The sequence below is a fragment of the Siniperca chuatsi genome, linkage group LG9 (genome assembly GCF_020085105.1).
Source record: "Siniperca chuatsi isolate FFG_IHB_CAS linkage group LG9, ASM2008510v1, whole genome shotgun sequence".
In the NCBI taxonomy this organism is placed as follows: Eukaryota; Metazoa; Chordata; class Actinopteri; order Centrarchiformes; family Sinipercidae; genus Siniperca; species Siniperca chuatsi.
Window position 1 is genome coordinate 30,798,905 of NC_058050.1, and position 60,948 is coordinate 30,859,852.

Consider the following 60,948-nt stretch of genomic DNA (forward strand, 5'->3'; position numbering starts at 1 on the left):
CGTGTCTCAAAATGGCAACTATTCAGTTGTTCTAAAACCATACCTTCATGTCACACCGTCGACCACAGAGAGTCTGTGACAGTGGAAAGTCGGCTGACTTGCTCCCTGTGAGTACACATGCTCCTCAAGGACACACATGAATTTATGATTAAAGAGCCAGCTTTCTGTTTAAATATGCTAATGACATGCTGTTAGTTGGTCTTCTTCAGAAAACAAATCCCTTAAGTGTAGCTGCATGAACAGGCTCTTCAGGCTTGGTGTAAATGTAGCTCCTGGAGATTAATATTAAAAAGAAATTATTTGCGCCTAGCAGAATTTCATAACAAGGCCACTTCTACTTGACTGCTAACCAGTCCCATAGCCAGAGGAAACTTCTTGGACGGTCAACTGATTTCCCTGGATGGGCCCCTTTTGTGTGTGTGTGTGTGTGTGTGTGTGTGTGTGTGTGTGTGTGTGTGTGTTCGTCAAGCATTAAATATAATAATGGGAATAATAGAAATATTGTCAATATTTCTATTTTATTTCAACAATATTGTAGGATGAAATTCAGGGATATATCATTACATTAGTTTATTTCAATTTTGTGAAAAGGTGCTGCACCTGTTGCATTATGATCCTTATACAAGAATCATAATATTTTTCAATGTGATTTTCTTACTAAACCGTTATACATGCATGTAGTGCATTTATAATTTAGCCAATAAAACCACAGCATTACAGTTGCACTTTATTAGCGTTTTGTCCAAAAGACTTTCATAATTCCCTTACATTATAAATAATATCTTGACAGTACCATATGACATTTTGTCACCCAAACAATATGACAGCATAAAAATGGTATAGTTAAGAAACGTACTTCTTGAGAGTACAGAGTCGTCACTCATGTCAATACGAAACTTTTGTGCATTTGAAGCATATTTTGTTCATGCCAGAGAGGATGTCTGAATCCGATCCAAACCTTCCTGCCACAACAGATCAATATAGACAAATGACTACAAAATATTAGAGGAAACCATCTGGAAAGCTTGCGCTGCTCGCAATAATTAAAACAAAAGATATCGCAGGTGATATCTAACCTAACCTAACCAATTAGCTAAACTTCAAGCATGCCTTAAGGACATAAAGACCTGGATGACCTGCAATTTTCTAATGTTAAACTCTGACAAAACTGAAGTTAATGTACTTGGTCCCAAACACCTCCAAGACACATTATCTAGTTATTTTTGATCAGGATTTATCCTTTAACTCCCACATGAAACAAACTTCAAGGACTGCCTTCTTTCACCTACATAACATTGCAAAAATCAGTCACATCCTGTCTCAAAATGATGCCGAAAAACTAGTGCATGCATTTGTTACTTCTAGAATGGACTATTGCAATTCCTTATTATCAGGCTGCCCGAATAAGTCCCTTAAGACTCTTCAGTTAATCCAGAATGCTGCGGCACGTGTACTGACAAGAACTAGGAGTATTATTAGCTTCTCTGCACTGGCTCCCTGTAAAATCCAGAATAGAATTTAAAATCCTCTTCCTCACCTACAAAGCTCTTAATGGACAGGCACCATCATATCTTAAAGATCTCATAATACCATATTACCCGACTAGAACACTGCGCTCCCAGAATGCAGGGTTACTTGTGGTTCCTAGAGTCACCAAAAGTAAAATGGGAGCCAGAGCCTTCAGCTATCAAGCTCCTCTCCTGTGGAATCAGGTCCCAGTTTGGGTTTGGGAGGCAGACACCATTTCCACATTTAAGAGTAGGCTTAAGATTTTCCTCTTTGATAAAGCTTATAGTTAGGGCTGACTTGGGTGAGCCCTGAACCATCCCTTAGTTATGCTGCTGTAGGCCTAGACTGCTGGGAGACTTCCCATGATGCACCTCTTTCCTCTCTCCTTCTCTCCCTCTTCATCTGTATGCATTTTTATCCCATTACTGCATGTTACTAACTCGACATCTTCTCTCTCTGATAGTTCTGTGCTTTCCCGTTTCTCTCCTCTCTCCTTCTGTCGCTTCCAGCAGGTATTTCTGCCTCCGGAGCTGCAGAGTCTGGATCTGTGGTTGTGGGCCACCTGCTGCCCCGTGTTCCTGCTCGACAACTGCTACTACAGTTGTTGTTATCGGCTCTGTTACTAATACTGTCATTACCATCCCTATAGCTGTCATTCATATTATTATTAATTTATTAATATTAACACTACAATTACATTTCTACTATTTAAAAAATTCTAGGTGGTATTTGCATTGTGCAAATAAATAAAATTTAAATAAATAAAATTTAATTGAATTGAAGTGAAGTTATGGACATCCTGACAGAAACTTCTCATCCTTTATTCCCTCACTATGAGACACTTTATATTATTCCAAGTGCAATCAGCATTTAAATACAAAAAATCTTGCTGCAGAAGTATTTTATTTTATGTTTTAATGTATTATGTTTTGTTTAATGTGTTGCATTTCTATTTTTCACTAGTGACTTGTGTTTTATACTCTGACTGTGTTTTACCATATTTATTGTATATCTTACATGTTTCTGTTCTGCTTTTATGTTTTGGTGTGCTAAAGACAAATTTCCACCATGATAGACAATAAAGCTGAATTAATTTCTAATTTGAAAATGGAATTGCCACAGGGACTTTGAATTATGTCCTTATTATACTCTCTTTTTAGTGGTTATTTTCATAATGATGGGATTCTCCCAGATATCTTTTGTGAAATCTGTCAAAGTCAAAGCCACTCTGATTTGCTGAAATGCACCAATTAAAGGATTAAAGGATCACGATTCCGCTGTTGTAGTTTCTGGTTAGGGTTGCCATGACTTCCCAGTGTAAGTAAATTTGGGCTTGTTTTTTTTTTGGATATCCATTGTATAAATACAAATGGAACATTAGCAGAAAATACTTCTGGCTTCTTACTTCTGAAAACACAGAAAAAGAGGCTCAGATCTTCTAAAATGTATCATCTTTATAATAAAATGTACAATTCAATATAAGTCATTTCTGACAACCCATTTTAAATAATGATATTTATATGCTGGTGCTTCTTCTGAGGCAGTGTCGTGTGATTGAACCGCTGCGCAAACTTGTGCAGCTAGTCCCGTCTCTGCAGTTTGTCACCACCGCGGGTTCGAGAGGATTGGCTGCAGGTACAGAGAGGGGTGAAGCACTGATGATGAAGTGATGACCGCTGGACTGTCGTTCTGACACTGAACTCTCAGACACAGAGACAGAATCTGTGGTTTTGCTGGAGTATTCATACAGATTCTTCCTGAAAGCACTCTTGGTGTTTTGTTTTTTCTTAAAAAGAATTATATAACACTTTGGGAAGAAATGACAGCTGAGGATGGCGTAGTTGGAGATGAGAATGACCACCATCTCCACAGCTGGCAGGTACACTCCTGCAGTGGTGACGTAGACAGGAACGAAGAGCAGCCAGGAGATGAGGTAGAGCAGCATGCTGAAGGTGATGAACTTTGCCTCATTGTACTGCTGTGGCAGTTGGCGTCCTTTGAATGCGCAGATGAAACACATAAAAACCAGGACAGCTATGTAGCCCAACATCACCCCAAAGGCCAAATATGAGCCCTCATTACAGTCCTCCAGCAGAGTGGTTGGATAACTGATGATGTTATCAAATGGGCTTTTGAGGACCAGCCAGCAGATGCAGATAGCTGCCTGTAAGGCCACACAGATGCTGACAATGACGTAAGGCTGGTAGAGCCTCCGCAGAACCTCCTGCAGCTCAGGATCAAACTGGAAGGCTAGCAGGATCTGCAGGGTCCTGACCAGGATGCAGGAGACACACAGAGTGAAGCTGATGCCAAAGAGCACCTGTCGAGCCTTACACTGGAAACTGTTGGGCCGGCCTACAAACAGCATGGCACTGATGTAACTGATGACCAGAGAGAACAGGATGGCCTGGCTCAGTGGCCCGCCAGCAGCCTTCACTACAGGAGTGTCACGCTGATGTAGAAACAGAGCTGACACCAGTAGTACCAGGAGGATGCCCAGGACAGAAAAGGTCAGGAGCACCACAGCGAAGCCGTCCTGCCAGGAGAAGAAGAGCAGGGCTTTGGGGATGCAGCTGGAGCTGCCCTTAGGAGACCACTCTGTGTTTGTGTCACAGCTCAGGCACTGGTCCATATCTGCAGGGATGAAGGAGCACAAACCCAGGTACAGAATAAAACTATCACTCAAAGGCTTACAAAGATTTGACTCTGTTCACAGAGAATTTCAAGCCTAACCTAGTTTTGAGTCAACACAAGAATCATTACTGGATGAGAATAACCAGGGAAGCTAGAGGTCGAAGGCAACTCGATTGATTGTTCTAGTTTTGAAGATGTTTCGTTTCTCATCAAGAGGCTTTATCATTTCCACCAACTAGTGGGAAGTTCTCACGCTTTCAAACCTTCTTGGATCATTCACATGTTGGTGTGAGACGAGGATTGTGAGGTCACATTTGAGTTGTTAGTGTCACATGACAGTCATGTGAGAGTTATTAAGGAAGGAACATCAGTAGCAAAATTTTTAGCACCTGAATGGCTGACAATCTTCACAGAAAACTACAGTAGGGCAGGCTGATACTGATTCAACTCCATATTAAATAGCTTAAATATCCATGTAACAGGCAGAGGATGATGTGTATCTGTGTATCCGGGAGGTAGAGACGAGTTGACATTTAGCTATTCACCACAGTAACTTTTTTCTTTTGAGTTCGTGCCCCCTGAAAGAAAGGACTGAACCTGACATCCTGGAGTTTGTTGTAGTGCAGTGTAATGCTGACACACAACACAAGCCTCCAGACTGCTACAACGTCATTCACACATTAAAGGGCTGGATATACTCAGACGTGGATATGGACAGTGTTCACACCAGTGATTCTGTTTATACTACATTGGGTGTCTGCATACCCAGATGTGGTCAGAGATATGTTCAGTCATGCGGATCCTGGCAGCTATGTGGACAAGGAAAGTTTCTCTAAAAAGCGCCAGATGAAGAGATGAAGTGTTTGCAAACAAGAAGCAAGCAAGCGAGAGAGAGGCAAAACAAGAAACAAAACTTAACTTTATGGCTGTTTGATTCAATGCAGTTAAATGCCAAAGCAGGAATTAATAACCAATAAACACTCCCCTGATCGTCTACTTTGGAGACACACTTTTAGTCTGTTTTCAGTCTCTCTCCACCTCTCCTTGTCTCCTTTGCAACATCCCTTCAGACATCACAGTCACGCAATAGCAGACTACATAGAACAGCACTGCGACTGTGCTGTTGTCTCATCAAGGATGAAACTTTGTCACAAGGATGTCACTTTTTTAAGTTAGTGAGTTAGTTGGAAACACAAACAGGAATGCACAAAAGGGACTTTTAGCTCCTGATTTTGGTGCCTGTTCCTTGGTCAAAAAGGAGCTGAGTGGCTTGAGAGGACCAACCATTTACTTTTATTTAGATTGTGATTGGATCACAGTCCTTCCTCATTGCACCTAGAGTGTGATCACACCTGGGTTTCTGTCTATGTAAGTACAAAGAGTTAGTTATTTGATCACATAAAACACACCTTAAAAATGGAGTTCACATCAACTAATGAGTCTGACTCAGACTCTTAACCAGAGCATGGCTATTAGTCATTGTGCATGTAAAGGCATCCAGTGACAGTGACATCCAGTGTGTGTATGGGGGGAGTGTCTTGCCTGTGTTATTAGAGTAGTAGTTCTCAGTACAGTTGATGCACTCATAACAACAAGTGTGTTGACCCTCAGCTGTTTTCTTGAACTCTCCAGGGATGCAGCTATTGGAGCATTTTGAGATGATGTGCTGAGGAAAGCAGGGAGAGACCATGATTATAGACCATTCATTACTCTATTTTATAGTTTGTGGCTTATTTTTCTTGTAGTGTTTTTAAATTAAATGTATTGTATTTTACTGCATTCTACACAACTTATTCTTTTTAAGAAGACTCTTACTGGATATACTGTGTATTTAAACCGAGGTCCTATTTTTAGTATTCCTTAAGTCAGCTTTAATGGTCTGAATGTTTTCAGTAAACACACACCGCAGTATGTGTGTGTGGGTCTCTGTGTGTGTCTACAAAATAACATAAAGGCAGCAGAATGAGGGCCTACCTTCAGCTCCTTGAACTGTTGGGTGGTGCTGTAGTTGGTGTGGGTGAAGTTGTTGTTGTGTGGGTGGTACTCAGCCACAACATCATGGACATGGATGTTCCCTTCACCTGACCTCCACATTGTCACATCGTAGCCCAGGTTGATGTCTCCTCTGCTGTCAAACCTATAGCTCTTTTCTCTAAGTTTAAACTCCTGCATGCACAGAGCTTTCAGCACCTACAGGACATGAGGCATTTCATTTATCAAGTCAGTACCTTGGATAAGTCTGTTAAACCACACTATTTACAGGGACACTACTGTACTCTTTTGTATTTGCTGTATGCATGACTATACTTGAGAAGACCATCTGTTATTTGCATTCAGTACCCATCCTCTAGCTTAACCTTACAGTGCTGCATAGCTGCATATTCATCATCGATAGATTATTACCACAATGATTTTGACACAGTAATTATTATAAACAAACAAGGCCGTCACTGAGAAGATGTGGGCATTGTTTTGGCTCAGTCTGCAGGATTACTTTACAGCACACAACAGGAAGAAGGAGCTGTTCCTCCAGAGGAAACACAGTTTTAGCTATTTTAGGTGGTGAAAGGAATGAAAATTATTCTGACCTTGTTAATCTCATATAGTAACAGAGACCCGACCTTGGACTCAAGCCAGGCCTGGTCCAAATTTAAGTATACTCAGTCTAATTGGGTCAGGTACAGTCTTGTTGTATTGCCAGTAGGAAAAGCACAAGTGTAAATGATCAAATGAATGATGGCTCAATTCCATGTAGCTGCTTTATTTTCAGGGTCCTAGTATTGTTCATGGAAAAAGGACTAACATCATAAGATAAATTGTGTTTTTTGAGGCAGACAGAGATTGTTAACTATGAAGTGCAGGTAAAATGGCATGTATTGCTGCTTTTTTCCATTTAAAAAATTGGTGTCAAAAAGTTTTGATGTTCTCTCTCTATTTGGGACTGTTAAGGGCCATGGCCTTTTGGATCAGGTCTACTCATCCTTTCAGACTGCATCTGACTGTCCTGGGGTCCCTTTAGGATTGGGTCTCTTTTTTTGAAAATCAACTTTATGTACTTCAAGTAGGTTTTCCACAGGTCTGTTTTGATTGGGTCGAAAAGTTTGGACCAGTGAAGATCTTTAGGTGAAACCAGTTTGGAAGTGCCTTAAGCTGCATTTCCTCTAAGACACTCCAATTATCTCTGAATAAACAAAAAACATTTTTTGGCATTTGGAAGTACTGGAGAAACAGAACAGTGGAAAACAAATATGTAAAACAGGAAACAGAATGAAACTGAAGAATAGAAAATTACATTTCAGAAAACACGACATTTGCATGTGTTTTCTAAAATGTGCAATAATTGACTATTGGTTTCACACGTGAAATGAACCCCAGTCTCCTGTGTGAAAGTCTTGTGTTTGAATCGTCCATCCACCCCCGAAATCCTCCTTTAAACTCCATTCGTCCTTTGAAAGTCATGCTTGGTGTCACAAAAGAAATTCATGTCCATGCACGCAAATCTATAGATGCAATTTTGTGACTATTTCATCAACTGCTGTGATACTGGGTTGTACCACACCCAGCGTCACTGATGGGTGTGTCAGAGTACACCTGTACATCACCACAACAAGGTGAGAAATTAAACAACTGGAGGTCAGCAAAAACAAGAATTGTCATGACCCTGTAACCTGAGTATTTTTATGAGCAATTCTTAACATCTTAGCGTTTTGAAATAGGTAATGAACTCAAGATAGCTGCAGGGTCTGCTGCTTTACACAGTATAACTGTGGTGGATAGTAACAGGTTTTGTGGGAAATGTGGTCTCAATATAGAAAAACACTTGTTCCAATAGTTCCACAGGTGTGAGAAAGAGGCTGCCAATTGTCTCAATGTGTTTATGGTAAGTATACCAAGGAATCATATTTAATGTGACAATGATCTGTCAAAATGAACAGCCAAAACCTAACCCTCAGCTGTTATCTGAATCTAACCTTACCCCTAATCCTAGCTGCCTGTAACCCTAAACCTTAATCCACACCCTAAAATTACCCCATGTGGACCTTATAAATACAACACAAGAGCATACAAATACACAAACAAACAATCATGTATGTGAATACCTCCCAGGGTTGCACTGTGCCTGGTGTTTTGCAGTCTCTGCTCCTGCAGATAGACGCCACAGCCTGAGCAATAGCGCTCACAGCCATCTCAACACTGAAGATAGTGTCAGTGTCAGTGTGTTCTCTGAGGGTGTTCACAGCTTTAGACACTAGCTCAGTGTCTCCAGAAACTTTACTAGCATTTAGCTGCATGTAGAACTCCTGCATGAAGGAGTTATTCCCGTGTAGTCATGCCCAGCTGCCTCCAGCCTGCTCAGGTACTCACTGAATGATAACAGGTCTCCACTTTTGAAGGTGAAGCCCACAACGTGTCCTATGTCCTCCAGAGTTAAGTTTCCTTTCACAGAGGTGGAGGAGGACCAGCTGTCACTGGCCACCCAGACTCTTCTCATTGACTCCATGTTCTGTCCTGCTGTCAGCGTCTGATTCTTAAGCTCCTGGTAAAGGTACATCATGTGAGTCGGCTTGGCAAATGACACGATCACCTGTACCTTGGGATTCTTGTAGATGGTTTTAGCAGTCTGCTTGATAGCGGAGAAGACTTCCTGACCGGTTACAGATTGAGGTAGGATTGATTTGAAGGACACACAGATCCCATTTTCAGAAGCCTGGGACACAAATTGGTCAAGGGCTGATTGGCCGTAATTTCCATCTGTGGAAACTATTCCCACCCAGTTCCAGCCGAAGGCACTGAGCAGACTGACCATGGCAGCTGTCTGATGTTCGTCACTAGGAATGGTCCTCATGAAGGCAGGGAAGCGGCTCTTATCACTCAGAATGACAGCGGTTGATGAATAACTGATCTGGAGAAAAGTAAAGCAATGATGTTATTTTCGTAGATGTGTCATTTCCAGTTGAATGGCCAAGCACATAAAAACCATGAAAACAGGGGAACCTGATGGCCTAAGGGTTAAGGCGCCAATTATGAGTCATAAACCCTTAAGACTGAGTCCTTACTGCAGTGGCCTGGGTTCGATTCCAACCCGGGGCCCTTGGCTGCATGTCCTTTCTTGTCTCTAGCTGTCACTGTCCAATATAGGCAAAATGCCCAAAAAAGAATTTTAAAAACATGTCCAACAGTCCAAAGCCCACTAGTGGACACAAAAAGCTGCAATGTTTACGGCCCAGTTTTGCCAGATGTGCAACAATTATCAGCCTGATTATTCATTGTATGCTAACTATGTCAATAATGTATTATGGAAAACTGACCCTGGATCTGCCAGAAATGATCACATCACATCTCATCTATGGTTTAGTGGTAGAGTGGGTCGTCCAGTAATTGGAAGAGCTGCAGTTCGATCCCCAGCTTCCCCAAACCCGCACGTGTCCTTGGGAAAGATACTGAACCCCTTGATTCAATGCAGTTAAATGCCAAAGCAGGAATTAATAACCAATAAACACCCTGATCGTCTACTTTGGAGACACACTTTTAGTCTGTTTTCAGTCTCTCTCCACCTCTCCTTGTCTCCTTTGCAACATCCCTTCAGACATCACAGTCACGCAATAGCAGACTACATAGAACAGCACTGCGACTGTGCTGTTGTCTCATCAAGGATGAAACTTTGTCACAAGGATGTCACTTTTTAAGTTAGTGAGTTAGTTGGAAACACAAACAGGAATGCACAAAGGGACTTTTAGCTCCTGATTTTGGTGCCTGTTCCTTGGTCAAAAGGAGCTGAGTGGCTTGAGAGGACCAACCATTTACTTTTATTTAGATTGTGATTGGATCACAGTCCTTCCTCATTGCACCTAGAGTGTGATCACACCTGGGTTTCTGTCTATGTAAGTACAAAGAGTTAGTTATTTGATCACATAAAACACACCTTAAAAATGGAGTTCACATCAACTAATGAGTCTGACTCAGACTCTTAACCAGAGCATGGCTATTAGTCATTGTGCATGTAAAGGCATCCAGTGACAGTGACATCCAGTGTGTGTATGGAGGGGAGTGTCTTGCCTGTGTTATTAGAGTAGTAGTTCTCAGTACAGTTGATGCACTCATAACAACAAGTGTGTTGACCCTCAGCTGTTTTCTTGAACTCTCCAGGGATGCAGCTATTGGAGCATTTTGAGATGATGTGCTGAGGAAAGCAGGGAGAGACCATGATTATAGACCATTCATTACTCTATTTTATAGTTTGTGGCTTATTTTTCTTGTAGTGTTTTTAAATTAAATGTATTGTATTTTACTGCATTCTACACAACTTATTCTTTTAAGAAGACTCTTACTGGATATACTGTGTATTTAAACCGAGGTCCTATTTTTAGTATTCCTTAAGTCAGCTTTAATGGTCTGAATGTTTTCAGTAAACACACACCGCAGTATGTGTGTGTGGGTCTCTGTGTGTGTCTACAAAATAACATAAAGGCAGCAGAATGAGGGCCTACCTTCAGCTCCTTGAACTGTTGGGTGGTGCTGTAGTTGGTGTGGGTGAAGTTGTTGTTGTGTGGGTGGTACTCAGCCACAACATCATGGACATGGATGTTCCCTTCACCTGACCTCCACATTGTCACATCGTAGCCCAGGTTGATGTCTCCTCTGCTGTCAAACCTATAGCTCTTTTCTCTAAGTTTAAACTCCTGCATGCACAGAGCTTTCAGCACCTACAGGACATGAGGCATTTCATTTATCAAGTCAGTACCTTGGATAAGTCTGTTAAACCACACTATTTACAGGGACACTACTGTACTCTTTTGTATTTGCTGTATGCATGACTATACTTGAGAAGACCATCTGTTATTTGCATTCAGTACCCATCCTCTAGCTTAACCTTACAGTGCTGCATAGCTGCATATTCATCATCGATAGATTATTACCACAATGATTTTGACACAGTAATTATTATAAACAAACAAGGCCGTCACTGAGAAGATGTGGGCATTGTTTTGGCTCAGTCTGCAGGATTACTTTACAGCACACAACAGGAAGAAGGAGCTGTTCCTCCAGAGGAAACACAGTTTTAGCTATTTTAGGTGGTGAAAGGAATGAAAATTATTCTGACCTTGTTAATCTCATATAGTAACAGAGACCCGACCTTGGACTCAAGCCAGGCCTGGTCCAAATTTAAGTATACTCAGTCTAATTGGGTCAGGTACAGTCTTGTTGTATTGCCAGTAGGAAAAGCACAAGTGTAAATGATCAAATGAATGATGGCTCAATTCCATGTAGCTGCTTTATTTTCAGGGTCCTAGTATTGTTCATGGAAAAGGACTAACATCATAAGATAAATTGTGTTTTTGAGGCAGACAGAGATTGTTAACTATGAAGTGCAGGTAAAATGGCATGTATTGCTGCTTTTTTCCATTTAAAAATTGGTGTCAAAAAGTTTTGATGTTCTCTCTCTATTTGGGACTGTTAAGGGCCATGGCCTTTTGGATCAGGTCTACTCATCCTTTCAGACTGCATCTGACTGTCCTGGGGTCCCTTTAGGATTGGGTCTCTTTTTGAAAATCAACTTTATGTACTTCAAGTAGGTTTTCCACAGGTCTGTTTTGATTGGGTCGAAAAGTTTGGACCAGTGAAGATCTTTAGGTGAAACCAGTTTGGAAGTGCCTTAAGCTGCATTTCCTCTAAGACACTCCAATTATCTCTGAATAAACAAAAAACATTTTTTGGCATTTGGAAGTACTGGAGAAACAGAACAGTGGAAAACAAATATGTAAAACAGGAAACAGAATGAAACTGAAGAATAGAAAATTACATTTCAGAAAACACGACATTTGCATGTGTTTTCTAAAATGTGCAATAATTGACTATTGGTTTCACACGTGAAATGAACCCCAGTCTCCTGTGTGAAAGTCTTGTGTTTGAATCGTCCATCCACCCCGAAATCCTCCTTTAAACTCCATTCGTCCTTTGAAAGTCATGCTTGGTGTCACAAAAGAAATTCATGTCCATGCACGCAAATCTATAGATGCAATTTTGTGACTATTTCATCAACTGCTGTGATACTGGGTTGTACCACACCCAGCGTCACTGATGGGTGTGTCAGAGTACACCTGTACATCACCACAACAAGGTGAGAAATTAAACAACTGGAGGTCAGCAAAAACAAGAATTGTCATGACCCTGTAACCTGAGTATTTTTATGAGCAATTCTTAACATCTTAGCGTTTTGAAATAGGTAATGAACTCAAGATAGCTGCAGGGTCTGCTGCTTTACACAGTATAACTGTGGTGGATAGTAACAGGTTTTGTGGGAAATGTGGTCTCAATATAGAAAAACACTTGTTCCAATAGTTCCACAGGTGTGAGAAAGAGGCTGCCAATTGTCTCAATGTGTTTATGGTAAGTATACCAAGGAATCATATTTAATGTGACAATGATCTGTCAAAATGAACAGCCAAAACCTAACCCTCAGCTGTTATCTGAATCTAACCTTACCCCTAATCCTAGCTGCCTGTAACCCTAAACCTTAATCCACACCCTAAAATTACCCCATGTGGACCTTATAAATACAACACAAGAGCATACAAATACACAAACAAACAATCATGTATGTGAATACCTCCCAGGGTTGCACTGTGCCTGGTGTTTTGCAGTCTCTGCTCCTGCAGATAGACGCCACAGCCTGAGCAATAGCGCTCACAGCCATCTCAACACTGAAGATAGTGTCAGTGTCAGTGTGTTCTCTGAGGGTGTTCACAGCTTTAGACACTAGCTCAGTGTCTCCAGAAACTTTACTAGCATTTAGCTGCATGTAGAACTCCTGCATGAAGGAGTTATTCCCCGTGTAGTCATGCCCAGCTGCCTCCAGCCTGCTCAGGTACTCACTGAATGATAACAGGTCTCCACTTTTGAAGGTGAAGCCCACAACGTGTCCTATGTCCTCCAGAGTTAAGTTTCCTTTCACAGAGGTGGAGGAGGACCAGCTGTCACTGGCCACCCAGACTCTTCTCATTGACTCCATGTTCTGTCCTGCTGTCAGCGTCTGATTCTTAAGCTCCTGGTAAAGGTACATCATGTGAGTCGGCTTGGCAAATGACACGATCACCTGTACCTTGGGATTCTTGTAGATGGTTTTAGCAGTCTGCTTGATAGCGGAGAAGACTTCCTGACCGGTTACAGATTGAGGTAGGATTGATTTGAAGGACACACAGATCCCATTTTCAGAAGCCTGGGACACAAATTGGTCAAGGGCTGATTGGCCGTAATTTCCATCTGTGGAAACTATTCCCACCCAGTTCCAGCCGAAGGCACTGAGCAGACTGACCATGGCAGCTGTCTGATGTTCGTCACTAGGAATGGTCCTCATGAAGGCAGGGAAGCGGCTCTTATCACTCAGAATGACAGCGGTTGATGAATAACTGATCTGGAGAAAAGTAAAGCAATGATGTTATTTTCGTAGATGTGTCATTTCCAGTTGAATGGCCAAGCACATAAAAACCATGAAAACAGGGGAACCTGATGGCCTAAGGGTTAAGGCGCCAATTATGAGTCATAAACCCTTAAGACTGAGTCCTTACTGCAGTGGCCTGGGTTCGATTCCAACCGGGGCCCTTGGCTGCATGTCCTTTCTTGTCTCTAGCTGTCACTGTCCAATATAGGCAAAATGCCCAAAAAAGAATTTTAAAAACATGTCCAACAGTCCAAAGCCCACTAGTGGACACAAAAAGCTGCAATGTTTACGGCCCAGTTTTGCCAGATGTGCAACAATTATCAGCCTGATTATTCATTGTATGCTAACTATGTCAATAATGTATTATGGAAAACTGACCCTGGATCTGCCAGAAATGATCACATCACATCTCATCTATGGTTTAGTGGTAGAGTGGGTCGTCCAGTAATTGGAAGAGCTGCAGTTCGATCCCCAGCTTCCCCAAACCCGCACGTGTCCTTGGGAAAGATACTGAACCCCAAATTGCGTGTCCTGTGTGTGAGTGTGTGTGAATGATGAGTTTCTTTCTGATGAGCTGATGCACCGTGCATGGCAGCCTCTGCCATCAGTGTGTGAATGGGGTGAAGTGCTTGGAGTGGTCGGAAGACTAGAAAGGCACTAGTCTATATAAATGCAGTCCATTTACCATCGCTGCTGACATGACATCTCTCTTGAGTTGCAACTTACAACCTCTGATAAACTCTTTGTGACTGTGTTTGTATGTTTTAAGTGTCGAACCCATGTATTATGAACTGCAGCACAACGTTTGGCACAAATTCATACAGTACACATCACAAACTCAGTTCTGGTCATGCTGGTACATTTTTCTCCTAAAATACAATTCTGCAGTCTTCATGCCATTATTTGGTTTTCGGCACCTGTAAACACTGATACAGCCCATGATGCAAAACAGTTGGACCGAAGATTTTAACGACCCCACACATGTCCTATATGACTACTTTAAGCTGATGCCATCGGGAATGCGTTTTAGATTGTCTGTATGTAAAACAAATAGAAGGTCAGTTTACCCTGTGTATAGTCTGCACTTGCACCTTTTGACATTTTTTGACATAATACGTGCCTTTGTGGTGTTGGACTGGCCACTGCCATTAATCCTTGTGTGCTGAAACTGTGTACCGTTTACAAGCTCGCTTGCCTCAAATTTCCCCTTGAGAGACAAAAATATTTTGAATTTAATTGAATTTTGTTAGATCATAAAAGCAGAGGCTAAAATGTAAAGTTTGTCCTGAGGGTGACACATTCAAATAAAAAAATTAAATCAAAAGACCTTTTTCAAAGCAGACATTTTGACATGGAAGGGTACAAATGTTACTAACGTTGGGATTCAGGTAGGGCAGGTTTGGTTATTACCAAAAAGATCAAATATATTTATGAATATTAATAAATACAATTATTAATATGGATTCATAATTATGGAGCACCACCCTGGGATCAGGGACCATTAACCAAACATGAAAAAAAGGCTCAAAGGTGGTTGTCCACCTGAAAATGCTGATATTTAAAGTACTATCTTACATTAATAATAGTGGTCAGTTCCATTGAAGTATCCCAAAAAGCCACGTCACTGAGCCAGCAGCCACAATATCAGAGCACTGAAAGTGGGACACCCAAGTGGAACGCAGTCTTTATTAAGGTTATTAATTACATGTGTGCTTTTCTTGCTATGACATATTTGACCTGTCCCCTTTCCTGTAACAACTTGTGGATCATTTGCACTTACTCCATACTGTGATTTGTCTTATACTACAATGACTCATGACGGTTGCCATGATTATTTAACTGTAGTGAACGACAGACGTAGTTGTTTTCGAATTGCCTACTGTATATGGCTCACTAATGTATGTTAATATCTGTACAAATGTCTTCTTGTGTAATATGTATATAGATGTGTGAGTGTATGTATACTCTGGTTTGGTTGATGCACCTATCAGATTTAATGTTGGGCCTTAGAAGATTTTCAGTAGGGCAACTCTGAAGATACCTATCTAATTAAAGGCAGCCACTTGACACACCTGTTGATGATGAACTGTCATTCATTGTTGGTGACAAGTTAAAAAGACTCAATCCTGAAGCTGAATGTTTGTCATATGATGTTATTGTGGCTTTAATAATTTTTTTCTTTTTACAGTGTACGGCCAGAAAAAGGTCAAGGAGGCCAGCTTTGAACAGGCACAGGGGTTCCTTCTCCCCCACATAAATGACCACTTGTGTAAATGACCAAAGTTGCATACATAGATCACATGGTGACTCCTGAGACTCCCCTCGCGGAATGAAGACCTTGAGATGTGTTTAAAAGCTAGTAGTGGACCTTTGAGCTTGGATGATTTTGTTACATATACTGCTCCTAAAAGTCAAGCTCAGATGGTGGTTCCTCCACAAAAGACCATGAACATGCATACTAAAGTTAACCTTTAATTAAAAAAGGTTTTATGTTGCTCTGGACCAACGTTTTGGATGGACAGACCGATCAAACAACCAACATCTGGCTCTGCTGCCAGGATGGCAAAGTATGTTTGACATTTTTTTCATTTTTATAAATAATTCAAAAGTGATGTGTGTATCTGTATGAATATCTAGATTTTCTATATGTTATAGGTCTATATGTTAATACCAAAATAAACGTGTACAGTTCCTAATTGTACACTTCATCACAGGGTCAGAGAACTGTTTATATATGAAAAATTCTACACACCTACGCAGATGTTAAGGTGCCAATAATACAAGAGGTATTTCTTTCTGTGTTCACTGTCCAGTCTGAGAGGATGCAATTGTTCATGTTCCTGCTCATCTGTGGTGCCTCACCTTAAAACTGTCCTAGCCTGTGTTATGTAATTACACAGTCAGTCATGCATCAGCATACAATTTATGATCATAAAAGGTCCAGCTGACATTTATCAGCTGCCAATGCAAACCTGTTCTGCTGCTTCAGTTCCCTGTAACAGTCAACGCTGTGTCCATCAGTCCTGCCACAGATGCTGGACTACCTGCTCCCTCACTGAGTCAACAGCATTTTCCTTTTTCACTACTTACTTGAGGAATCATCTTGAGAGTCAGTTGCCTCGCGATAGCGATGGACGTTTCAGAGTTAGAGGCCCCTATAACAGCCATGACTGGCTGGCCACAGGTGGAGGTGTTGCTTCCTGCGTGGCAGTCGGCCTGCTGGGTGAAGTCTGCTGTGGCCCTCAGAGCTGTGCTGACATCGGAGCAGGAGTCCAGGATCCGGTAGCCCAGAGTGATGTTAACATCAGCCAGCAGAGGGGATTTATTCACCATCTCTATAGCATTGATCATAGCCAGCACCTTCACTAGGCCTCTGTCTTCAAACCTGTGTGACTAGTATAGTGTCATCATCAAATAATAAATACAGTACAGATGTGATAGACTGAGAGTGAAGTATTTCAATTTCAAGACTACTATGACTTTCTAATAAAAATCAAGTTACTAATAAAAATAATTTTCTTTCTTCTTTTTTTTCTTTTCCTTCAAATCTCTAAATAAGAGAACTGAATTATTCTAAAATAGTATCCCACACCCAGTCCGTCTGTGTGTTGTCATCATTATTAGTCAAACCTATATACTGTAGATGCAAGGAGAACATTTTGTCTTCCCACTAGTTTCATTTTGTAAAGCAAGATGACATCTTGAAGAGAATAACATCGGTGGTGGAATGTAACTAAGTACATTAACTCAAGTATTGTATTAAGTATAATATTGGTACAAGGAAACAAGACGCGAAGTTGGAGAAAAAGGGGGTAACAATGTAGGAACTCAAGAAGAAAGAATCTATACTGTAAGCATTTGTTAACTAATGGGTTCCTATTCTAATATTACGGGCACATGAGCCTGACCACCCTTGATAGCTGCACACAAGTCATGAACGAGAGTCCACCATCAATGTTTGCTGGTGAAGTGAGTGGCAGCTGAGACTGTCTTCCATGGAGCTGTTGTTAAGGGAAGTTATAGAGATGTTTTGCATAGCTATTGCCTGTGGCATTAGGTCTGCTAGGTTTTGGATACAAGTAAAAATTGTTTGAAGTTCATAAAAAAGCGTTTCTACTTACTGTACAATGAACAATTGTGTAACAACAGGGCCTCTGAAGTCCCCTGTTAGTACAATGTTGTACCCCATAAGTAGACCTACTTTACAACATACACAGTGACATATATGCTATAGGCCTACAGTATGTCCCTGACAATACTCTTTTCCCTGGACCTCTGTTTGTTCCAAAGTAAATACGGTAACACTTTATTTAAAGGTGGGTGCATAACCATGATATGACACCTGTCGTGAACATGAAAGAGTCTTTATGAAAGTTTATGACTGTGGTCATTAATTGTCATTCGGTCAATAATGTCACTTTTAATGCAAAGTTGGCATTGTTTGAGATGTCTTTGTTATGACAACTTGACATTAACCAAGAAAACATAACCTGTCATAATCATCCCACAACAGGCCTAATTATCAAACTTAAAGAAACTATTTAGCTTCATGTGTTAACATTACATTATACAACAAGTAGATCCGACCAAGCAATTTGATTGGTCAACTAGACATTTAGAACATGCTCAAGGTTATGTTTTCTTGGTTAATGTCAGGTTGTCATAACAAAGGCTGTATTCGAAACCGCCTACTATACCAGCAATGCGTACTGATTTGGCCAGAATGTAGTAAAGTATAAATTCTTAGAAGTTCCAACATTGTTACCCCCTTATATCCCCTCATTCTGTCACTTTCAGCAGGTATTTCTGCCTCCGGAGCTGCAGAGTCTGGATCTATGATTACGGTCTAGACCTGCTCTATAGGAAAAGTGCAATGAGATAACTTCTGTTATGAATTGGTGCTGTATAAATAAAACTGACCTGAAAAATTTAATTTAATTTAATTATTCCCTAACTTCACATTTTGTTCCCTTGTACCTACATGTATGTATCAGTATGTACTGCACTGGTACACCGTAAATTGGGAAGAATTACGCTGTACATTGTGGGCCGTCATCTAAAGCATTACCAAATAGTCTATTGTCCGGTGTACCCAGGAACACCGTTGCACATTTACAACGAGTACATAAAACACTGCTGCTAGAATATAACCCCGGACCGGGAGGACAGACCACATCAGTCCAGTTTTCAAATCCTTGCACTGGCAACCTGTGTCTTTTAGAATAATGGTAAATGCATATACAGCGCTTTTGCCTTGCCATGCAAGGTGCCAACTGCTCATCAGGAGCAATTAGGGGTTCAGTGTCTTGCTCAAGGACACTTCGACGCTATCTGGAGGAGCCAGGGATTGAACCTCGAACCTTCCGATTACTAGACGGCCGCTCTTACTCTTAAATGTCTTCATGGTTTGATCAGAAGATGTGATCTATATTATACTAATTTTATATAAATTTGGTTTCTATACTTTTACTTTTGTAGAATTTTGAATGGAGGACTTTTACTTTTACTTTTATTTGTTATGGAGTATTTTTAAAATGTGCTATTACTACTTTTATTTTAGTAAAGGCTCTGATTACTTCTTCCACCACTAAAGCATACTGAATATCATGTTATTTTGTCTCCTGGTTACTCACTGGAGTAAACAGTCTTCTTGTTGACGCCTAAAGGAGAAGTTTTGGGAGTTTGGGTAACTGCACAAAAGAGTCAGGGTCAAAAAGGATAAATGCAGTGAGAAAGTCAAAAACATTGACTATTTATTATTGATTGCATTAGGTTGAATAATCTCACCTGATACATGGCTGTAGGTGGGGTGCAAAGGAGCTGTTCTTTTTGTCTACATCTTCATGAATGGCAAAGATTCCTCCGATGATGATATCTCCTGGGGCTGTAGCTCCCAGTACTCTGGTACCCTTTTCAATGGCATGTCCTTTTTCCAGAATAATATGGAAAAGTGTGATGTGCAAATAGATTACAGGAGCAACCAAGGCCATATTACTGTCTTGTCTATTGTCCCTCTGTGTTTCTAAGCTATCTTTACCTCTCTCCCCTATCCCACTGGCCTCTCTGTGGTTCTTCACCTCCAGCAGAGTGATACTCCCCTTTTTAAGCATCTCCACTAGGCTAAAAGAAAATTCCCTCTTGTTCCCTCCTTCACAGTTTACTGTTCTCATGTTCTCCCCTGCAGCCCTGCCCACTCCTTCATGAGTGACAGCAGGGTGAGTCACTGCTCTGCAGAAGCAGCTTTCGTCATATGTTTCATCATTGTTGTGCATAAGCCTTTTTATGGCAGTACAGTAACTAATACAACTAATGAGTGTTTTCACGATGAATTAATATGTGGATTTGTTTTTTGTTTTTTACAATTGATCGATTTATCGTTAAGTCTAAAACGTGAAAATGTTGGAAAATGTCCATCACAGTTTCTAAGAGCCCAGTTTACAATGATAGAACAGAGAAAAGCAGTAAATCCTCACACTGGAGAAGCTCCAACCAGAGAAGGATTGGAGTTTTTGCTTGATAAATGACAGAAGCAAGTACAGTCTGCACATGACAAAACCACTGGTTAGGTCAAATCCTGAAGATTTCCCTTTTGGTGAATATGGAGACAGCTACTAGAGGTGATGATACACATCCCATTGCGGGTTATCTGAAGAGAATTTCCGTGTAAACCAGACAGACCATTAGTCTAACAGACACAGCCCTTTGATCGTATGTTATCTTTATGCTATAGTTGGAGTGGGTGGTTTTCCTGACCTCTCTACACACATGGTCAGAACACTGCAGTTTAAGTGTCAGCAGGGTGACGACAGAGGAGAGGGAGACGGCTCTAGCAGTGTGGAGTTCTCTGCGTCAGCAAGGAGGGCAGTCTCACTTTAGTGGCCTGCCTTGAAACCAGACTGGTAGGGGGTCAAGAAGGTTGTTCTGGTGGAGATATGCAGAAAAGTGAGAAACATACAATACACGCTTTTAAGCACACAGACTGCCTCGGTTTGTTGCTATCAGAGCATGACGTTAGTAGCTCTGATCGGCTGTTTGGGAGTGGGAGTGGTCTTGGAAGGCAACAGGCCCAGTGCATTCTGGTAGTTGTAGGTTTTCTACCTTTTGAGCAAAAGGGTCATGTCGCACCAATTTCAAAAATATTTGCGTCTTTCTACAGCATACACACACCAGTTTTATGAAAATACTGTCTTTCCAGCGGTGAAATACCCCTTTAAAAACCCTCACAGACAATCAGCACTTGCTTATGCAGACCACTGGAGCTTTTAGCTTTTAGATGAGAAAGTAATGCTTTAGCGCCCCTTCATGAGCAAACAACTGACAGTTGAATCTAAGTTGAGTTCATTCTTGGAACAGCAGTATCTAACTAACTGAACGCTCAAACAAAACTAAAGGTTTATGAAAAGTTTGGAATTATTATTTGTGACAACATTCTTTTCTGCATGTGGATATGATGCACTCTCCTATAATAACAACACCCTTCCCCTGTAGACTGTGATTTCCATTCACCCAATCTGCTGTTTTCTTGTAACCTATAAATTCTAATCTCCCCACACCCCTGCAACACCCCCATTCCCCCATCTGAATTATTAAAGCTTAAGTTTAAAAGTTATACATATGACCCATTTTAAAAATAGTTTTTCTTAAAGACAAGTGTCTTTAGTTACTCCAAAGTAATTTTATGATGTGTGTGATTTCTTCTGTACAGTTGCTGTGCCTGTGCTCTCATCAGCTCCACTCCAGTCCGCTAGGTGGCAGTACTGCAATAGAATAACTGTCCGTGTCTCGGGCCACGCAGGATGCCAGGCTCCAGAACTGGCCGGAAATGAAGACCAATCACTGACGGAAGAAGAAAGATGGACGCGGCAGTGTTCATTCTGTCACTGGTAGACTGCTGTGCACTGATTTTCCTCTCGGTCTACTTTGTATCCTTTTCGGCTATGTGTTTTCTGGCGGGTGTCGAGCATATTCGCCAAGTCTGTTAGCTGACCGAAGGCCCTTACGAATTCCTTTCTTTATATTAGTCCATTAGCGCTTAGTAGCTAACCGGTTAGCCGCCTTGCTGCAAGTGTCAGTGACGGGCTAGCGTGAACTAAGTTAAGATGAACCTGTTTCAGCAGCAGAGTCACGGTATGATACAGTGTGCTCACAGGAACGGGAAAACCAAACGGAAAGTTTTAAACCAACATACCCGTACTGGGAGACGAAAAACACGCCGGACTGACAGGGCCAAGTCAGAATCAGCTTTATTGGCCAAGTGTGTGGGCACGTAGGAGGAATTTGACTCCGGTTCACACAGTTCAAAGAACAATTCTGAGGAAGACAGACAGAAATATGCGACTGTTTAATGTTGCCTTGTGAGTCAGCAAATGTATCTACGTTTTAACGTTACAACATTAGTTATTCCAACTACTGTCTCTAACGAATATACTACGGTCTTAGATTAACTTGTTAATAAGCATGTCAGTTCTGTACAACAGTTGTGGCCATTTTTAGAATGGGCTTCCCTTTGTGTTCTTGGCAGAATGAAGAAAAAGAGACTTAATGTACAAAAGTAGTAATCAGAACAATCTGATGAACTAGTTTCGGTCGTCTTGTGTTAAACAAAAGTTTACACAGCTGCCTATATCCTCCGATGGAGTTTTTGGGGCACCTTGACTTAAAGCTCAGATTATCACCCTGTCTGATCTAGAATGTGACTACATTAATGCTAGAGCCTGCTGCTCCAAACTGAACAAAGTAAGTCATGTTAGTCTGCATTATTACTGTCAGAGGAGATTTCCATACATTGACCTTACAGACTTACTCTTTATTTTTTTATTTATTTATGATGCCTCTTAGTTGAGGTGCCTTGTTACTTGTTTTAATGTATTATATGATAGAATGATGGCTATTTGATTGCAAAAGCTGATTTTCATGTGTTTTTTCTTGGTGTTTTGAGAGGAGTTTATTAGTATTCTGGTTATTTTGATGTTTGATTCATGCTTGTCTGATATGTTGTGTTTCCAGTGGGTAATTCCAGAGATGGTTGGCCAGTGTCTCTCCACTATGCTGATGTTGGTCTCCATGCACTGGTTCATCTTCCTCCTCAACCTGCCTGTAGCAGCCTGGGACATTTACAGGTATGCTCATACCGCCGCTGTTTCCTGCATTGGCTGTGAGCCATGCTCCTCTGTACAGTCAGGTAATATGACAAAATAGACTATAGAAATGTAGCTCTACAGTTTATTCCTTTAATATCTCTGGGTGAATTAGACCATTGAAAGCAATGTTGCAAATCAATGAGCGGGACTGCCTTCTATTATGCCTGATGTTAGATTTTTTATGTATTTCATTGACTGGATTAGCCAAAAGACAGACATCTCCATCTGGTCTCTCAATTGAATGATCAGGAAATATGCGGCATCATGTTATATATTGATACTACAATTTACAATTACATATACTGTGGAAGTTTTGTCCATATCACCCCCCTGTACTGTAGGTAAGAACACACAGGGCGTGTCTCGCTGTCCTTGGTGCAGTGCGTTTACTCTCTCGTCCCTGTCGTTCCTGCAGGTACGTGAAGGTTCCGATGGGAAACATGGGCGTGTTCGACCCCACTGAGATCCACAACCGAGGTCAGCTCAAGTCCCACATGAAGGAGGCCATGATTAAACTGGGTTACCACCTGCTCTGCTTCTTCATTTATTTGTACAGGTGAGGGCAACAGCATCTGCAGACGCACTGACATTTAGTGACATGTTCAAGGCCTTCAGTAATCAGCTTACAGTCTGTATAATAGTGGTGGCTGTTTGTACATGGTCACTGCATTAACACACATCTTTCCTACCTGTTTTTCCAGCATGATCCTGGCTCTGATTAACGACTGAAGCACCCAGCAAGCTCTCTGACCCCAGCTGCCAAATTCCAAACTCCAGGGTTCGCTGTTTTCCCCCTCACATCCTGCTTCCTGCTCCTGTACCGTATGCGTAAAATCTCTTAGAACAGCAGAGAGAAGTTTACTTTCGCTGTGGTCTTACTGAGGTTCACACTGTTATCGGTCTTGTCAGAATCCCAGAGTTTTGACTTTGATATAATACTAAGGTTAATATTTAACCATTTAACACTTCAGTACCACCAAAATCTCCTACAGCCGCTGTGTTTTATTGTGAAGGGGAATCAGTTTTTTTTTCTATCTCTAGCTACAACAGGGAGTAACCAATCAACAGCAGTTACACAGCTTCTAGTGGCTGTAAGAAATATTAGACATGTTGACAGTAGAGTGAGTAGAGGCTTCCTAGAGCAGATAGTACTGAGTAATATCAGTGTTCTGTCTGTCTGAATATAAGGTGGAACACGTTTTTCTTTACCACCGAAGCCCAATTGGGAAAAATGCCATTATTGCCTCAAACCTCAAAACACAGTCTGACTTGATGTGCCCCCCACCCAGTAATGTACCACTTTAGCCTTATGTTGAGCACCTAAATATTATTGCTTTGCCATTTCTCAAAGTCTTTTGTTTTCAGGACTCTGACAGATTTTTCAGCCTCTGTAGTTGATTTAGTTTCACTACGTAGTTGGTGACAGCAGCACCTTCCACAGGGGAGCAGGTAAAGCTGGGAGGAGGACACAGGCAGGACCACTTTTGTGACTTCACATTCGTATTGCAAATGCTCAAGAGGCCTGTATTTAAACAAACCACAGTTGGTATTAAGGGCCCCAATGTGTGCCAAGAAAGTATCCCCCACACCACTGCACCACCACCACCAGCCTGAACCATTGACACAAGGCAGGATGGATCCATGGATTCATGTTTACATCAAATTCTGACCCTACCATCTGCATGTGGCAGTAGAAATCGTTTTACCAATCTTCTATTGTCCAGTTTTGGTGAGCCTGTGCCACTGTAGCCTCAGTTTCCTGTTCTTAGCTGACAGGAGAGGAACCCACTGTGGTCTTCTGCTGCTGTAGCTGATCAACTTCAAGGTTCGACGAGTTGTGCGTTCAGAGATGCTCTTCTCCATAGCACTGTTGTAACACCTGGTAATGCTTCCTGTCAGCTTGAACCAGTCTGCTCATTGTCCTCTGACCTCTCTCAATAACAAGGTGTTTTCGCTGCCACTCACTGGATGATTTTTATTTTTGGCACCATCTCTGTAAACTCTAGAGACTGCTGTGTGTGAAAACCCCAGGAGATAAGCAGTTTGTGATATAGGCCTACTCAAACCACCCTGTCTGGCACCAACAACCATTCCAAGTCAAAGTCACTTTGATCACATTACTTCCCCCATTCTGATGTTTGGTCTGAACAACTGTTGAACCTCTTGACCATGGCTGCATGCTTTTATGCATTGACTTGCTGCCACACGATTGGCTGATTAGACATTTGCATTAACGAGCAGGTGTACCTAATAAAGCGGCCACTGAGTGCATGTTCTGGTCATTTAGAGCGGTGGCACAGTACAGAGCTCTGTCAGCTTGTGTGTGTGTAACACTTCCTGCTCAGGGCTGCAGAGGGCCGCGTGCCCGGGCCGGCCCCGGGCTCGGCTCCTGCCAGCAGTTTATGAAGGCTTTTAGCTGTTGGGTTAGCAAGAAGCAGACTGAGAGCGCCGCCACTCTGCTGTTGATCTACAGCCTGCGCTCACCTGCAGTGTCTGACACCATCGCTCCAGTCATGCCTTGTCAGCCCAGTCAGCATGTTGAATTGAGAGACAGTCGGAGCTTTCTGATTGGCCGTTCGGTCATCAGTTTTCCTTTTTTTTCCCCCACTTGTGCCTTTTCTTGTTTCTTCCACAAGTAAAGTAATACTTCATGGTGGCATTTGCAATTTCTTGTCACACACGTTTTCATTCAGAATCCACACGATGAGTTGAATCGGATTCACAGTGGCGTGAAAATGGTTGACTAGTGTGTTTTGTTTGTCGCTCCACGATGGAACACAGACTACTGACAGGAGATTTCCTCTCACACAGGCACAGTGCATACTTAACTTTATTTATATAGCACCTTTCACAAACAGAGTGTGCTTTACAGTAAAAACAAAGAATAAAAGTAAATAAAATACCAAACATAAAAGATAAAGTGTAAGTGTAAAGTGCGTTAACCAGGTTCAGCACGTTGCCCCGGCGTCTCAGGAGTTCATCATTTCTCTGTGGCCAGTCGCCTGCTGCTGGATGGAGGCTTTGTGCTGTGGTTCTGTGTTTTTGCTTCCTATCGTTTCCCAACCTCCTATAGATGAAGCCACGCCCACTTCTGTATGACGAAAGCCTCGACGGCGGCGTTCCCATGGTGACGCGAGACATGACAGCTGCTGTAGCTTGGAAAATAGCAATATGGGGACTGAATTTGATGAATTTACAGTTTATCGGACTACAAATGAGACAAAAATGAGTTAGCTAGCTGTATGTTCAGTGGGAGTCTGGTGCTGAGTAATGGCTATGAGTCAAGCATAGAAGCTGTTTTATTAGCTTATCATTTAGAAAGTTAGAACTGGCAGGTGAGGCATTCCTTCGTGATAATAGCTTTAGCCTGTATAGCTAGCTGTTACAGTGAGCTCAGCTGAAGGGCCGTAACTCAGTCTGATGAAGTACAGCTTTTCCACTGCGGCCACTCGTTTTTGATAGACTGGCTGGGGTTAAACTCTGCACCCATCTTGTACCTTTTTATAGGAGCCGATGACTGTCTCTACCACATGCTAAAGAGCTTCAGTCTTTCATTGATTAACATTTTAAAATGATACATGCAGTATATTGATGGTTCACGAGTCCATGACGACCGTTTATGGATGTGCTAACAGATCAGTTACCTCAGTCATCTTTGAAAAGCGCTATTTTCCAAGCTACTGTCACATGGCCGTGGTTTCCATGGGAACGCAGCTGTCAGGCTTTTGGGCGTGGTTTCATCTAAAGTCGAGTCCAACTCTGTTGCTGCTCCTTCATTTTTCTGACCTTACATGTAAAAGGTTCTCACTTTTTACATGTAACAAAATAGATTTTAAGCTTACATAACATATTTAGTCAAAGTATGGAAAGATTTCCAGATGAAATGTTTAATCAGAGGCTTGTGATGGTATTGAAGTGGAGTGAGAACTCTGTTATTGTGACAACACCAGTGATCATCAGATGGTGGATCAGTAATCCTGTTCTGAGACTTTTTATGCATACACCACCTGCCAGACTTCCAGCATCACACTCCATCACCGATCACCAACCAACCAACCAACCAACCAACCACAGCTCAGCCCACGCTGCACGCTGCACGCTGCGCACACACACGCACGCACGCATGCACACTCAGGCACGCACGCACGCACACTCACGCACACTCACGCACGCACATGTCTGACAGACATGTGCGACCTAGCCCCTTACCCTAACGTTAACCATCACAGCTAAATGCCTGACCCGACCCCGACCCCGACTCTGACCCTGACTCTGACCCCGACCCGACCCGACCCGACTCTGACCCGACCCGACTCGACCCGACCCTGACCCTGACCTGACCCCCCCGACCCGACCCCGACCCGACCCGACCCGACCCCGACCCGACCCGACCCGACTCTGACCCTGACCCGACCCGACCCGACCCCGACTCTGACTCTGACCCCGACCCTGACCCTGACCCTGACCTGACCCTGACTCTGACCCGACCCGACTCTGACTCTGACTCTGACCCCGACCCGACTCTGACCCGGCCCGACCCGACTCTGACCCCGAGTCCTGGTGGTGTGTGTATTCATCACACACACCACTAAATGTGATGGTGTGATTGGTCAGTTGCAGTGATGTGGTGCTGCACAGAGTGAACACAATCTCACACACACACCAGTCCTCTGGCAGTGTATTGTTCATGCACTCACTCGTGTTTACTGAGGGCCTTTTGCTTTGAACACACACTGTACGTTAAAGTTTGACACTCCCTGTTTGAAAGTAGATCCGCAGGTGTGTCAGCTTTTCACAGGGATGATGGATGTGTGTGTGCACTCCTCTGTATTTGGTTCAGCAATCATGACATTATAGCTGCTCTGTGTTATGATGTGTGTGTGAGCCACGTGTGCAGGTATTCTGGAGCCTTTGCTCTCTTCAGTGTGGGGGAACTTCATGTCTGATTCCCACTGAACTGTTACGTGCTGTTACGTTTCTTTTTTGAGGGAAATGTGGTGTTTCATAAATAAAAATGAAAGACAAGCTGTTTGTGTTTATTTGCCTCAAATGATGGCTAACGAAGTGGTAACTTTGCAGCAGTGGATTACATGCTGTATGCTGTGTGAAGTCACCGTTATGAATTGACATCATGCAAGTAAATGTTTTATCTCAACTGTGTTCTTCTCTAAAAGAGTTTCATTTTGCTTTAACCCCTGAATCGTTGCCAGCTTATTCTCACCGGTCTCCAGTCGCATTGAGGTTAATCATTTTTGTCAACTACTGGAGAAGTCACTTTATTTGTGTTCTCCTCAATCCCCAAATCTAAGTGCTCAATTTCTGGAAATTCTTTCATTTAGCAACAAAAAGCTCAAGAAACGATCTAGCTTTATACTACACAAGTGAAATGCTACAAAACCCAACACATTTTAGGTTTAAAAGAATTGTGATAACTTCTTAAAACACCAAAATAATATAATTATGATCAGAATACATTGTCATTAGCCTCCTCTATCTGTATTTGATGTCCATTGGCCTGGACAATCAATTTAGTAAAAATCTTCAAATTTATAATGAAGAATTTAGTACTTTATTATTGCACCCTGTTGAGGAAAGTGGTCTGTGTGTTTAGAAAAAAGCAAAAGTGTCTTGCACAGATAACTGAGCTTACCTGATTTGACTGTTGATGGCGTGACACATCTAAATGTTTCAGTTCTTCGTGTCTTTCGGCTTAAACCTACACAAGTCCAGCTTATTCACAGTTGGCTGGATCAAGACCAAGACTTTGAAGAGTCAGTGTCAGATATAACATATGCTTATAAAACAGTTATGTTATAAAACAATTAAGTTTTCACAATAACACATGATAAAATACACTATACAGTAAAATACAAGCACTAAAAAAGGTTGTTTCTAAAGTTTTTGTTACGAGAGCAATGTAACCAGAAAACAATTTAATAGTGACATGAATGTTCCTGGAAAAGTTCCTTGGAAACAGGCATTTTATATATATAATAGTATGAGCAACATTAATTCACCTGCTGTGTAGCAGCAATAAAATTGTCCCGCCTCAGGCCAAAGAGCCACACAATCATGAGTGCAGCCTGTTAAAGAAAGTCATGATCAGACTTAGATTAGTGCTGCTGATCATGGGTCAGACTGCTGCTCTTGTTGCCTCATCCTAAACCTGCAACTGATTTTTTGGCCACTTGGGGGCAGCGTAAACAAGTTGTGAAAACAACATTGACATATCATCACCTTTAAGTTGATATGGTGAACTTTTTAGAACAGCTGCTTATTTCGGCCTCCAGCAGCTACAGAGTCACATGATCGTTCATCAGGAGGCGTGTCTGTGTCTCCTGATGGACGTCAGTCCAGTCTTCTCTCTGTCAGCTCTGTTTGGTCTCCAGCAGCTGCTGAGGGAAACATCTGGCTCTTTAGCAGCTAGATGCTCCGCTATGTTCAGCAGCTGCTCTCTGACTGCATCTGCTGCTGTCTGCTGCCGAGCAGCTCGAGTTCAGCGGCTTTTTACAGCTTCTTCTTCTCTGGAAACGGCGCTCTGAGAGCGAACCAGAGCAGCGACAGGTGAACAACGAGCTGAAAGTCTCTGTGAAGCTGAGAGGAGCTGCAGAGTGGGGGTGATAATTCTCTGTAGGTGCTTCAATGATGCCTTTTATACTGTCACATGATTCCACTTGTCATTTGATACAATATTATAAAAAATATCGATTATAGCCGCTTTAAAATAATAATAGTGCACTGTTAAAAAAAAGGAATCTAAGATTAACAAATAAATCCTCCAACTAAACCAAGATAGCAGAGATGGCAGATAATTACCAAGATCATGTTAGTCTGGATTAGTTAAGCCATGTTTTAAGAATGGGGCTCTGTGCTTTGCTCTGCTTTCTCTCTCACAGTGAAAACATCTTCAAATTAACTTTTAATATTATAAAGTAAATAAGATAATATAATATTGATATTTGTATAGAAATTGATGTTTTGTCTCTCTGGTGTGCTGATGTTCTAACATGCCTCACTCTGACAACTTGTAAGGCACAATTTACCTTAAATGGTTAGCTTGAATCTACTTACTAAGCTGAAGTCAAATTTTAAAACAGTGCACCTTCATTGGCTGAAACAAACAAACAAAAAAGGCATGCACCGTTCATGGACGCAGGGTCTGAATGGGTTCTGCTCAAACTAGGGCTTAGGGGTTTCTGTTGGTCAGTGCATCAAGACACCAAGCAGACACAGGAAAGAAACATACTGTACTAAGTATAGATCAAGAGGACATTTCAAAGTAAATTACATTTTAAAACCCTGAATGCTTTATTTAAAATATGCATACATAACACTTCTCCTACAGAACAATACAGAACAGTACAATCACTTTTTGTAATAACACATTTAAAATGTAAAATGGTTTCTGGCAGAAACTGCCTGCAAGCAAACAAAGTTCCTACTTTGGCTTCTTACAGCAAGAAGAGGAAAGAACAAACTAAAGAAAGTCACAGAAGCAGAAAGTAGATCTGTGACTGAATCAAGTGTGTGTGTGTGTGTGACATCTATTGTTGTGTACCACTAGTGTGTGTGTTCTGTGATGGCAGAGTTGAAGCTGGTGATGGCTGTGATGGTGTCTGGGCAGATAACAGGGTCCCCACAGTCCTGACAGTCCTGCAGTTATCGTCCAGGACTGGGAAGCTTTTAGAAAAGAAACTTGGAAATAGAATCCGGAGAAGCAGTTTGGGAAAATGTCACCAGAGCAGCAGGCTGACATGTGAGTTTGGCTGCACTGTAGTTTGTGAATTTCAAAACAAATTTTCTCTGTTAGCAGTTGTAAAAGTAAACTTGCTGCTTTATATTACAACAGTAATGCAGTCAAGACAAGTTGGTATGAAGCTCTGGAAGAGTAGCTGAAACCGTTTTGAATTTGACAGTAATAAAAACAGGTGTAGGAACCCTGAACACACGTCATCCTGTCTGCCATTTGTACACAGCCTCATAATACATGCCATAACATACAAATATACAGCACATATTACATAGAACATATCAGGCAAGATTGTTCTTTTGACTTTCTGAAAGGAAACACTTTGTAGAAATTCATAATAACTTTATGTTACACGTGTACAAATGTGTTACACACTGATTGTTAAAGATACTCTCCATGTTACTGTGTGATGTGTTGAATTTAAAGGATAAGGCTGGCAATTTTCTTTTATCTTTTTTTTTTTTTTAAATCATGAACAAATCTCATGTGCAGACCAAACCAGCAGTGAACGTATCTGCTAACAGGTGTGTGTGTGTGTGTGTGTGTGTGTGTGTGTGTCACAGCTGATGGATCTTCCTCCTCTGAGCCACAGAGCTCCATCAGCGAGCCGCTCTGCTGCACTGGCTGACATGTTCCTTCATCACCATGAACACACACACTGTAGTTTATTCTGACTCAGTCCCACACACACCGTCCTGCTGCCCCAAACACTCACTACAGCACCACATGTGGATTCATCCGCCGCTGGAAATAGTCCCCAACAGACGCACTGTTTCCTCCTGTTATCTGATAAAAACTACAGCGAGCAGCTGTTGGAGGAAACGACAGCCTTTTTATGAAGAAACTATACATCTGCAAGCGGATTTTAAAGATTTACATCTTCAATAGGAACCAATGGGATTTGTTGACAATATGAAACCGAGAGTAACGCCAACCTTAGCATTTAAAACAGTTCACAGCTGAGCTGGGAGTTTGGGGCTCTACTGGGTACAGTACGAAATCAGGGAGTGTCTCTTTAAATGTTACAGCTCCACTTGTAGTAAATAAAAAACAACTTAGAACATGTAACAACTAAACCAAACCAAAAGAAATTCATATGAAGACTGCTGTTTGTATGCAGGGAGAGATGGCAACAGGCTGCAATGGAAACAGAAATAAAGAGCAAATAGTGAAGCCAGAGCAAAGATGTAACAGCAAAATAATTAGGAAATCCACACTGATGGCATGACATAAACTACACTCAGATAATCCATACAGAGAGGTAAGGGTTGACAGATAATCCTTCGGTTTCCGCAAATCTGCTGTATACTCTCAGAAGGCAGCCAGTCAACCACTCAACGTACTTTAACAGATATAGCTGGACATACTGCGAGTGTAAAACACGAGTTAGCCATCAAATACGTTGTCTTGTGCAATCCTATGCAACATGCTCATCAAATACTATTCTTTCTCTGACTTTAAGCAGGGAAGATGAAAGAAAAAACTTAAATTTAGCATTTAAAAGATGACTCTTCAAGTGGGTGTTACATCCATCAAATGTTCCTGTAGGTTAAATCTCTTAAAAGGTTCAGGAGGTGAAAGAGGAAAAAAGTTGAAGCTTCTTCATGTGAGCAGCTCAGACACAGGACTGAAGAAAACTAAGAACACACCCTCCACAGGTGCTGCTATGTCACAGTCAGTGAACTACTCATGAATAAATAATGTCGTTGATAATAAATAAGAGGAGATGGGTGGTCCTGGATGATGCTGAGGGAACGGGTTTGGACAGGAGGAGGAGGTGGGTCAGACGCTGAAGGTCGTGGAGCCCAGCTTCACCTGGCCAGAGTCTGACACCTCTGTGTTGTGAAACCCTGACACGCAGCACTGCTGGCCCCGCCTCCAGGGAGCAGCTGTCCAATCACCAAAGCTTTCCCCGCTTCATCCATTCAAGTGTCTACAAAGTCCGGATGCTCCTCAGGTTCACAGCAACAGATCATCAGCTGTCCATGCTGCAACATTCTGACAGGACAGGATAAAGACAGAGGTCACATCATCCTGATATCATCATCATCATCATCATCATCATTATCGTCACCTGCCGCTCATGGAACTGGCCTGTTAATTCACTCATTCATGTTAGCAGGCTGCAGGTTGTCCACAGATTTTCATTGCATTCATCATTAGTGAGGACACTGCCAGAAACCACCAGCACAGATGCTGAAAGGTGCGTTTGCTGACAGTGCTGTTTTTGCTGCCAGGATGGGAAATAAAATCACCAGCGTCACGTGGTGTCAAAGTCAGCCAGGAGTCTAATGTCGATAACTTGTACTGTATTGACCAGTTTAAAAGCTTGGCAGCAGCGCATGTTATCACACTGAGTTTCCAGTTTATTAGGATATAATCCCATTGTCCTGCAATAAATCCTCCTGTCATGAAGGTTTTAATATTCACTTATTAGAGAGGTGCTGATTCAACTTTATGAACATTTTGAAGGCTGCATTTTGTGCTACTGTTGAATTGTATTGTGTTATACAGAGAGGTGTTCCTAATATTCAGGGCTGGACAAAATATTAGAAACAAAGAGCTGGATGACAGACGCTGGTAAGAATCACTCATTAATCTTTATTCTGTCTCGCTGGAATTAATTACACTTTTTTCAGTTGAAAAATGTATAATAATATGGGTTTGTGTGCCTTCACCAAATAAACTGATATATAATAATACTAAGAAATATACAGCTGAGCTGTGTGCACTGAGCTGCTGACCTTCTCCGAGCAGGCAGATTGGGCAAAACGTGCTCAGTCTTGGCACAGTGTGCTGTAGGTTTTGAAATGGCAAACCCTCTACTGTACACTTCCTGTCTATTTAAGGTGCTCCTTTTAGGCTCAGAGCAGTCGCCAAGCACAAGGCAAATGGAAGGCTACAAAACCTTTCACTCACCTTGCAAGGCTGAGGGATCTCATCAAAAAGCACGTACAAAGTATTTTTTGGATCTTATAGTGAAACATAAACACAACTTCAGATGTGTCTTTGACATTATTAGCACACCACACCCTCCTCCATATTATCATTGAACTCTCAATTGATAAATGTTAAGAGTTTTTACCTTTTCCTCGTATCGGGTCCAGGTTGTTAGGAAGCGTCTAATCAATATCATTACTAAAATGAAATTACCTTCCGGGTTCCCTGGAAATTCTTCCAACTCACTTTTTAAAAGAGATATTTCAGTCAATCTGTCCATTTATTCTAGCCATAATCAATTTTAAACTTACATCTGGTCAAGTGCCTTAGTATTTTAAATCAGCCATCGTTCAACCACTTCTCACAAATCCATCTCTTGATCCATCCACTTTAAATAACTTCTGTCAAATATCTAAACTTCCCTTCTTGGCTAAGGTCTTGAAACAGAACAGCTTATTGACAGCACTTGGTTTGCAACTGGTTTTATTCCTATCTTTCTGAAAGGACTTTCTGTGTAGCCATTGGCAACTGTAAAACTTAGTGCATGCATTTGTTACTTCTAGGTTGGACTAGTGCAATTCCTTATTACCTGGCTGCCCGAATAACTCCCTTAAGACTCTCCAGTTGATCCAGAATGCTGCGGCACGTGTACTGACAAGAACTAGGAAAAGAGATCATATCTCTCCAATATTAGCTTCTCTGCACTGGCTCCCTGTAAAATCCAGAATAGAATTTAAAATCCTTCTCACCTACAAAGCTCTTAATGGTCAGGCACCATTGTATCTTAAAGATCTCATAATACCATATTATCTGACTAGAACACTGCGCTCCCAGGATGCAGGGTTACTTGTGGTTCCTAGAGTCTCCAAAAGTAGAATGGGATCCAGAGCCTTCAGTTATCAAGCTCCTCTTCTGTGGAATCAGGTCCCAGTTTGGGTTCAGGAGGCAGACACCTTCTCCACATTTAAGAGTAGGCTTAAGACTTTCCTCTTTGATAAAGCTTATAGTTAGGGCTGGCTTGGGTGAGTCCTGAACCATCCCTTAGTTATGCTGCTATAGGCCTAGACTGCCGGGAGACTTCCCATGATGCACCTCTTTCCTCTCTCCTGCTCTCCATCTGTATGCATTTTTATCCCATTACTGCACGTTACTAACTCAACATCTTCTCTCTCCCGTAGATCTGTGCTTTCTCATTTCTCTCCTCTCTCCTTCTGTCGCTTCCAGCAGGTATTTCTGCCTCCGGAGCTGCAGAGACTGGATCTGTGGTTGTGGGCCACCTGCTGCCCCCGTGTTCCTGCTCAACAGCTGCTTCTACAGTTGTTGTTAATGGCTCTGTTACTAATACTTACATTATTTTTCCTATAGCAGTCATTCCTATTATTACTAATTTATTAATATTAACACTACAATTACTATTCTACTATTTAAAACAAATACAATTAAAAAAATACTAATTTCTATGTGGTCTTTGCATCATTAATGGAGTGCCTCAGGGTTCAGTACTTGGTCAGTTATTATTCTCCCTTTAAATGCTACCTTGAGGTCAAACATTTCAAAAGCACCATATCACTTTCCATTTCTATGCAGATGACTCCCAGATCTATTTGTCTTTTGATTTCAACAACACAACACAACTGAGCAAACAATCCCGCCTTACAGAGGTTAAAAACTGGTCACAAAAACTTTCTTCAGCTAAAGTAAATGAGAAGATATTATCATAGGTCTATATCTCTGACCTGCTAACCCAATTTGAGCTTGAGATCCTCCAGTAGGGGTCTGTTAATAGTTCCGAGGTGGAGCCTAAAACCAGAGGAAACTGGGCCTTTGGAGTCAGGGCCCTTGACTCTGGAACAGCCTGTCGGAGATCAGGCAAAACCATCTGTTTCTTCATCTCTTAAAAACGCATTATTTTAGAATTGCATTCTCTTGAACTGTTATTGTTTTTGTGTTTTTATTCTGTGTCTTGTGACTGACTGCTCACATGATGTACACATTTTGACAAAAAAGTCAATGTTCCAACTTCATCAAAGCCACGAAGAGTCAATCTCTCAATCTTCATTTCAAATCAAGATAATAATATATATTTGATTTATTTAATATATAGGGGCAGCTGTGGCTCAGGAGGTAGAGTGGGTTGTCCTTTAATTGCAGTGTTGGCAATTCGTTCCCATCAGTGTGTGGGTGTATGTGTGTGAATAAGAGGCAAATTGTAAAACGCTTTCTCCGTTAAGGTAGAAAAGAGCTATATAAGTGCAGTCCATTTACCATTTAATCAACATTCAGAAGCTGAAATGTCCCTGTGTTTAGGAGGACAGTGGCTGTTACTTAAAAAAAAAATGCAGGAAGAAACTGTGGATTCTCACCCTCCAGTCTGATGAAAGCAGTGGCTGAAAGATAATCTAACAAAAACAGTGAGAGAAATGTGCAGCACTCAATACTTTGATTTCATACACTGATGACCTGCACAACCTTTCAAATTTTTCCCGAACAACTATACATACTAGTTTCCATGTTCATACCATTGAGCCCTTCTGCATCCTGGACATCCAGAAAGGGGGCAGGTCCCCAGATTCGGACAGTCCCATCGTCGGAGGCGCTGGCCAGCAGTCCAGGCAGGACGGGGTTCCAGCTCACACAGTTGACTGTGCGGGTGTGACCAGTCAGCTCTGCAATGGGCAGCTCACTGCGCCGGTGCCAGATGTAAACTTTGTGGTCTGACAGGAGACAGGACACTTCATCAGTTGCTACCAGTTTATTGGATTAGACTTAAATGGCAACTTCATCAATATTACAAATGAAAATCTTTTTACTCAGCATGTGGAGTACTTCTCAGGCTGCACGTAGGTGAATGTGAGACGACCGCGTGGCCATTTGTTTTATACATGTGTTGTACATACCACTTATACTGCATGACGCTTACTTTTTCAACTTTTACTTTTAACTTGCTTAACACATCCGAAGGACATTTTGTTGAGATTTAGGAGATGTGCACATCGGCTCCTCAGCGAGCCTCTGCGACCTAAGGTTTCCCATAACACCCTTCTCTGCATGGGTTTGCAGAGATTTTTTACGTATGTCTTCAAAGAAGCATAATTCCACCTTTAGTCTGTGGCTCTGGAGGAGCTTTGTCAAGTCTGAGTAAATATCCCTGTTGATGTCATCATAGTGATGCTTTTCTAATTCTGTTTTTTTAATCTGTCTCAGTCCACAACAGAAAGCAGCTGAGCTGAGTGGAGCTTTCTACTGAACATTATGTTGTCTTGCCTTCGCTGCCACTAGCGATGAAGTCTTCATTGTGCCCTCCGAAGCAGGAGTGGATGGTGTAGAAGCCCTGGGTCACCCCTTGGTACTTCCTCACCAGCACCCGGTCATGCAGGTCCCATAGGTGCACTCCCTACAAACGCATTAACATTTTAAAATCAACACTGAACTAGCTGAAGTTCAAATGAAAGGAAAGTATATTGCGGTGTGAAACATGACGAAGTAACAAGCTGCTCACCTGAGTAGCAACATTGAGCAGAGCTAACCTTCCGTTTTTGGAAACAGTGAAAGACATGATGGGGTGGTCCTCCTGCACTCTGGAATGATACAACACACAACATCATCCACAGGCAGAGCAAATACTGCTGCACAGAGAGGCCCACTGCTTCGAGACAGGAGAAAAAACAGCTGTCACAAAACAATGTTTTGATATTGCAGCAGATTAAATCTACACACCCATTGAATTAACCAGGTATAATACAAAAAATACCTCCTAAATACCTAAATAAATCTACGTCCTCCCTCTTTTGCTGGTGTCCCTGTTCATTCGCTGGTTGAGGTATGTTATGTGGTTGTATTATGACACTGCTGTTTGTTTCATTCAGTCATGTTGTGAAGTTGAATGCCCTTGTAAAAAGAAATAGTCTTCAGGCATTTAATTCTGTGAAAGCAAATAAAAACTAAATATTAATAGTATTTTCTTGTGATAAAATTCATATCTATTTGTGTACTTGTCTGTGTTGGTGGAAACCCACACTTGTACTTAGTGTACAAGTGTTTGGGTGAAATCCCAGGATGGTGTGGTTGATAAATTCAGTCTGTTACAAGACCTGGTTGTGCCCTCTTTATGGTTCGATCACACTTTTGTTGATACTGTTTCATTAATACTGCTCGTGACATTCTTCAAATGATCACGCTGAAGGCCCCATGTGTGACCACATACTGAGTCATACTGGGTGGAGAAAACAACATTTATACCATCACAAACTGATCTGAAATTATGAAACCCTTTCTGTGTTAAGGAAACTTGCTGCTTTGGATAAAATAGTCCCATTTCAAGATAGAAATCAGGGAGAAAATATACAGTATATCAAAAAGACCACCTCATTCCAAAGAGCTAAAAAAAAAAAAAAAAAAAGCATAAATGCCCATGCATTAATGCAGCAAACCACTATGTATAAACAGGTAAACCTTTATAGCAGCGGTTCCCAGCCGACCAACCAAGAGGTCCCTTGCTTTTTTGTGAAATATTACTAATGGGAGGAGTTTCATCCAGTCTGCCATAGCAGCTCTAAATAAGATACCTCTTGGAGCCCTGTATGCATAGATGTATACATCTGTACGTGTGTGGACATCTGTCTGCATGTGCATGTGTAAAACTCTATGTGAGTATATGTGGGGGCTTCAGGTCCCAAGCTCATCACTGCAAACAATTGCTGGTAAGTACAAAGAACTGGGAACAGTGGTCTCTTTGCCAAGATCTGGAATAAAGCCCCGGCTATCACCTTCCGCTGTGAGACAACTGGTCCGGATGGTCAGATGCAATCCAACAATCACACAAAAAAGGGTGAACTATTAGGGCATTTTATGTCTTTACTACCACGTCAACAGGGGAGAGAGAGAAAGGTCGAAGTCGGCACCTTAATCCCTAGACTAGCAGTGGCTTCTTGTGAACTGGGTTTCTTTTGTTTTCACAGGCTGAATTAGAAATAAAACGGAGTCTATGGAAATTAATGCAGCGGAAATGTCAAATTTACAGATAAAGCTCTGGAATAAATCAGGCATGAATGTGATCAACACAGAAATGTTTTGTGATATTCTCATGAAGTTTGATCACACATTTGGCAAGTTAGGACATGTTAGTACAGTACATATTACGCTAAGACATTTATTGTCATTTTGGACATCTTTCAAAACATTTCATCTCAGAATCTAAACAATCTATGAATCAATTTTGGTAGCAGTTGAAGAAATCCTTTAGGAGGTTTTGGAATTAATTTATTTTGCAAATTTTGAAAAACACAGAGTGATGGACTGTTGGCTGCAGTGCCTCTAGGACCTTCTGGTGATTTTCGACAATGTTTTGAAGTTTTGAGTGTTGCTACAGTTTTGATTACATTCTTAGAAATCCCGCCCACTTTGTTCAATCAAAACCAAATTTTTACCTGCTGCCTGAGACAAGACCATACATCATGTGTTCTTGTTTTTAGAGAAAAATGTGCAGTCAATTATGAGAAAAAAACTTTTAGAACTTTTGGCACACTCTAGAGGCTAGCATCTGAATATGTGTACCAAATTTGGTTCCAATAGCTTGAACCAATTTTGATTAATTTGGTTTTATGTAAAATAGAGCTTAACAACACAATTTTAAAAATGTATAACTGCAAAACGAAACGGAGTATCAAAATACAATGTAATAACTCTTGTGTAGCTTGGTCCAGACTTTTCATGTGTGAAATTTGGTGAAGATTGAATCAAATCTGAAATCTGTGAGAACTTTTAAAAGGTTTTGGACATAAATCACATAGTGAAAATGGGTAGCTTTCTGTTCCAAAAAGATGCGAAATGATCCACAATAGCCAGGGAAAAAAAGAATTTTGCTGCTAGCTTGTGCTTGTGTCAGAAGTTAGTTGTTGTCATAGCGTGACCATGAGGCCAGTTGATGTAATTTTTGTTGCTTAAATAGTGGAGAAGTTTTTGAACCTCTCTGATGATAATAATAATAATAATAATAATAATAATAACAACAGCTGCAAGCAGATGAACGGGCCCTCGCACAGAAGGAGTTAAATGTCACTTCCTGTGTCCACTACGTGGCGCTAGACAACACCTCCTAATTATACATGATGTTCAAGTATATCAAGTGTGGACTACACAATGAAAATTTCACGTAAGTCACACAAGGCCTGGCTCCTGTTGCCAGTAGGTGGAGCAATGACTATAACTGCTTATTGGCATGTACAAGTCCTCAGCAGGGACTCTTGTCAAACACGTGACATTTGAGGCAGATTTGACCATGCACAGTCAAGTTACAACAAGTTCCTGTTTAATGGCGAAACATCAAAATTTGACACCCCGCCACGGACACGCTCTTCAACGAAAACTCACAGTTTTTAGATTGCTCTACGAAAATTTGAAGTCGATCTCATTCATTCTCTAGGAGGAGTTTGTTAAAGTACGGAGCCTGTAAATGGTGAAAAATGACCTAAAAGTGCAGTAAATTCAAAACGGCTGACTGACGGCTGATCGATTTTTTTCTCCCACCCCTAATGTTTTCCAGTCATTCTGTTACTAAATAATTAGAATCCCATAACTGCCATAATATGCATGTCAGAATCAGAATCAAAAATACTTTATTGATCCCCGTAGGGAAACTCTTTGTTACAGCAGCTCGCCTTTACGTCAGTGCACACAGGAGAAAGTACTAGAAAACGATATGATACATTATAAACACTATAAAACAGGTCAGAAATAAATTAAGTATCAGGTCGGTATAAGCATAAGATAAACTAAGTGTCGAGTCCCAAGTGGGTTTACTGGTTGATGATGAAAGTACAGTAAAAAATACAGTGTAACCAAATATGTAATAAGTAATAGTAATAAGCGGAGGTGCATGTACTGTCGAGAGTAATAGAGGTATATAATATCAATAACAATAAATAAAAAAAACTAACATGGGAAAACTAATATTGCACGGAGTATTACACAGAATATTGCACAATTATTATTAATTATGGCGGAGATGTAATGCTCAGTGTCCAGTTTAGTGACCTAGGGTCAAACAGACTGACCCTTAGAGGGAGGAGTTGTACTTTTTCACTGCAGCTGTTTGGACATGAATGGTAAATGGACTGTATTTGTGTAGCACCTTTCTAGTCTTGTGACCAGTCAAAGCGCTTCACACTAATGCAAACGTGTATGTTGTTCATGTCCATGTGCAGGCTGTGAAAACAAATGTCATGTGTGATTTGATTTCTGTGAGGATGAATGGGTCATAAGCCAAAAGGTTGGAAACCACTGCTTTATAACTTCATACAGGCTCTTTTTCTACAGAAAGAGCAGGAAAAGAGGGGGACTTACATGTTTCTGTCCGTCAGGTCCTCAAAGTTGTATCCGCGGATGCGTTGGTGGGTGTCTGATGCGAGGACGGTCCGGCCGTCACTCAGACACCACAGGCACTGCACCCGAACTCCTTCCCATGAGTCCAGCAGGTTCCCATCCAAGTCCTGGGAGTCAGGACACAAAATGCCTTCAGGAACACCATCAACACCAGACTGCAGCAGGGAAATCCCAGATCATTCCACATTTGATTTGGGGTCAATATTTTCCTTTTTTTTTTATTTGAAAACAATCAATGAATACGTTTATCAGTATTAGACTACTGAAAAGACATGATCAGGTCCAACATTCTGTAGTTGCAGCACTTTTAATGATTCTGAGTGACTTTGAGCTATGTGGCCAACAGGACACCTGTTGACTGTAAACTGCTCAACAGTGTCCTCCAACATCCGAGACGATGAGGTCTAAGTACTGTACTGAACTTTCACAACTTTCTGTAAACAGAACAATGCACACTGCCCCTCCCCTTTACTGATCCGACCTGGGGACACTAAATGAATGGCCTTAAAGCAACATATAGACACGTTTTCAATGGGATGGATCATTTTTCTAAAACAAAAACTTGAGCCATTACAATTATTTTAAAGATGCCAAAATCACATTACAAGTCTACTTCCAGGGGTCTTAAAAAAAGCTTACCCCTGTGTTCTCTGTTCTGGAAAACCAGAAACAACTGAATTATTTAACATCTGTTTTACAACCACTACCTAACTTAGGCAGGACCTCCACAGATGGTTATCATCTACAATTATCTATCCTTCTGTCACCTGATTTGAATTTTTATCTAAATAATTAATATCTCAGGCTCCCACAACCCTGCAAATACACTTTCTAGGGATGCAACTAACAATTATTTTCATTATCAATTAATCTGCCAATTGTTTTCTCAATCATTTGGCCTATAAAAAGTCAGAAAATAGTGACAGATTTCTGACAACTAAAGATGACCTCTTCAAATGTCTTGTTTTGTCTGACCCACAGTGCAAAACTCAAAGATATATTGATAGATGTCTAAGAACATTGAATATTCTTATTAGACAGGCTTGAAGCAGGAACTTTTTGGCATTTTTGCTTAAAAACTTACTTAAATGATTTATTGATTGCAAAAATAATTATTTCTGTTGACTGACTGATCGATTAATCATTGTTTCAACTCAAAGCTTTCTCTCATGTTTCAATATATTGAAGTATAATGTTGAACACAATGAGACGGAGGTTAATATTGGTGTGACTGTTAAAAGACTGTGGACACTGGGTTATCAATTTAAAGAATCATTCTTCTAATTTGGAAAGAACATAAACCAGCCTGTTTTTCAAGAGACTCAGAACAATATGAAGACCTACTTAACATGGAGTAGAACAGTGGCAGGCTTTATAAGACTTCCACAGGACTTATGATCAACACTGGGACATAATTAAAGAGAACCTATTATGCTTTTCCTTATTTTCTGTTATAATGTTGGATGTTCGTATTAAATGTGGTCAAAGTTTCAAATAATGAGGTAAACGTATGTAAAAGCAAAAAGCTCAAGCTGCAGACTGCTCTGAATACTAGGTTTCCAATGTTTTTTCCTACTTTTGTGCCATCCTTATATGGTCATCTGCTCCACCCACAGCACGCCCAAGTACAGGGACACACCCATCCACCCGCTCAGTGTGTCTAAGTTGCTCGACCGCTCTGCTCGTAGCGCTAAGACAAAGTGTGGAGACGGGTCTGGCTATGCGAGACTACTCTGCTCAGGACTACTCTACACGTTTTTGGAGGTTGTTCAGTATGTCTCGCAGAAAGTGCTTTTTCGGTTGTGAAGGAAAGTTAGTTTCTTGATGGACAGTTAGCTTTACTTGCTGCTAAAGTAACCACTAACTATTGCTAACTGTAGCAGTGGGTGCTGCCCCTTGGCAGGCTTCTGGGAAGTTGGAAGTTTTTAGGGAGGGGGGCCTTAAAGAGACAGGAGCTAAAACGGCTTGTTTCAGACAGAGGATGAACTGAGAGTTTGCATAAAGGGCCAGTATAAGATAAATAAGGAATAAGGAACTGTGAATCATGCAAAGCTACTCTAGTGGAGTCTCAGAATAAAAATATAGAGCTGGAAATGAGCATAACAGGTCCCCTGTAATAAGTTCCTCTCTGTGCGCTGAATATTAAATATCAGGGGTGATGAATTTGTGGTGTTTGTGACTGTAGACAGGTTTGATGAGTGATTAACTGCCTAGTTGGATCTTATGGTTTTGATAAATAATAATAATGGCATGATAATAAAGATGACTAGTTACACGCCCCTCCCTTGTGGTGAACTGGGACATTATAATGTACAAACTTATTATGCTCAAAGTGAACTCATAGATGCACTTTAACCCTGGCATTGTTTGTCTGCACAACACTGATGATGAGGCTTTCAGAGGGATTCATCATGATAAGGTGTGCATGAAACCATGATGATTGATGTGCTGCGGCCCTGACACATAACCTTTAGTCCTGCTACTCCACACTTGAGAATTACACTTGAGAATTTGCTGAAAGCTACTTTTAGTTTCTTTATACAAAAGGTCTTTTCAAAGTTTGGACAGTTTTTTTTTTTTTTTACATACCAGCCCAGATGAAACCCAGATCAAACTGGTCTACTACTTTAAAACCCCACTTTAGAGCCCCAGTGTTTGTGAATGTAATTTCAATTAGATATCCAAAGTTCCTCTAGTGAACAAACAAGAAGCATTTCAGCATTGAAGTCAGGTGAAAGACATGAAAAATTGTACATAGTATGTTTTCAAAGTGCAAGTCATCAAAGTATCAATATCAGGACAGCCTTATTAGGCAAACTGCGGGCTGGACTGGCACAGGCCGCCAGTTCACATCTAATATATGTATTTGATGTAAGTGAGTGGTATGTAAATGCACTGTATGTAATGCTGTGCTGTGTAAGATACTCACACACTGGTAGAATTGGCCTCTCTGGCCACCGGTGACGAAGCGTTTGCCATCTGGATTCCAGGCCACGCTGGTCAGGCTATCCTCGTGAGACTGACTCATCTTTGTACGTAACTCCCCTGTCTACACAACAGAGTAGAGGAGAGAGAAACTTGACTGAAAAGATCAGACACCACACACTCAACAAAAAACTTAAAATCAGTGTGTTGTAATGTGACCCTCTAATTACGTGAAAAAACAATCTCTTATTGGCTAATACCGTTCTCCCTTCAGGATTGAATGGGTTTGGAAAAGACTAAATGGAATGAGAATACTACAGAGCTTATTAGCCTCTTTTAGCTTGTTCTTTTGGTTTTTCAGTGCACAAACTCTGGCAGCTGTTTACAGGGAAAACGCTCTGCTAAACCCACTGTACACTAGCTGTCCAGCAACAGTGTTCAGAGATCCCAGCAAAAGACTACAATGTTATTATTACAGATATACAGTGGTGTGAAAAAGTGTTTGCCACCTTCCTGATTTCTTATTTTTTTTGCATGTTTATCACACTTAAATGTTTCAGATCATCAAACAAATTTAAATATTAGTCAAAGATAACACAAGTAAACACAAAATGCAGTTTTTAAATGAAGGTAGTTATTATTAAGGGAAAACAAAATCCAAACCTACATGGCCCTGTGTGAAAAAGTGATTGCCCCCTAAACCTAATAACTGGTTGGGCCACCCTTAGCAGCAACAACTGCAACCAAGCGTTTGCGATAACTTGCAATGAGTCTTTTACAGCGCTGTGGAGGAATTTTGGCCCACTCATATTTGCAGAATTGTTGTAATTCAGCCACATTGGAGGGTTTTCGAGCATGAACTGCCTTTTTAATATCATGCCACAGCATCTCAATAGGATTCAGGTCAAGGACGTTGAAGAAGAACAAAATGAAGACTTTGGAGTGGCCTAGTCAGCCATTCAGAGACCCCACAACAACATCCAAAGAACATGATCAATGTACATAAGATAGACTTTGATGAAAATGTGAACCTATCCTTTTACAACAGAGTGCTACAGAAGCTGAGAGAGGTTCAACTTGTGTGGGGGTCAAGTAATTACAGCAAAGAGGGGGAGGGCAGGGGGCCCATGCTGTATAGTGAGCTGACATTTAACAACAGCAACAAATAGACAGTAAGCAGAGTTGTTCCTTTGAACATGAAGAATCAGTTTGGATTACAGTTTGTTTTGAGAGTGTGATAGACGGACTGTAACAGCTGGCTGCTATGGAGAAGTTGGTTGGCTGAATGTTGCACAACCCACTGATTCTAATTATGAGCAAAAAATACATTTGAGTTAGAGCTGCATAGTTAATTGCAGATAATCAAATAATCCCGTAAGCATGTAAGCATTTGTCAATACTAATGTTCAATTTATTTATTTATTTGTATAGCGTCAATTCATAACAGAAGTTATCTCATTGCACTTTTCCTATAGAGCAGGTCTGGACCCAACAAATCCCACTAATATTTTTAATTCAGAGAACTATGAGGTCGACACAAACCTACAATCTTCAATCCATTCTTTTTTTTTATCATAATCTTAGCTGCAGGGGATGAATGACATATGGTGACAGAGCACATAGGATGGAGCGGTGTTATACACTGAAGGCTGAAAAGATCTGATCTTCAACATTATCTTACAGTCAAAAACCTTTAAATCAATTCAATTTCAAGTAAACAATTAAACTGTGAAAAACAAACAATGTCAAAGGCAATAAAATGTGTACAATGAAACACTTTTTCCTATTATTACATAGTTAATGTCTATGATAAAATGCTGCCTTTTCTTGCAGGTGCACTCACCAGTTTTTTAAAGCTTGCACTCAGAAAGTCAGAGTTTGTGAGAAACAAATGAATACATAAATAAAATCATGCAGAATGATCCTAGCTGCCTCAACACAGTTGTGATTGGCCGGTGGCCTGCTGCTGATTTATGTTCACCACACAGCTGACAGCAGTTGTCATTCAATTACTTTTGGCGTTGTTTTACTGGTTGGATTTTTCTAAATGTGGATCACAATTTAGTCAGAGAGGAACGAAGCCAATGACTAACTGAAACGCACTTTCATTCTGCACCTGGGGGAGAGATGTTGTACCTGTACACTCCACAGCCACAGCTCAGAGCAGTCATCAGGACCACAGGCTATCAGATAGGCATCATCAGGGCTCCATGCCAGGTATGAAACACCATAAGCATGACCCTCCAGAGTCTTCATCAACTTCATCTGCTGGGTTTCCTGTCAACCAACAGACAAACCAGTCAATGACCCAGTTATTTCAACTCTCACACACCGACTAATTTTTCCTGCTCCAAAGTGAAATTGGTAAGTAAATGATTGATTACTGCGTCGACGTGCCACACAATGACTGTGGTGTCTTTGGACCCAGTTGCCAGTTTTGTGCCGTCGTTGGAGAACTTGCAGAACCAGACTTCATTGCAGTGTTGAGTGAGAATCTGCTGAGTGTAGCAAGGGAACTGTTTCCTAAAGATTGGGAACACGCACACATTATGCAAATAAAACATAACAGCTTTTATGGTTGGACATTTTGCTTATATGACTGGCGATGATGTAGTTTGAATGATTACATATTTATTGCAGACTTCATCAATACTACACTAATTGGCAATGAGAAATCCCTAATCTGAACTGATTCTAGTTCTATCTATGTAAAAATCATCATAGAGATGAGTATAGACATTTTTTAATGGAATAAATATTGTGTCCACCCAGACACGAATAAAATTCTATGGGCCAAACTGCAAATGCAACTGCAACCATCAAAACCTTTGATGGTTGAATTTTTTTTTTTAAAGCAGAGAAATGTCAAATCAGCCTGGGTGGTACAGTATGTGTGAGTTCTCACCGGCTGCAGGCGTGGTCCAGCAGCAGGGACACAGAGTCTAGTCCACAGTCCAGCTTGGTGTTGTGGTAGAGGCAGCGCTCCCTCTGCAGCTCCACCGCCTGCTTCAGCAGGGTCTGCAGGCGGCGAGGAGGCAGCATCACTGACGGAGGCAGGTACGCTGCACACAAAGAAAGATTCGAATTAGTTCAGTTAGTTAGTTCATATAGTGGCCAACTACAGTAATAAACATCAGAGTATGGAATAACCATAAAGGGAAATTTGACAAACATTTGACAGTCATTTAAGCTGGAATTCTGCTTCTCTAGGCTGAACATTCATGGGGGTTGCTCAGAGACGTTCGCGTGGCTGTTTCTTTTATACTTGTATGTAGTACATTTGTTTTGGTCTCCATTTTGAACCTGCCTCCCAACAGGAGTTGACTCAACCTGTTAGAGACACACTGTATGTGTGTCTCTAACAGGTAGACATTCCTGTCCTCTGTTAGAAGGCGCAGGTGACCGACTATGATGAATAAATGACGTCCACAGTCTTGTCAACAACACTGTCCAGGACTTTATTCCTCTATCATCAGAACATGTGCAACGAACATGTGGAATGGTATCTGGAAATACACAACCAAATGTATATTTGACTATATGTAATGAGGAATACTAAAACAGTAAGGTTCTGGCCTCTCCACATCAACACACTGTAGAATTGGTAGAGTGGTGAACCGGAAAAGGCGATCACCTATTCTGATAAAACAAAGACTGGCATCATACTCTGGTGACAGGTTGTTTAACTGGCTATTAGTAGTAGTTGAAACGAATGGACTTTGAGAAAGTTGTCCAGCTGTGCTTGTTTTAGGAGTTGAATTTCAGTGTCTATGCACCGTGAGGCTGACACGGGAGGCGCAGTCACCCCGTGAAGATACTAGTATGTAGCCTGGATCGAGTCAGCCCATGCATTGTGTTGTGCAGGACTAGGCAGAGAGGAACTGTTGATAACAACATGGGCACAGAATGCAGACTTCCTTAACTCACTTTCATCAATTGTGCCTAGCAGAGGCTGAATGGGCCTGTATTCATGTATCTGTTTAAGGAAGCAAGGGCCTTCATTCCACTGACTTGGTTCAGACAGCTCCAGAAGAGTTTTCCCCTAGGTAATGTCATCCACAGGACTGTGGTCAGATATCACATATCTCCATTTCTCTACCTCAGTCAGTTCCTGTATTTCAGTAATGCTGCAGATATGTCACTGCTCCATAGGCACACTCTGAGGCGTAGCAGAAAACATGCAATTCCACAGAGTAGTTCTGCATTTCAGGTGCAGTGTAGCTGCAGCTTCTCTCCTTCCTCCAGAGTGACTGCACAAGAATTTTAGCTCGTGTTGTGTAGGGCAGTTTATAGCCATATAGCCATAGGGGTCATATTTTGAGGCTAAAATCCTGTAGATGTTACACACTGTGTAGATGGACTGTTGCCTCTGGATAATTTCTGAGCCACTGCCTGACTTCAAACCCACCTGTAGCAATAATAGCATAATTGGCACATCAGGGGCTGCACGTGGTTCAACATGATAATTTTTCCACACTGTGACATAGATCTCTTTGAGAAAGGGAAGGGAACAGTGAGGTTTGAAGGCATGTGGCTTCAGTGGGCTGATGGAGGAAAGTAGCTGGCTCCAGAATAGCCCAGCCGAGCTTTGTATTAACCGTGACAGGGCTACCTAGTGGCCCCACCCATACAAGAGATGTTGGAGTGATGAGCTGTGGGTTGTCTGAGCCAATAAGTAGCATATGCTGTACCCCTTTTGTAGGGATATTTCTTAGGTGGGCATACTTCTGCCGTAGAATGTCATGGGGCAGGATTCTTCAAAATAAGACGGTGTAGTCCCTCATTCGTCCAGGAGTGTTCTATCGTAGAAAAGGTTTCAGTCGTAGTCATCTGGACACTGTTTTCAGAATCAGAAAGCAGAAAACCGTGGATCTGGTTCGGGAACTCGAAAACACAGCCAGGAAATTAGCAGACCACAGGAACCATCTCCGTTTTAATCTAAGATGCAGGCAGAGCAAGATTATTCCCAAGAGCCTACAGATTAAACCACCAGTAAAAGGACACAGAGCAGAGAAGATTTGGAGAAGAAACCTGACCCAGATGCTTAGTGAAAGGATCAGGGAAAACAACTTAAGAATAGACAATTTGAAGAACAGAATAGAATTTTTGCAGAAGAAGTTATCAAGCATTGTCCCAGAAGAAATCCTCAAGAGAGTGATGGACTTTACACAGGTAGCACAGGGTGCACAACATAGGAAGAGCAAGGAGCGGCAAATTAAGAAATTTAACATCCTTTTGAATAAGAAGAATCTAGGAAAGGACCAGCACAACAGGAGATCAGGGACTGAACAAAGTGAGACATGTATTAACAGAAACAATTGGATCAAAAACTTATCAGACCGCATCCTGACACAGGCAGAAAAAGATGTGCTCTCCAAAGGGCTCAACTTTTCAGTTACATCCAACCACATCCCTACAGTGGACTACATCACAGCCACCGAAACAGCCATTAGGAAGAACAAGATGACTGAAGCAGAGGCTGCAGACCTGAGGCTACGTGTCACTGCAACATTAAAGAGTGCCAAACCACCTCCTTCCAACATTACATCCGAAGAGAGGAGGGCACTCTCAGCACTGCAGAAGGATCACAGCATAAACATTCTACCAGCAGACAAGGGTCGCTGCACTGTGATTCTGAACACAGCCGATTATGAAACCAAGGTCAACAACCTTCTTGAAGACACAACCACATATCAAAAACTTAAAAGAGATCCAACCAATGGCTACAAGAAGAAGGTTATAGACTGTCTACAGAAGCTTGAGAAGGAGGAGGTGATAGACAGGCCTCTGTACTACAGACTATACCCTGGGAAGCCATTCCATGCATCTATGGCCTTCCCAAAATTCACAAAGAGAATGTTCCACTCAGACCCATCGTGTGCAGCACAGATTCCATCACATACAACATAGCCAAACATTTGACTACAATCTTGGCTCCGTTGGTGGGGAACACAGTACATCATGTGGAAAACACACAGAAATTTGTGGACAAAGTGAAACATCTCCAGTTGGACCCAGATGACGTTATGGTTTCTTATGATGTAGTGTCCTTGTTCACTTGCATCCCAACCTCAGAAGCAGTGTCAGCGGTGATGAGAAGACTGCAGGAGGACTCCACCTTGCAGCAAAGGACCAAGCTTACACCTGAACACATATGTAAACTATTAGACATCTGTCTCAACACAACCTACTTCCAATTCGGGGACACTTCTACAGACAGATTCACGGTTGTGCTATGGGCTCTCCGGTCTCTCCCATTGTGGCCAACCTGTACATGGAACAGTTTGAGAAGAAGGCATTATCCTCGTTCCCGGGCACACCACCAAGTCATTGGTACCGTTACGTGGATGACACCTTTGTGAAAATCAAAAAACAAGACTTGGAAGCGTTCTCAGAGCATATTAATACGGTGGACCCCAACATCAAGTTCACCCGTGAGGATGCAAAAGAGAACCGCTTGGCCTTTCTTGATTGTTCTACTCTCAGAGGAGAGGACGGAAAGCTCCAGATAGAAGTGTACAGGAAACCAACACATACGGATCAATACCTGCTCTTTGACTCACACCATCCATTACAGCACAAGCTGGGTGTAATCCGGACATTACAGCACAGAGCCAAAGAAGTGCCCACAGGCTCAGAGGGTAAGAAGAAAGAGGAAAGGCATGTCCAGAATGCACTCTCAGCCTGTGGTTATCCTACTTGGGCTATCAACAAAGTTAAAAGAGCCAAAAACAGGACAAAAGTGTAACTGAACCAAGAAGGAACGGTGTCTCCATTCCTTATGTGTCTGGACTGTCTGAAAAACTACAAAGGATCTTTAGACAGCACGATGTTCCTGTCTTCTTTAAACCAGGCAACACTTTAAGACAGAAACTCGTTCACCCTAAGGACAGGTTACCCACACAGAAACAGAGCAATGTTGTCTACTCCATTCAGTGCAGTGAGGAAAACTGCAAAGAACGGTACATAGGCGAAACCAAACAGCCATTTCACAGAAGACTTTATCAGCACAGACGACACGCTAACTCAGGATTACAGAGCGCTGTGCATTTGCATTTAAAAGCTACAAACCACACATTTGAAGACAGCGAGGTGAAGATTCTTAGTAGAGAGAAGAGTTGGTTTGAACGGGGCGTCAAGGAAGCCATTTTTGTGAAGAAAGAGAACCCCTCTTTGAACAGAAATGGTGGTCTGAGATTTAATCTGCCCAAAGTCTATCAGAGTGTATTATCACCTTGGTCACGCCTATCACATGCTAATCAGGCACTTAGCAGTGATGAAGTAGATGCAGCCAGAGAACAATAGGCCTGATTACTGATTACTGGGCCATCTTGAAACTATTAGGTCAGTTTCAGGTGAAACTAGCTATTTACAGATACTCAGGCAGATTCCTTCCTGAAGGCAGGGCTTATGTAACTCAGAGTAGTTTAAATTTCCAGTTCCCGTCAAATTTTTTCACAATTGAGAATGACTTCCGGATGGGAGCCGAAACGTCTTGATTCTGAAAACAGTGTCCAGATGACTACGACTGAAACCTTTTCTACGATGGGGCAGGATTGTTTGGCAAGATTTAGCTCCTTGGCAGTGAAGGCATTGCTGATGTGATGTCTGATTTGAGGGAACCCTGGAGTAGACACTTCAAGTGACACAGATGTTCCTTGCAGCTCTGAAACCTCCTGCCTGATAGATCTGAGTTTGAGTGACTCCTCCACTCTCTCCAGTTGCAGTTAAAGAACTTCATCTAAGCGAATGATGGTCCTTTCTGACCCGTTGTCCAGGATAGCATGTGTGGATAGTGTTCTGCCTTTACTGTGGAGTTTGACAGGCACCGCCTTTAACATTACTCGGCCAGAATGTGTGGCTTGATCTAAATAAATCATGCTGGATGCTCTTATTTGTGCTGGAGGCTGTTTCATAAAGAATCTTCAGATGTTCTCCACAGATGGCACAGGTTTTTCAGCTGATATCCTTTTCCACACCTAAAGACCCTCCATCCAGGGTGTTAAGCAGTCCAACAAGGCTATTGCCGGACAGGCCCAAGTTCTCAAAGCTCTGTGCATCTTCTGGCTTCACCACAGGTGCACTAAGGACACTGCTAAGGACACCTTGGGTCTTCCATAGCGCTGCAGTATCTGCATGGCCTTTGTGTATGGCATGGGATCATAGACACACCTCTTAGCTATTAGAAATGCACTGGGAAATTTGAGCATCTAGCTGTACTTGGAATTTATAGTCCTCAGACAAGTGAGGGCGTTGACCCAGTACACCGTCCAGTCCTTTCTTCAGAAGCAGGAAATCATTCTCTTTCCCAGTTGTGAAATTAATTAGCTTGGGCTTCGGAATCTCATAGTAGGAGGATATTGCCATCTCCATCAAGTTTGGCATCTGGGCTGTTGGCTGGAACTTAAGAGTGCAGTGGCAAAGGATGTGGCATTGCCTGGGGAAGAGTTCTGAGAGCTGATAGGGTGATGCAGATACGTGTAGATATCTCGAGGCCCAGCAGCTGGCAATATTCCTTGTGATGGAGCTGAGTGCTGAAACACAGACTGTTGGTCTGTGAGCAGTGTGGGAGGCTGCGGCTGCGGCTGCAGAACTGGATGCTGCCCCATAGGAGGTGGGTTGATGCTGAAAAGCTGGATGTCTCCCTTGTAGAAGAGGATGTAGTCGTGCTGCTAGCTGGTGTATGCTGGACGTCACTGCAGGCCTGTGCAGGGACTACTGTCCAGGATTTGGTTGTGTCTGAGGAGAAACAGGTTGCCAAACAACAGGAGGAGGAGGAGGCAGGCGGGTCAGGCAGGCAGATGAAGAAGCAGAAGCAGAGATTAATGGAGAAGGGACATGGTGAGCTGGGGAAAGAAACCCAGGAGGCAGTCGGACTGGAGCCCCTGTCTTGTCAACAACACTGTCCAGGACTTTATTATATATTTGACTATATGTAATGAGGAATACTAAAACAGTAAGGTTCTGGCCTCTCCACATCAACACACTGTAGAATTGGTAGAGTGGTGAACCGGAAAAGGCGATCACCTATTCTGATAAAACAAAGACTGGCATCATACTCTGGTGACAGGTTGTTTAACTGGCTATTAGTAGTAGTTGAAACGAATGGACTTTGAGAAAGTTGTCCAGCTGTGCTTGTTTTAAAATAATAAATTAATATATGTAATGAGGAATACTAAAACACTAACGTTCTGGCCTCTCCACATCAACATACTGTATTGTACTGCTGGGGAAGCCGGAATCGACCCGCCAAACTTCCGATTAGTGGACGACCCGCTCTGCCAAAAGTAACACTACTACATCCAGACTGAGAAAAGCACCATGCCTTGTGCTGCCTTGTGGTCTCCAGTGCCAGCTTAAAATATTGCTCAGTGTTAGCCTTATGTTTTAGTAATATCTGCAATATTTGGGACATGGCCTTACAACCATTTAATCACAACAAGAACAATGATAAGTGCCAACTTACAGTTTCATGCACGCATACACATGTCCACAAAACAAAAGAACAACCCCCAGTCCGTAGTCAGTTCAGTGTGGATCCGACCGGACCGATCCTGCCCATACAGACCAGGTGCAAGATGGTTTAGTCCAGAACTGTCACTGCTAGGGGTGATGTGGAATAGTCCAAGTCACGGCAGAAACAGGGGGTATTATACACAGCCAATCAACTTGCTTGACGCACAGATCCGCACAACACCTTTTTTGTATGTGTCTGCTGCGCTGCAAGCCTCTGCGAACACCCTTCTCTGCATAGGTCCGCAGAGACGTTTATGTGTATCTTCAGAGAAGCAGAATTCCAGCCAGCTGTCGAAACTGTCAAGATATTTGTACATGTACAACAAGCAACATGAGGTGTTTCCAGTCTGTGTTGTTACACATGGTGTAAATATTAACCAAGACAATGGGAAAATGTTGAAAAAAATTACTGTTCTGTGGAAAGTTTACATTTTCCCTTTTGTTTTATTCAATCTATTAAAAAAAGAATAAGTGAGAAAAAGTTTTTAAATGACTACCTTTCTATCATATTTTTATGATATATATTATCAAGCTAATATTGTATACCAATATCATTATAGCCAAGATTAACATGCTACTAAATGTTCTTTTTTGCACAGATTGACGTAACTCTTGTAAAATTCTCTGTTTTGGAAAATGAGCAAAAATCTGATTTCAATGTGTATAAGAGAGATTATTTTCATAAAGTGTGCATATAATCCAAATGAATCATATCAATGAACTGTACTTATATAGCGCCTTTCTAGTCTTCCCACCACTCAAAGCGTTTCACCCCATTCACACACAGATGGCACAGCCTTCAGGAGCAATTTGGGGTTCAGTGTCTTGCCCAAGGACACTTCGACACGCGGGCCGGGGGAAGCCGCGATCGAACCGCCGACCTTCCCGCTCTACCACTAAGCCACAGCCATATATAATCTAGACAGGAAACAAATGCTGATGTCATGAAGGAAGCAGCTGCAGGATTTCAGGGTGGGTTAGAGAAGCACCATTTTCAAACACATACTATACATGAGAATTACCCACTGCTGTTAATGCTGCTGCTGCTGCTGTAAAGTCAATGTACGGACATACAGTATATGGCAATGACAGTTCAAAGGGAGCGTTAACTATATACAGTAGAATAACTATGAGGTGTGAGTCAGACTGCACTCACTCTGGAGCTTGTCCAGCAGCTTTGTTCGGGATGCCGTGCCTTTGCCTTCCCACTCTGCTTTAGCGCGCAGGTCCTCTGCATGACTGCACATCAGGTACCTTCAAAACACATGATGATATTTTCACACCTGCTTTTAAAGTGAGCTTACACAAATGTATCACTTTCTCAGCGTATCGATCTGGGCCTGTCCTGTCATGTATCTTATATAATAAAAGCTCCTCCTTCACAATTACTGCATAAAAAAACAAGCAGGAAAATGACATTATATGTTCAATAGTAGACCAACACCGGTTTCACTTTTCCTACTTATTGTTGCCATTACTGCCCATGAAAAATATAAAGCCATCAGTGAATCTGCCAAGTATATATTTGGCCAGCTTTAAAAATTAGGACATTTTTGATTGTTTTCAGTTGTATCATCTTCACAGCGTTAGAGTGAGGAAAATATGCCAAAGGTACACACACAATATTGGCTTTTGGGATGTTGGTCAATTTGGTGCAGAGCTCGATATCTCAGCACCTACAGGCCACAGTGTCATGTCAAGAATATCCACCACATGCTAAATTTGCTGTGGATGTTCCTGGTCCCCTGAACACAGGCTTACTGGGAATTCCTCATCAAAAGCAAGATGTCAGCAGTGTGTAAGCACTGAAAGCTAAACTTGAACATTAGCACAACGAGCAACATTGCACATTGAAAGTGTAGTGAAATTCTCTCTGTAAATGATAACTCTGCTTCCATCGACATTCCAGAGTATGTCTCAGCTTCCCTGTCTGCTAATGAACTGACCCGCTCAGGATGTGGATACGCTCTGTGTTGTACTTGAGAGGAGTGAGCTCGGCTCTGAGGACCTGCAGGGCCTCCAGAACCTTCCCATCCTCCAGATACTCTAGATACTTCTGCTGCAGCAGCAGGAACTTCATCCGCTGTACAGGAAGACAAGGAGAGGACAAGGCTAAAAATAGCAAATAAGGACATTAGTCATCACAGGCCATTATCTATTATCAGAATCCCAGTACTTCATTACCAACACACATGATTGAATTGAGTGGGGTTTTTTAAACATTCCCCAATTGTGTTCTGTACATTTGGTGAATGTTTACGAAAGAGTCCAGCAGTCAATAAAAGCCTGTGTGAAACCTGTTCTTTCTGAGCATCACATGGCTGGAACACACTTCCAACTCATTTGAGAGAGTACTAACCTGTTGGACATTTGCTGTAAAGTTGAAAATGTGGTTATTGGATGAAAAATGGGAGAAGATGATGTGAAACAAAAACAGACTTTGGAAAAAGGCCAATCTGAAATAAAAACTGCTGGATTGAAATAAAAATGAACCTGCAGTAAACTGTGACAAACATTTCAGAATATTAAACCGAGCTTTAAAAATGTATTGGACTACTACACAATTTCAGGGCTATATTTTGTATTTATTCATATGCTTATTCATTTTATAATGTCTTATTTATTTATCTAATTTTGAACACTTTGGGGTTCCACAGTACTGTACATTCTTCTTGACAATACCGTACATCTGCACAACATCTGGACTGCGATCATATGTTAACCTAACACTAAGGCTGGACTACCAACCATGCAATGCAGACAACTGTCCTGTGGCCCTACAAGTCCACCTGTATAAAAATCTGGTTCTAAAACATTTGTGCTGACATGTAGCCAATTCTTACTGTAAATTAACGGTAATCAAATTACCACATAACAGGTATTCCAACATAGAAAACGCTGCACAGAAACTGAGAGGAACGGAGGTTTAATGGGGGCCCCTCTGATCTGCAGACACAGTGAGTGAAGCCTCTCTGTGTTCTGGTTGAGGCTCACACTTTGGGTTTTACTTCTTTCCTGCTCATTTCATCTCGACCAGTACTGTGTAGACAGAGTGAACACACTGAACACATCCAGAACGAACCAATTATCACTGAGTGTGTGTATCAGACCACTGAGCACCAGTACCAGGATGCCTTCACACTCTTTAATGATTTGTAGTCTTAACGTGCTTGATAGATTTTTGTTCTCGAAGCAGACATAAAATACTCATTGAAGTTGTGTTTTTCCTGTGAAACTGCTTGATGGTTTCCCTTTTTTACTGTGTGGTCCTGACACAAACTCGAGCACTAATTACTGGTGGTTTCTTTGATTTTGGCCCTATATTCAGAGCTTTGCATGCTCATGGCTGCAGGGGTTGTGCATTTGTTGATGAGACAAGACAGCATTAGAGACAAAACTGTCTGTCAGTGGTCTGAGGATTGCTGGGCTTGCCACTTACCACTATAGCACTTGGAGAATGCATCAATGCCTTCAGCTCATTCAGATCACTCTCGGCCTGAATAAAGTGAGGGGAAAAGCATAAATAGTTTCACTATTGATGAACGCATTACTAGACAAACACTGAATAAGATTTCAAGCACAGAAAAAATCTTTTTTAGCAAATTAAATTCATATGATTTCCTCTACTAAATGCAGTGCAGAGATTACTGTTATAAAAGACTCCTAAGAGTATGAATTTGCATTTCAGATAAGTTGGTTCCACCTTGTCCCACTCTCCTTCCATGACATGATTGCGAAACTTAGTGGCAGAGGGGTGCTCCAGTCTGCAGCCAGACTCCTGCATCAGGAGGTCCACCGTCTGACTGTGAACAACGTACACAGCAGAGCGAAAATCAATTCACATCATAATCAATGGCCTAGGAATGCCTCAGCAGTCATGATCAATGTTTAATACAATTAGCTACAACAGCACAGTCTTGCCATGTGAACACCTGATAAACACCATATGACCTGTGACACTAACACAGATTAGAGTTTGTAATCTATCTGTCTATAAGCAGTGACAAAGAGATGAGGAAAACAGGTGGGTGGAGCAAAAATTCATGCTTTTTATTAAATAATCATTTAACTGACAGAAAATTAATCGACAACAGTTTTGATATTCATTTAATGGTTCACGTCATTTATCAAGCAAAAATGCCAATCAATCTTTGGTTGACCTAAAGTAACCTAAAGATACATTGTAAAGTATCTTTAGGTTTTGGACTGTTGCTTTCACAAAGTAAGACATTTGAAGATGTCACACTGAGCTCTGAAAACTAGACTAAACAATGAATTGGTTCATCTGGGGGGAAAACATCAACAGATTAACCAATAATTCTTTTGTTAGAAATCTCACTCCTATGGTGGTTCATTCCGTCACATTTAAACTACAGTACATAGTACTGTATGTGCTTACAGCAGTGGTGGAAGAAGTACTCAGTTCATCACCGTGTAATAAATGAAATAACATTTAAAAGTTAACTAAAGTAAAAGTAACAAACAAAGTATTAGCATCAAAATACATTAACAGTACCAACAGTAAAAGCACTGGTTAGGCCCACTTCAGAATAATGGAGGTTATATTAATGGATTATAATCACTTTAATGCTGCAGCTGGTAAGGGTGGAGCTCATTTGAATGACTTTATATACTGCTGTGTAGCTTAATCTATAAGAAATAATAATATTGTATTTATTGTTAATATTTTGCATTAATAATTGGAATCTGTAAAGTAACTAAATCTATCAAATAAATGTAGCAGAGTCAAAAGTACAATATTAGCCTCCGAACTGTAGTGGAGTAGAAGTATAAAGCAGCAGAAACTACTAACCCTGACCCCTGCATTGATCTCCCAGTGTGCCAATCACAAAACTCATCTTCTGATCCGTGGGAGGGAACCCATGCCAAACTCCGTTCAAAAATCAAGCAATTTTGAGCCGAATTACTTTTTTGGCCAAACTTGAGAATTGTTTCATTAATGTTTAAGAGCAGTTCTTCACTGTGGCGAACGTGTGGTCCACCAAGCTGACTTCGACTGCGAAGCCACGCTTACTGTCCCCGTCCTCCAGGACGTTCAGTTTAACAACGAGCGACAAAACTAGTTTAAATTCCATCCAAAACGCTGCCGGTCCGGGGCTTGTCCCCCACTGCGGACCGCCGGCCAGACCTGTGAGGCCTGCGGACTCGGACAGCATCAACCTGCCTCGTCGTCCAAATGACATGTGGGATGTTTTCCTCCCTACACTCGGGAGGAGACAACATGTCCACAGGTCATCGTGACTGTCCCGACTGCATGATGGACTGGAGTAAGACAGGTCACCTGACAGGCTCGCCTGGCTGACAACACAGTGGCTGGCTCACTTACTTGAGACCTAAATCGTGTAAATGTTGTCCTATCAGCCTGATGACATCCTCCTCACACTGAGACAGACGCTTCTTCTTTTTGACGCCCGAGTTGGCATCCGACGTGCTGCTGGTGTTGTTGGACGCAGGCTGGGCTGACACTCCGTTGTTGCTGCTGACAGGGTTTCCATTGTTGGTGACTGACACGAGTCCGTTGGAGTGAGCTACTCCGGTGGAGGACGACTCACCGTTCTGCTCACCGTTTCGGCAGGACAGTTCCGAATCTGGCTCCTGTGCTGTCCCGTTAGCCTGCATGTTACCACGGTTTATGCAGGTGACACGATGTGTATATAAACGAATGTCAGACGCAACGGGACACTGCGGGGACAACAAAACCACCGTTACAGCCGCCGACAGGCCCGCTGACCCAGATGCAGCCCCGAACTGCCCTGTTCCCCCCTGCAGCCGAGTCTCGGTGTTTGTTTCGCGGCGGTGGCGGCGACGATAACCCGGTTTTCGACTCGGACGACGATGAAACGGAGGCAAGAGTTATTTCGACAGCCGCATTTTGTGAAATTCGGTGGTATTTGGCGCTGTCAGGTCCCGCAGAGCCGCGTTGAAGTTGTTGGGTAGAGCTTGTTATTGTTGCTCTCAGACAGCTGCAGCCCTGTTATGGACATACGCAGTGACGTCAGCGGAAATTCCTTCACGTCTGGTCGCGCGGGCTGCGTCGCCCTCAGGGGGCGCTGTTCGCGCTGTTCGCGCTGTCCGCCGCTATTTTTCAGGCTTGGCCTACAGTCGCCTGCACAATCAAAATTAAACTCCTGCGTAGCCAGTTTTGAATTTCAGGTCTTAATCAAAATCATGCTGATACTGTGGTATTTATGTATTTCATTGTCAGCCCATCAAACCACTGCTGTTATCACAAGGTTCAAGGTACATTTATTTTCACAATGAAATGACAGTTGTAGCTCCCTTCAGCTACACACACAGAACATATAAACAAATATTTAAATTTAGAATCGAATAAAAATAAAAACACTATATACAATTACTTATATACAAGGTTGTGGTATGGTAATGTGAAAAACCAGCATAACAGAAAGTCCCATGTCATTTATTTAAAGTGGAGTATGGGTGTGTGGCACACACACCTAAGGCCCACTCGCTCAGACCATTATTGCTTCTTGATATTCGTGCTATGCCTGCAGTAATACTTATACAGAAAAAGATTTATTCAAATGTGAACATAAATAATTAATTTAATGTGAAGATGAAACCTTTTCAGACAAGAATTAAAGATGACTTCAATCTCATTCATGGCACTGGTGCACACACATTACCATTCACTGGCAATTTTTATGTTTCTGACAATACATTTTCAGAGGAGTTTGTTCATGTTGCCGTGAGCAGTTATCTCACAGATCCAATCCTTTGTGCCCTTTGCAAGTGTCTCACTGAACCTGCCACTGTTGGGGCTGCAGGTACACTTAGAGGCATGGCATCATAATTAGGCGAATATTTCATCCACATAAAATAACAGTTGAAAACTAGTGAGGATGAGAGCTGTGAAGTGAATTTTGGACCCATATGATCAAATTCAGATACTTGAATCCTTTTTTAAAACTAGTTTTGGGGCATTTTATGCCTTTGTGGTTCATGGGTAGCATTTTAACCCTAGGCTATCAGGGTGCCCCTTTAATGCAGTATTTCTTGCAGAAAATGTTAGCTTTTGCTATAAATATATTAATACCATGAAAATACACTCAACTAGGACAAACATTTTAGTACATTTCTTACATTACTTATCTTCTGTCCCTCTAGTTGCTTACTGCACGTGCACTTTCAGATTTGTACCCACAGCTGTATATTTTGTTAATTATTATTACTACTACTATCTGATACCTCTACATTATTTTTTGTAGTATTAGAGTAACTCATATTCTTGTAGTATTACCTATCTATGTATAGATTCATTATATAGTGAGGTATATAGTAATGTTAAGCATATTACAAGGTACTGTCATCACATATATATTTACAGTTTGAGTATGGTCCTTGTTTTTAGTTCAGTTTCTAGTTAAATATTTCTCTTTTGTTTTCTTTTTTATTATCTACCCCTTTTTGACTGTCCTTGTGTTGTTTGCTATGTGATTTATGTGACTTGGCTGCTGTGATGATTTACCACTGACATCAGTAAAGTTCTCTCCCTCAAAGCGCCCCCGTTTCTTTTCAAAGCTAAATGTATTAAGCTTATAAGCATGTTCGAATTAATGACAATTCAAGCAGCAGCCGTGATGTCAAAGCTTTAGCCTTTACACTTTATTACAGCTGAAATGTTTGACTGATTCATCAGCTGATGCTCTAGTCAGCCAAACGCAGAGATGTTG

The 60,948-nt window shown here is 41.7% G+C and overlaps 3 protein-coding genes across 7 annotated transcripts; 1 reads left to right on the forward strand and 2 right to left on the reverse strand.

Annotated features, from left to right (window-relative positions):
- Window positions 1-2,233: 2,233 nt before the first annotated feature.
- On the reverse strand, window positions 2,234-20,066 carry gprc6a (G protein-coupled receptor, class C, group 6, member A). Its single transcript, XM_044206550.1, has 6 exons — window positions 19,370-20,066; window positions 16,673-16,967; window positions 12,752-13,555; window positions 10,632-10,847; window positions 10,201-10,324; window positions 2,234-4,143 (listed from the first exon to the last, which is right to left on the reverse strand). Exons 1-6 carry the CDS (start codon window positions 19,852-19,854, stop codon window positions 3,026-3,028), a joined length of 3,042 nt encoding a protein of 1,013 aa, XP_044062485.1. The 5' UTR covers window positions 19,855-20,066; the 3' UTR covers window positions 2,234-3,025.
- A 1,304-nt stretch (window positions 20,067-21,370) lies between these two features.
- Window positions 21,371-27,747, forward strand: cnih4 (cornichon family AMPA receptor auxiliary protein 4). Its single transcript, XM_044206548.1, has 5 exons — window positions 21,371-21,504; window positions 22,250-22,318; window positions 22,589-22,701; window positions 23,138-23,278; window positions 23,424-27,747. Exons 1-5 carry the CDS (start codon window positions 21,436-21,438, stop codon window positions 23,449-23,451), a joined length of 420 nt encoding a protein of 139 aa, XP_044062483.1. The 5' UTR covers window positions 21,371-21,435; the 3' UTR covers window positions 23,452-27,747.
- A 2,259-nt stretch (window positions 27,748-30,006) lies between these two features.
- Window positions 30,007-59,397, reverse strand: wdr26a (WD repeat domain 26a). Of its 5 annotated transcripts, none has more exons than XM_044206501.1 (16): window positions 58,581-59,397; window positions 56,937-57,036; window positions 56,673-56,729; window positions 55,180-55,316; window positions 54,390-54,487; window positions 46,623-46,779; window positions 46,102-46,240; window positions 45,854-45,994; window positions 43,722-43,841; window positions 40,754-40,947; window positions 36,912-36,990; window positions 36,677-36,806; window positions 35,932-36,126; window positions 35,776-35,811; window positions 35,149-35,267; window positions 30,007-32,470 (listed from the first exon to the last, which is right to left on the reverse strand). In XM_044206501.1, the coding sequence occupies exons 1-15, from the start codon at window positions 58,871-58,873 to the stop codon at window positions 35,152-35,154; spliced, it is 1,992 nt and encodes a 663-aa protein (XP_044062436.1). In that variant the 5' UTR covers window positions 58,874-59,397; the 3' UTR covers window positions 30,007-32,470; window positions 35,149-35,151. The 5 variants fall into 5 exon arrangements, with proteins under 5 accessions (XP_044062436.1, XP_044062441.1, XP_044062443.1 ...); XM_044206506.1 differs by having other exon boundaries at window positions 40,754-40,899; window positions 58,581-59,377; XM_044206508.1 differs by lacking the exon at window positions 58,581-59,397 and adding an exon at window positions 58,047-58,574.
- Between the last annotated feature and the right edge of the window lie 1,551 nt (window positions 59,398-60,948).

Coding starts and splice junctions, on each gene's coding strand:
- gprc6a (XM_044206550.1), bottom strand. CDS start 19,854: ATGCACAACAATGATGAAACATATGACGAAAGCTGCTTCTGCAGAGCA. Junction 16,968..19,369: donor CACCTACAGCCATGTATCAG/GTGAGATTATTC, acceptor CTAGTCACACAG/GTTTGAAGACAGAGGCCTAG. Junction 10,325..10,631: donor AACAGTTCAAGGAGCTGAAG/GTAGGCCCTCAT, acceptor TGCTTTCCTCAG/CACATCATCTCAAAATGCTC.
- cnih4 (XM_044206548.1), top strand. CDS start 21,436: ATGGACGCGGCAGTGTTCATTCTGTCACTGGTAGACTGCTGTGCACTG. Junction 22,319..22,588: donor GCTGCTCCAAACTGAACAAA/GTAAGTCATGTT, acceptor TTGTGTTTCCAG/TGGGTAATTCCAGAGATGGT. Junction 22,702..23,137: donor GCAGCCTGGGACATTTACAG/GTATGCTCATAC, acceptor TCGTTCCTGCAG/GTACGTGAAGGTTCCGATGG.
- wdr26a (XM_044206501.1), bottom strand. CDS start 58,873: ATGCAGGCTAACGGGACAGCACAGGAGCCAGATTCGGAACTGTCCTGC. Junction 36,807..36,911: donor TGCTCAATGTTGCTACTCAG/GTGAGCAGCTTG, acceptor ATGCGTTTGTAG/GGAGTGCACCTATGGGACCT. Junction 35,812..35,931: donor GGATGCAGAAGGGCTCAATG/GTATGAACATGG, acceptor TGTTTTTGTTAG/ATTATCTTTCAGCCACTGCT.